This window comes from Oncorhynchus tshawytscha, linkage group LG16, assembly GCF_018296145.1.
Source record: "Oncorhynchus tshawytscha isolate Ot180627B linkage group LG16, Otsh_v2.0, whole genome shotgun sequence".
NCBI classification, from domain to species: Eukaryota; Metazoa; Chordata; class Actinopteri; order Salmoniformes; family Salmonidae; genus Oncorhynchus; species Oncorhynchus tshawytscha.
In genome coordinates this window covers 69376035-69435664 of record NC_056444.1, presented here as the reverse complement: position 1 = coordinate 69435664, position 59630 = coordinate 69376035, and the positions used below count along the sequence as shown (strand labels likewise).

At 41.8% G+C, this 59630-nt stretch overlaps 3 protein-coding genes and 1 long non-coding RNA gene across 10 annotated transcripts in view; 2 read left to right on the top strand and 2 right to left on the bottom strand.

Annotated features, from left to right (window-relative positions):
• The first annotated feature begins 2490 nt into the window (after positions 1-2490).
• On the top strand, positions 2491-17282 carry LOC112216239. Of its 5 annotated transcripts, none has more exons than XR_006079100.1 (8): positions 2491-2601; positions 8097-8249; positions 8510-8625; positions 9080-9254; positions 11040-11116; positions 11889-11991; positions 15060-15179; positions 15786-17282. It is a non-coding gene; the product is annotated as an uncharacterized LOC112216239 (long non-coding RNA). The 5 variants fall into 5 exon arrangements; XR_006079098.1 differs by having other exon boundaries at positions 11839-11991; XR_006079096.1 differs by having other exon boundaries at positions 11040-11223; positions 11839-11991.
• Positions 17283-18383: 1101 nt separating this feature from the next.
• On the bottom strand, positions 18384-47510 carry LOC112216238 (CD63 antigen). Its single transcript, XM_024376081.2, has 8 exons — positions 47380-47510; positions 46123-46208; positions 25302-25490; positions 22317-22391; positions 22078-22176; positions 20770-20916; positions 20559-20642; positions 18384-18964 (listed from the first exon to the last, which is right to left on the bottom strand). The coding sequence occupies exons 2-8, from the start codon at positions 46186-46188 to the stop codon at positions 18899-18901; spliced, it is 726 nt and encodes a 241-aa protein (XP_024231849.1). The 5' UTR covers positions 46189-46208; positions 47380-47510; the 3' UTR covers positions 18384-18898.
• Positions 47511-51192: 3682 nt separating this feature from the next.
• Positions 51193-54949, top strand: LOC112216237 (nuclear envelope integral membrane protein 1). Its single transcript, XM_024376080.2, has 9 exons — positions 51193-51338; positions 52088-52209; positions 52396-52615; positions 52711-52783; positions 52878-52971; positions 53174-53288; positions 53437-53662; positions 53773-53949; positions 54227-54949. The coding sequence occupies exons 1-9, from the start codon at positions 51245-51247 to the stop codon at positions 54402-54404; spliced, it is 1299 nt and encodes a 432-aa protein (XP_024231848.1). The 5' UTR covers positions 51193-51244; the 3' UTR covers positions 54405-54949.
• Positions 54950-58129: 3180 nt separating this feature from the next.
• Positions 58130-59630, bottom strand: part of ormdl2 (ORMDL sphingolipid biosynthesis regulator 2) — a 2561-nt gene continuing 1060 nt past the window's right edge. For all 3 annotated transcript variants that reach the window (XM_024376078.1, XM_024376077.2, XM_024376079.2), the window contains exons 2-4: positions 59412-59585; positions 59081-59232; positions 58130-58922 (exon numbers count right to left, since the gene is read on the bottom strand). In XM_024376078.1, the coding sequence (XP_024231846.1) occupies positions 58787-58922; positions 59081-59232; positions 59412-59585 (462 nt within the window). In that variant the 3' untranslated portion in view covers positions 58130-58786. The remainder of the gene's footprint in view (positions 58923-59080; positions 59233-59411; positions 59586-59630) is intronic.

Below are 59630 nucleotides of genomic sequence, written 5' to 3'. Positions count from 1 at the left end.
TGCCCCAGTCTGAGGTCCTGAGTGCTCTGGAGCAGGTTTTCATCAAGGATCACTCTGTACTTTGCTCCGTTCACCCTTTCCCTCAATCCTGACTAGTCTCCCAGTCCCTGCCAGCGAAAAACATCCCCACAGCATGATCCTGCCACCACCATGCTTCACCATAGGGATGTGGCCAGGTTTCCTCCAGACGTGATTCTTGGCATCCAAATCATGTCCAATCAATTGAATTTATCACAGGTGGACCAATAAAGTTGTAGAAACATCAAGGATGATCAATGGAAACAGGATGCACCTGAGCTTAATTTTGTGTCTCATAGTAAATTGTCTGAATACTTATGTAAATAAGGTATGTTTTATTTTTAATACATTTGCAAAAATGTCAACCTGTTTTTGCTTTGTCATTATGGAGTATTGTGTGTAGATAAAGGATTCTTTTTTAAATACATTTTAGAATAAGGCTTTAACGTAACAATGTAGGGTCTGAATACTTTCCGAATGCACTGCATGTAATCCTTTATGACCATATGTACCTCTGTGATTAATTATGATTTATTGTGCACTAAAGTGAATTAAATTGTTTCCACACATGATTTTGCATTTTGCGGAATGGTCATGTGACGAAGAGCCTTTTATTGTACCCAGCACAAGGTGAACCTGTGTAATGACCATGCCATTTAATCAGCTTCTTGATATGTCACACCTGGATTATCTTAGCAAAGGATCAATGCTGACAAAAAAATATGTAAACGAATGAGAGAAATAAGCTTTTTAGTGTGTGGAACATTTCTGGGATCTTTTATTTTAGCTCATGAAACATGGGACCAATACTTTACATGTTGCATTTATATTTTGGTTCAGTATATGCACTACATGACTAAATGTATGTGGACACCTGCTCGTCGAACATCTCATTCCAAAGTCATTGTCCCACCTTTGCTGCTATAACCGCCTCCACTCTTCTGGGAAGGCTTTCCACTAGATGTTGGAACATTGCTGCAACGACTTGCTTCCATTCAGCCACAAGCATTAGTGAGCTCGGGCACTGATGTTGGATGATTAGGCCTAGCTCGCGGTCAGCGTTCCAATTCATCCCAAAGGTGTTCGATGGAATCTTGATAAACCATTTCTGTATGGACCTCGCTCTGTGCACAAGGGCATTGTCATGCTGAAACAGGAAAGGACATTCCCAAAATTGTGGCCACAAAGTTAGAAGCACAGAATCATCTAGAATGTCATTGTATGCTGTAGCGTTAAGATTTCCTTTCACTGGAACTAAGGGGCCTAGCCCAAACCATGAAAAACAGCCCCAGACCATTATTCCTCCTACACCAAACTTTACAGTTGCCACTAGGCATTGGGGCAGGGAGCGTTCTCCTGGACTCCGCCAAACCCAGAGTCGTCAGTCGGACTGCCAGATAGTGAATCGTGATTCATCACTCCAGAGAACCCGTTTCCACTGTTCCAGAGGCCAATGCAGCGAGCTTTACACCCCTCCAGCCGACGCTTGGCATTGCGCATGGTGATCTTAGGTTTGTGTGCGGCTGCTCAGCCATGGAAAGCTATTTCATGAAGCTCCCGACGAACAGTTATTTTGCTGACGTTGCTTCCAGAGGCAGTTTGGAGTATTGCAACCGAGGACAGATGGTTTTTACGCGCTTTAGCACTCAGTGGTCCCGTTCTGTGAGCTTGTGTGGCCTACCATGTTGCAGATGAGCCGTTGTTGCTCCTAAATGTTTCCATTACACAATAACAGCACTTACAGTTGACTGGGTGGATAGCTCTAGCAGGGCAGAAATTTGACGAACTCACTTGTTGGAAAGGTTGCATCATGACTGTGCCACGTTAAGTCACTGAGCTCTTCAGTAAGGCCATTCTACAGCAAATATTTGTCTATGGAGATTGCATGGCTGTGTGCTCAATTTTATACACGTGTCAGCAATGGGTGTGGCTGAAATATCCGAATACAACCGAATCCAATAACTTGAAGGGGTGTCCACATATAGTATATGTAAAAAAAAATATTAAAAAAATAAAGTATCTGGCTCTGGTGATTCTTGATCAATAAAATGGCATTCTAAATTAAATATCAACAATTCAAGGTAAAACTATTCATTTGACAAATTGTGCCCTGAATATGTTTGACAAAGTACTCCTTTGCAGAGCCAATAGCACACATCTATGATGATAAAGATCGATTAGTTGAAACAAGAAAATTATCTCAGAACAGATTTTCTGAGAAACGTTGTCAACGGTACATGCATCTGTGTATCACAATATGCAAAATGTAAAGCATCCACATAACAGCGGGGTATCTTCAGTACAAAAGGTCTGCCTTTTCCTCTATGTTCATCATCAATTATCTCAACACTGTGAAAAAAAGTAGCAACAAATTGCAGTCTGCTGAACAAGTAACATTGTAGTAGGTACATTACGGTAATCATACAGCCAATTGCTGAAGAGCGCAACGGGTAGTTTGCGCTTCCTAAAAATGGGGCTGTTCTGTGTTTGGGTGTGCCGTGGGTTGGCTGTGACATTTTACGGAATCCGACCTAATGGGGTTACAGTTATATGCTCCTCTTTCAAGCCCACCTCTCGAGCAAGGTATTGACAACTCATTCAAAACTTTATATAAAAGTATCTTAATGTTGTGTAGTCATTGTCGAGACACTGTTTTGTGGCACTTCTCTTAACAGTCCTATCTTGGCAAATCTTTGGTAACGCCCAACCAAAGATACTGACAACAACATAGGGCAAGTAAGCACTAGCCTGGTTCCAGATCTGTCCAAGTGCTGTCACAGCTGACTTGCCATTTCTAGATGTTTGGCACTACAACCATCATGGGAGCAGTTGGTCAAAAATACTGCACAAACAGTTGTTTGACCAGACTAGTATTATAGGCTACTTTTCTGTCTTGAGTTGTCATAGACAATACTACTTTATAATGGACTTGAATGTGTGGTTAAGTTGTGTCCCATGCACTATAAATACTCTGATCATTTTATTTTTATTTTACCTCTTATTTAACCAGGTAGGCTAGTTGAGAACAAGTTCTCATTTACAACTGCGACCTGGCCAAGATAAAGCAAAGCAGTGCGACACAAACAACAACACAGAGTTACACGTGGAATAAACAAACATACAGTCAATAATACAATAAATAAAGTGTGTGAAAATGAGGTAGGATAAGGGGGGTGAGGCAATAAATAGGCCATAGTGGTGAAATTATTACAGTATGGCAAATTAAACACTGGGGTGATAGATGTGCAGAAGATGAGTGTGCAAGTAGCGGTACTGGGGTGCAAAGGAGCAAAATAAATATGGTGATGAGGTAGTTGGATGGGCTATTTACAGATGGGCTATGTGCAGGTGCAGTGATCTGTGAGCTGCTCTGACAGCTGGTGCTTAAAGCTAGTGAGGGAGATCTGAGTCTCCAGCTTCAGTGATTTTTGCAGTTCGTTCCAGTCATTGGTAGCAGAGTACTGGAAGGAAAGGCGGCCAAAAGAGGAATTTGCTTTGGGGGTGACCAGTGAAATATACCTGCTGGAGCGCGTGCTGCGGGTGGGTGCTGCTATGGTGACCAGTGAGCTGAGATAAGGCAGGGCTTTACCTAGCAACGACGTATAGATGACCTGGAGCCAGTGGGTTTGGTGACGGATATGAGGCGAGGGCCAGCAGGCAAGAGCATACAGGTCACAGTGGTGGGTAGTGTATGGGGCTTTAGTGACAAAACGGATGGCACTGTGATAGACTGCATCCAATTTGCTGAGTAGAGTGTTGGAGGCTATTTTGTAAATGACATCGCCGAAGTCAAGGATCGATAGGATAGTCAGTTTTACTAGGGTATGTTTGGCAGCATGAGTGAAGGATGCTTTGTTGCAAAATAGGGAGCCGATTCTAGATTTAATTTTGGATTGGAGATGCTTAATGTGAGTCTGGAAGAAGAGTTTAAAGACTAACCAGACACCTAGGTATTTGTAGTTGTCCACATATTCTAAGTCAGAACCGTCCAGAGTAGTGATGCTGGACGGGCAGGCAGGTGTGGGCAGCGATCGGTTGAAGAGCATACATTTAGTTTAACTTGCATTTAAGAGCAGTTGGATGCCAGAGAAGGAGAGTTGTATGGCATTGAAGCTTGTCTGGAGGTTAGTTAATTAACACAGTGTCCAAAGGGCTAGAAGTATACAGAATGGTGTCGTCTGCGTAGAGGTGGATCAGAGAATCACTAGCAGTAAGAGCGACATCATTGATGTATACAGAGAAAAGAGTCGGCCCGAGAATTGAACCCTGTGGCACCCCCATAGACTGCCAGAGGACCGAACAACAGGCCCTCCAATTTGACACACTGAACTCTGTCAGAGAAGTAGTTGGTGAACGGCAGCTTTCCAATCTTTGGGGATCTCAGATGATATGAGAGGTTGAACAAGCTAGTAATAGGGGTTGCAACAATTTCGGCAGATAATTTTAAGAAGAGAAGGTCCAGATTGTCTAGCCCTGCTGATTTGTAGGGGTCCAGATTTTGCAGCTCTTTCAGAACATCAGCTATCTGGATTTGGGTGAAGGAGAAATGGGGAGGCTTGGGCAAGTTGCAGTGGGGGGTGCAGGGCTGATGACCGAGGTAGTGGTAGCCAGGTGGAAAGCATGGCCAGCCGTAGAAAAATTATTATTGAAATTCTCAATTATTGCGGATTTATCGGTGGTGACTGTGTTTCCTAGCCTCATTGCAGTGGGCAGCTGGGAGGAGGTGCTCTTATTCTCCATGGACTTTAGTGTCCCAGAACTTCCTGGAGTTTGTGCTAAGGGATGCACATTTCTTTTTGAAAAAGCTAGCCTTTGTTTTCCAAACTGCCTGTGTATATTAGTTCCTAACTTCCCTGAAAAGTTGCATATCGCGGGGGCTATTCTCGATACTAATGCAGTACGCCACAGGATGTTTTTGTGCTGGTCAAGGGCAGTCAGGTCTGGAGTGAACCAAGGGCTATATCTGTTCCTGGTTTAACATTTTTTGAACGGGGCATGCTTATTTAAGATGGTGAGGAAAGCACTTTTAAAGAATAACCAGGCATCCTCTACTGACAGAATGAGGTCAATATCATTCCAGGATAGCCGGGCCAGGTCGATTAGAAAGGCCTGCTCACTGAAGTGTTTTAGGGAGCGTTTGACAGTGATGAGGGGTGGATGCTACCTTTCCAACAAGTCAGTTAGTCAAATGTCTGCCCTGTTAGAGCTGCTCCTGTCAACTGTGCAAGTGCTGTTATTGTGAAGTGAAAACGTCTAGGAGCAACAAAGGCTCACCCTCCATGTAGTAGTCCACACAAGCTCACAGAACGGGACCGCCGAGTGCTGAAGCATGTAAAAATCATCTGTTCTCGGTTGCAACACTCACTACAGAGTTCCAAACTGCCTCTGGAAGCAACGTCAGCACAATAACTATTTGTCAGGAGCTTCATGAAATGGGTTTCCATGGCCGAGCGTCCACACAAAAGCCTAAGATCACAGTGCGCAATGCCAAGTGTCGGCTGGCTGGAGTGGTGTAAAGTTCGCTGCCATTGGACTCTGGAGCAGTGGAAACAGGTTATCTGGAGTGATGAATCAAGCTTCATCAAATCACATTTTATTGGTCACATACACATATTTAGCAGATGTTATTGCAGGTGTAGTAAAATGCTTGTGTTCCTAGCGCCAATTGTGCAGTAATATCTAACACTTCACAACAATACATACAAATCTAAAGTAAAAGAATGGAGTTAAGAAATATTACGAGGAGCAATGTCGGAGTGGCATTGACTAAAATACAGTAGAATATAATACAGTATATACATATGAAATTAGTAAAGCAGTATGTAAACATTGTTAAAGTGACTATATGATAGTTGACGGACGAATCTGGGTTTGGAGGATGCCAGGAGAACGCGAACTACCCCTATGCGTAGGGTCTGTTTTTCATGGTTCGGCCTAGGCCCCTTAGTTCCAATGAAGGGAAATCTTAACGCTGCAGCATACAATAACATTCTAGACCTTAAAGTATCGGTCGCGACCCAAAGTCTGTCGCGACGTGTCAGAATACATTTAATTACCTAATTAATTACTGGAATGATTTGGCATCTGCGCTCTCTGCTTAGCAGCGGTCTCAGCTCAGTTTGGCAGCTGCGCGAGTGGGAGATGCCCTTGTGCTTCGAGGTTTACCGGATCCATTTTCTGCAGTTTTCTTGAAGATCACTCCGCGACACACTCGTTGCAGCGCTGTCGTTCAGCTGCAGATGATGCGCTTTCAGCCACTGACTTGTCATTCCCACTCTCCATCACTCATCAAATGGACTTTAAAAAATATATATTTTTATATAAATCAAGTGGAGTTATGTTAGCCACGAATTCTGACTGAGCTCGATTGTAATGAAACGCAACGATGAGTTTCTCTCTTTCATACAAACTTTGAGAAATAACGAGGAGCGACCACAATGTGGGTGGGGAAGAGTTTAGTCATGAGTATCTCAAAACGAACAAATTAATAAAAACGACACGTCCTGACCTAATATCCACAGCATATTGCTAAACCCAGGGAATACTTTAAGAACAGGGCAGAATGCTTCAGTTAACAGTGCTTTGACAGTGGAAAACTAAGTCAGCTAACAAGGCATTGTCATTTTATAACAGGTGATAAGCAGAAATACGGGAGCACTATCTCTCATAGTAGTAGATATGAGTTTCTCTTTCCATCAGTCCCCAGGCCTTGTACACAGCTAATAGCTAGCATTAGCCAAAGCAACCTAGTTAGCTACTGATGCAATCCCCGGTAACTGTACAGATGGAAAATGAGGCCTGCTGTACATTTTACTGTAGAAATTGTTAAACTAGTCTAGGTTGGAACTGTTGCTGTTTTAAAAATAAAAAAAATACTACTTTTTATTCTGAACTGGAATAAACTGATTGAAGCAAGATGTTTTTTGAGACCAACACAGTTCTGGGTTGCTCATCTGCAGCAGGAAGCGGTCTCCTGCCTGACTGAGAAAGCAGTAGATGTTCAGATCCAGTTTGGCACCACATACCTATGCAAGTCAGGGTTCTCAAGTACAGAAACAGTGTCAATGCTGAGCATCACCTCAGTGTTGCACTGTCAAAAACTGATCACAGGATAGACATGCTTGTTGAAAACTTCAACCAGCCACACACCTCACATTAGGACTGTGTGTGTGTTTTGTTCTACATCTGTGTGATGTGATCAATCAGTTTATTTCAGTTCAGAATAAAAACATATGTATTGTATTTTTACAGCAACAGTTCCAGCTCTTTCAACAATAATTTCTACAGTACTGTACTGTTAGTACAACCCTATCAAAAAGTGTGTGTGTGTGTGTTCTGTTATTCATCTGTGTGATGTGATCAATCAGTTTATTCCTGTTCAGAATGGAAATTGCTTGTATTTTAACAGCAACAGTTCCAACCGAGACAGGTATGTAGGTGTTTTTAATGGGGAAATTAAACATGAATAGAGATTTCATTATTTGTTTTTGTCTATATTGCATTTGTTTTCGGTGTAAGGGCAATGAACTGTACTGATATTTACATATAATCATTTTCCTAAGCTTGGGTGCCAGGAAAACACATTTCTAATTTGGGTCCCAGGCTGAAAAGGTTTAAGAACCCCTGTTCTAGACTATTCTGTGCTTCCAACTTTGTGGCAACAGTTTGGGGAAGGCCCTTTCCTGTTTCAGCATGACATTGCCCCTGTGCACAAAGCGGGGTCCATTCAGAAATGGTTTGACGAGATCGGTGTGGAATAACTTGACTGGCCTGCCTGCACAGAGCCTTGACCTCACCCCATCAAACACCTTTGGGATAAATTGGAACGCCGATTGCGAACCAGGCCTAATTGCACGACCTCACTAATGCTCTTGGGGCTGAAGGGAAGCAAGTCCCCACAGCAAGGTTCCAACATCTAGTGGAAAGCCTTCACAGAAGAGGAGGCTGTTATAGCAGCAAAGGAGGGACCAACTCCATATTAATGCCCATCATTTTGGAATCAGATGTTCGACAAGCCGTTGTCCACATACGTTTGGTTATGTAATGTACTTTAATTACCATTTTTTTGTGTCTTTTAGACTGTGGCCGTATAGACACTGCTCATCCTCCAAATCCAGGCTAGGGAATGGCCAGCAAGTTGTGTCCAGGCTTCAAAGGGTCAATGCCAAATATGAGCACTTCCTCCAAAGACGTTCCTCACTTTTATGTTCTCTATAGCACTTTTACGAAAGGTAAAAACTCAGCTAGCCACAGCACCATGTTAAACTCTCATAAGTGGGTACATAAATTGTGTTTCGTCATCAAGCCTTTGTTTGGCATCTCTATTTATACAGATCTACCATACTGTAGCAAAATTATTTGGATTCGGTCAACCAATAAGATTTCACATTTGAGGGCAAAAGAAACACAGAGGTATCCTAGTTAATTTGGCTTCTGGCAGCTTCTGTGCTGCCATTACAATGAAGCTATCTTTTGTATTACCATTCTTCAGGATTTTGGCTCTTTTTCCAAGATACCAAAGAGGTGAAGGTGATAAAAACAAGGATGCTCACCAACAGTGTCAAAGTCCAGGACTTAACCTATCGTGATATGGAGAAACTCGGGCAGGTCGGTGGAGGCTAGGGCATACACTTGAATAACAAGTTCTTATATGGTTAGCAGTCTTTCTTTATAATCTGCCTAGTAGTAGTAGTATTAATAGTATTGTCTGAAAAGTTCTCCTTAGTGTGTAAATGGTAACTTTTTCAATGTTTGTTTTTCTCAGTGTCACAGAGACATGATTAAAGCCATTCCGCTGCTGTTAATTTCTATTCCTCCATTTGCCAACTATCTGGTGTTTGTCCTAATATGAGTTCACTTAAGTCATCAGCATCCTCCTCTTGACTCATATTCAGTTAGCAAATATCTTAATGATCAATTAAATGGCAGTTAAAAAGGTCAAATAATTGTGCATTTATGCCCTCAATGATAATACATTGTGCCCCCCCTACAATGTACTGAAACCCTCTTTGTTCATGTGTCATGTTTCTCCTCTCTGCTTCACTCTCCTTTTTACGACCAGGTACCTTCTCCCCTGCCAGCTCCTGATCCGCCACTTCTGGACCCGCCAGCAGCAGACAGAGTTCCAGGAAGTGAACCATTCCCACAGGGTCCAACACCACTGGGCAGTGGTGAAGGGGCTTGAGAGTGCAGGTTCACATGTCAAAGACAGCTGCCTACTAGACCTCTGCCACAAGGTGGGTGAATGATACAGAACACTTAAACCACTCCCTTGCATATATATATATATACTCTGCTCAAAAAAAATAAAGGGAACACTTAAACAGCACAATGTAACTCCAAGTCAATCACACTTCTGTGAAATCAAACTGTCCACTTAGGAAGCAACACTGATTGACAATAAATTTCACATGCTGTTGTGCAAATGGAATAGACAACAGGTAGATATTATAGGCAATTAGCAAGACACCCCCAATAAAGGAGTGGTTCTGCAGGTGGTGACCACAGACCACTTCTCAGTTCCTATGCTTCCTTGCTGATGTTTTGGTCACTTTTGAATGTTTGGTCACTTCTGGCGGTGCTTTCACTCTAGTGGTAGCATGAGACGGAGTCTACAACCCACACAAGTGGCTCAGGTAGTGCAGCTCATCCAGGATGGCACATCAATGCAAGCTGTGGCAAGAAGGTTTGCTGTGTCTGTCAGCGTAGTGTCCAGAGCATGGAGGTGCTACCAGGAGACAGGCCAGTACATCAGGAGACGTGGAGGAGGCGGTAGGAGGGCAACAACCCAGCAGCAGGACCGCTACCTCTGCCTTTGTGCAAGGAGGAGCACTGCCAGAGCCCTGCAAAATGACCTCCAGCAGGCCACAAATGTGCATGTGTCTGCTCAAACGGTCAGAAACAGACTCCATGAGGGTGGTATGACGGCCCGACGTCCACAGGTGGGGGTTGTGCTTACAGCCCAACACCGTGCAGGACGTTTGGCATTTGCCAGAGAACACCAAGATTGGCAAATTCGCCACTGGCGCCCTGTGCTCTTCACAGATGAAAGCAGGTTCACACTGAGCACGTGACGTAGTCTGGAGACACCGTGGAGAACGTTCTGCCGCCTGCAACATCCTCCAGCATGACCGGTTTGGCGGTGGGTCAGTCATGGTGTGGGGTGGCATTTCTTTGGGGGGGCCGCACAGCCCTCCATGTGCTCGCCAGAGGTAGCCTGACTGCCATTAGGTACCGAGATGAGATCCTTAGACCCCTTGTGAGACCATATGCTGGTGCGGTTGGCCATGAGTTCCTCCTAATGCAAGACAATGCTAGACCTCATGTGGCTGGAGTGTGTCAGCAGTTCCTGCAAGAGGAAGGCATTGATGCTATGGACTGGCCCGCCCGTTCCCCAGACCTGAATCCAATTGAGCGCATCTGGGACATCATGTCTCGCTCCATCCACCAATGCCACTTTGCACCACAGACTGTCCAGGAGTTGGCGGATGCTTTAGTCCAGGTCTGGGAGATCCCTCAGGAGACCATCCGCCACCTCATCAGGAGCATGCCCAAGCGTTGTAGGGAGGTCATACAGGCACGTGGAGGCCACACACACACTATTGAGCCTCATTTTGACTTGTTTTAAGGACATTACATCAAAGTTGGATCAGCCTGTAGTGTGGTTTTCCACTTTAATTTTGAGTGTGACTCCAAATCCAGACCTCCATGGGTTGATAAATTTGATTTCCATTGATTCATTTTTGTGTGATTTTGTTGTCAGCACATTCAACTATGTAAAGAAAAAAGTATTTAATAAGAATATTTCATTCATTCAGATCTAGAATGTGTTATTTTAGTTTTCCCTTTATTTTTTTGAGCAATATATATATATATATATATGTGTGTTACTCCCATGTTCCAATGTGTTCACTGTCCAACATATTGTTGGGCAAATATGGATATGTTTTTCCATGGGTGACTGTAATGCAGCTAATAAGGGCCTCTAGACATTGATGTGTGACCGGTCCTTGTGTTTTTAGGTGCAAATTGGGGTACATATCTGACATCCAGGCAATTTGATACCCTGGGTATCAAGAGAATGAACGCAGATCAGATGGTCAGTGCTTCCTTTTATTCAGAAATTTCCTGAAAAATGAGTCATGGGTTTACGGAATGGATATCAGACCCTACTGGATTTGCCTCGTCAGAAATACACAACATACAGTGAGCTCAAAGTATTAGGACAGTGACACTTTTGTTGTTGGGGCTCTGTACTCTAATACTTTGGATTTGAAATAATACAACGACCGAGGTTAAAGTTTTGACTGTCAGATTTAATTTGAAGGTATTTTCATCCATACCGGGTGAACCGTTTTAGAAATTACAACCCTTTTGGAACATACTAAGTCCCCCATTGTAGTAGACCAAAATTATTGGGGAAAATTCACTTCTGTGTATAAAGTAGTAAAACATTTAGTATTTGGTCCCATATTCATAGCACACAAGGACTACATCATGGTAAGTCATTTAAAAGTCACTGTAAATAAGAATAGAATGTTTCTAAACACTTCTACATTTAACTTTTTACTACAAGTGAATTTGTCACAATACTTTTGGTACCATAAAATGGGGGGGACTATGTACAAAAAGTGCTGGAATTTCTAAACAATTCACTCATGTGGATGAAAATACCCTCCAGTTAAAGCTAACAGTCTGCACTTTAATCTCAGTCATTGTATCATTTCAAATCCAAAAAGTGCTGGAGTACAGAGCCAAAACAACAAATAATATAACACTGTCCCAATACTTTGAGCTCACTGTAAGCCTCTTTGTCTCCAGAGGCAACTCTGTCCCCTGTTCTTCCTGACTCCCCGCTTCCCAACTCCCAGGATTGCCACTTGACTGAACAGCCATGGCATAGAGCTACTACAGCTGGACCGTGCTCTCAGCAGACATGGCCTGCACCAGTTGGATGACTCAGAGCTGAGACAGGTCAGTGCACATCACTGGACCTCATTCTTAAGATCTACATGTAATCGGATTCATACAGTGCATTCAGATAGTATTGAGACCCCTTCCCTTTTTCCACATTTTGTTATGTTACAGCCTTATTCTAAAAAGGATTATTCATTTTTCATAAAATCTACACACAATACACCATAATTACAAAGCAAAACAGGTTTGTATACATTTTTGCATATTTATTAAAACATGTAAATAAGGTGTTTTATTAAGTATTCAGACCCTATGCTATGAGACTCGAATTTGAGATCAGGTACATCCTGTTTCCATTGATCATCTTTGATGTTTCTACAACTTGATTGGAGTCTACCTGTGGTAAATTCAATTGATTGGACATTATTTTGAAAGGCACATCTCTGTCTATATAAAAAGGTCCCACAGTTGACAGAGCAAAAACCAAGCAATGAAGTTGAAGGAATTGGTGGAAGGGAACCAAAAAATGTCTGCAGCGAAGGTCCCCAAGAACACAGTGACCGCCATCATTCTTAAATGGAAGAAGTTTGGAACAACCAAGACTCTTCCTAGAGCTGGCGCCCAGGCCAAACTGACCAATCGGGGGAGAAGGGCCTTGGTCAGGGAGGTGACCAATAACCTGATGGCCACTGACGGAGCTCCAGAGTTCCTCTGTGGAGATGGGAGAACCTTCCAGAAGGGCAACTATCTCTGGAGCACTTCACCAAATCAGGCCTTTATGGTAGTGGCCAGACAGAAGCCACTCCGGAGTAAAAGGCACATGGCAGCTCGCTTGGAGTTAGGCAAAAGGCACCTAAAGGACTTTCAGACTACAAGAAACAAGAGTCTCTGGTCTGATGAAACCGAGATTGAACTCTTTGGCCTGAATGCCAAGCGTCACATCTGGAGGAAACCTGGCACCATCCCTACGGTGAAGCATGGTGGTGGAAGCATCATGCTGTGGGGATGTTTTTCAGCGGCATGGACAGAGACCAGTCAAGCTCGAAGGAAAGATGAATGGAGCAAAGTACAGCGTGATCCTTGATGAAAACCTGCTCCAGAGCACTCAGGACCTCAGACTGGGGCAAAGGTTCACCTTCCAACAGGACAACGACCCTAAGCACACAGCCAAGACAACGCAGGAGTGGCTTTGGGACAAGTCTATGGATGTCCTTGAGTGGCCCAGCCAGAATCTGGACTTGAACCCGATCGAACATCTCTGGAGGGACCTGAAAATAGCTGTGCAGCAACACTCCCCATTCAACCTGACAGAGCTTGAGGATCTGTAGAAAAGAATGGGAGAAACTCCCCAAATACAGGTGGCCCAAACTTGTAGCGTCATACCCAAGAAGACTCAAGGCTGTAATCGCTGCCAAAGGTGCTTCAACAAAGTACTGAGTAAAGGGTCTGAATACTTATGTAAATGTGATCAGTTATTTTTATAAATTTGCATAAATGAAAAAAGTAATTATGGGTTATTGTGTGTAGATTGAAGGGGGGAACATGTAAACCATTTTAGAATACGGCTTTAACGTAATAAAATGTGGAAAAAGTCAAGGGTGGCGGTCACAATGTCACCTGTGAAGTTCAAGTCAGTCTGTCGGTCTCACAGTAATTATCAAACACATTTAGCATGTCCTGGCTTCCACACAGAGCCTACAAGCCACTGATGCAGACCTTTGGAACATCTATATTTAAAAAGTCTAATAAATCCATGTAATATAGCCTACACCTTCACAATAAATCTGTCATTTATTTTACAGGTCTAAAGTAGCATGATATAAAGAATGTAGTCCATTTCAGAATAGCATCCTCTGAGTTGTCCTTATGTTTGGTCCAGATCTGGCTATACCAAATGACTGTGGGCTACACTAGTTCACTTAGCAGACAAGATTTGCTTAGAATTCCATAGCATTTTATACTATGAAGAATACAATTGAACAAAGCAGAATAAAATAAAGGATATTTTCTCCAAACGATTTGAGGGAGTGTGGCTATTCTGTTGAATGGTGTGGTGGAAATTTCAATTAACAAAAACAGGTATTCCTAGATGCTTAATTTAGAGTTAATGTAACTTTAGGTCTACAAACGTTGGGCTATAGGTTTTGATTTGTAATACATTGTAAGGCTACATGATGTGACTAATGATGATTAGAAAAAAGTCGCTTGAATTGCATGAGCTCTGCTTTCTTTTTTGAGCAGACTATACACACACGTCATAAGTCTCTCATTCCCAATTTGACAAGCACTTGATAATGCCTTAAATGATGGAGGCATCCCCTTTGTGTGGCCGTAATGCACCCCCCAAAAATCCATGCCTTTTGCAGCCAGTGGCCGTTGTGCCCTTGGCCCAGAGTGCTGCTTTGCGCTCTTATTCCGGAGTGGTGCGCGCCTCGAAGCGCCGCTCACTCACATGGCTCTCCATCACGTGATCAGAGCACTAGCCAATATGAATCTATCCTCCATAGTACAAAAGTCTATCTATTCATTTCTGTGCGAGATAAATATTCCAAACCGTCTGGGACAGTTGTGGGATGCGATCGATCCCAAATTAATACAACCACTAGCATCAAACTTTTTAAGCAATGTGGCTGACGCAACAGATCAGAACGTTTAAACTTAGGCTATTTCTTCACTTTATAAGCACAGCAATGCACACATGGCACTAGGCTATAGGCGTGAATGTTCCATTGGAAAACACCATAAATGCAATTATACATGTAATGCTTTTATTATAAAAAAGGTACATTTATGGTGAAAATAATCTTCCCCAAACTTGAAACTCACGCACTGCTTATGTATGCCAGTCAGGCTCTATGCCCCTTGTAAAGCAGATTGAATGTGCCTAATTTTAAAGTAATTTTGGCCACTTTAGTTTTGATAACCTTATCAAAACATATAGGCCAGGCCTATGGGCTAGGTTACATGAAATGTGTGACTGATTTTTTTTAAAGTTGCAAAAAGGCATTGTTTCATAAGCTGGGCGTCATTCACAAGTGTAGGCTAATATTGTCACTCATCAGACTGTTCTTGATTTAATCTTGTCTTTACATATACTAAATAATGTGAAATTGTTTTGATTTTAGAATGGACCATTATCATGCACCCATCTCGAAACAGGGGCATGGGAAAAAAAATACCTGTCATCTATGCACTTAGAGCGAACGGAGGAAGCTTTTCCCGTGGTTCATTTTCATGCCAGCCAGGTAGGTAAGCTATACTCCTGTTGTAAAGATAAGCAATGTGCTTAATATTAGAGAAGTTGAGAAATAAATAGTACGTCTAGCCTATAAAAAGCTGATGGGATCCTCTTTTTAGTAGAGGCCATCACTCTGCTTTCTCAGCAATTGCATAGCCTATAGAAATGTTGCGCAACATGAGCTCTAAGTGTTTTAGATTTTTGATTAATTTTGCATTGATGTCAAGTGATTACAGGGACAATAGAGTGCTGAGAACCAGGCAGTTAGCAAGTTTTGTAGGGTACTAATGACCATCAATAGCATCAGAGCTTGGAGAAGCCTAATTATCGTCACTAAACGGTCACTGGTATTACGGTCAACGTAACAGCCCTAGTCAAAGGGTCTGAATACATTCAGAATGCACCCTGTCAGCAAAAACCCAAATGGATCAAATACGAGTAATTTGCCACTAGTTAAATTGATAACTCAACCCTGGTCTTGTCAGGCCTGCTGTCAAGGGGCTGGACTCTGGCAGTCTCAGCATCAACCAGTGCCTGGAATGGCTTTGTGGCTCCAGTTCTCCTCTCGTCTGAAAGGGATCTATTCTCTCTCTCTGTGTCTCTCTCCCAACAGTGTTTTTCTTTCTTTGTGGGGAGACCGATGTAAATATGGCTTATTGTCCTCATGCCTCTATGTCCCAGAGTCAGAGGTCTCTCTGCTTGTGCATAGCATGGTCTTGCTCTCTACCAACTACCCAAAGCCCTACCAACATTAACAGGAAGGAACAAGGAGTGATCTGCCACTTCCATTAATTCAGCCATCTCTCACCATGCTGGGCAGGGCAACTTTCCTATAGGCCGTCAACATCTGCAGTCTACCAACGCAATGGAATAAACACCAAGCTTTACAACTCATCTCACTTTTAGGGCAAAGTGATTACTTGATACATTTCATTTCTGTGGTGATTGTGACAGAAATGTGATAACATTAACGTCTCAAACTGGTCGATAATTTCAGGCTCCAAATCAAATCCTATGTCACGTGCACACTATACCCCAACATTTTGTTTGAGAAAACTGTCAGTAGAGTTGGAAACCCATTTTACTTTTGTCATTAGTCCACTGTTGATACAGTTCCAAAATGTTTTGCATGTCTGCAGTCAAATTAGCAAGATGAAGCGCTTAAGTCAAATCTTTAATTTGACTGCTGACATGAAAAACATTAACTGTATCAGTGGACTAATGAAAGAAAATACCAAAATAGTTTGAGGGGAGTAATCTGATTACAATTGGACAGGTAACCAGTATGAACAGATTACATTTAGAAAGTAACCTACCCAACCCTGTACAGTGGGTTGTAATAAGGATGCTTTTGACATTGGGGAAAAGCAAAGAGCAACTACTGATAGTAGAGTAGTAAGTGCAATGTTTTATAGAATGTTGCTTTACATTAGCACCTAATGTTGCTTGCCAATGCTGTAGTAAGGTGATACTGGCTCTCAGGACACTGGTGAATAATCACTGCAATTCAACAGGCCATTAGACACATTTAAAAATGTTTCAGCTATGATGGCACTTTACTTGTTCCAGCATTGTTTAGTTGATAGGAAATGCATTTCATGTTGGAAAAATTGTTAGAACTTTATTCACCAACCAGTGACAAACTGCACAGCTACAGTAAATGGCAAATGCCCTTAAATGGTGCAATCCATTAAAAAATGTATGGGATTGCCAGTCAGTCATTTTGAAGTTGCCAATAAGTTTCTCAGATAAATATGCAAACTGTTTTGTATTTTTTACAAAATGCATTTCATCTACTTTTGTTCAACTCCTTTGGGGCTTTGGAATCCATTATCTGGTGTATTAAGGTCATGTTTCTGAAATAAAATGTACCACCTAAAGTACTTGTCAATGTAGAGAAATGCTCTTATTTACAGTAAGAACCAGTTGACCTGCACATTGCATGTTTACAAGCATTGTCATCACCAATTATTTAAATAAACCTACAGCCTTGTCCTTGAATGCAAATTTACTGAACATACTTAAATATCAATGCAACAATTTCACTGAGTTACAGTTCATAAGGAAATCAGTCACTAATCTATGGATTTGGTTGGTCACACACCTTAGAGGTTTGGGCGTGGATCAGAAATCAATTAGTGTCTGGTGTGACCATTTGCCTCATGCAGCATCTCCTTTGCATAGAGTTGATCTGGCTGTTGATTGTGGCCTGTGCAATGTTGTCCCACTCTTCTTCAATGGCTGTATGCTGAATATTGGCGGGAACTGGAACACACTGTCATACACGTTGATCCAGAACATCTCAAATGGGTGACATGTCTGGTGAGTATGCAGGCCATGGAAGAACTGGGACATGTTCAGCCTCCAGGAATTGTGTACAGATCCTTGCAACATGAGGCTGTGCATTGTTGAAACATGGTGACAGCAGCGGATGAATGGCACTAAGGATCTGTGTCTCTGCATTCAAATCGCCATGGATAAAATGCAATTGTGTTGTCTGTAGCTTATGCCTGCCCATACCATGGGGCACTCTGTTCACAATGTTATCAGCAAACCAGTCGCCCATACACATTGTCTGCAATTTGCCCGGTACAGTTGAAACCGGGGATCTGAAGATCACATTTCTCCAGGTGGCCATCGAAGGTGAGCATTTGCCCACAAGTCAAAACTGAACTGCAGTTGGGTCAAGACCCTGTTGAGGAAGAGGAGCATGCAGATGAGCTTCCTGAGACATTTTCTGCAGAAAATCTTGGGCTGTGCAAACCTACAGTTTTATCAGCTGTCCTGGTGGCTGGTCTCAGATGATCCCGCAGGTGAAGCCCAATGTGGAGGTTCTGGGCTGGCATGGTTACACATGGTTGTACGTACTGCCAGTCTCAAATGACAGAGGCAGCTTATGGTTGAGAAATTAACATTAAACTCCTGCAACAGCTCTGGTAGACAGTCCTGCAGTCAGCACGCCAATTACACACTCCCTCAACTTGAGACATCTCTGGCATTGTGTGACAAAACTGCACATTTTAAAAAGTGGCCTTATGGTCTCCAGCACAAGGTGCACGCACATGTAATGATCATGCTGTTTAATCAGCTTCTTGAAATGCCACACCTGTCAGTTAAATTGATTATTTTGTGAAAGGAGAAATGCTCACTAACAGGGATGTAAACAAATGTATGCACAACATTTGAGAGAAATTAGCTTTTTGTGCCAATGAAACATTACTGGGATCTTTTATTTCAGCTCATGAAAACACTTTACATGTCACGTTTATTTTTATTCAGTGTAGATTCAGTGAGGAGCCACAAAGAATGTTCCACTTGGACAACACTAGAGCACATCGGAGTCAATCAACAAAGGTGAAACATTAACTGAAATCTTTAATGTATATCAGCAAGAACATTAGACTAGAATGTATTTATCAGAAAAAATATTGAGTAGAAAAATGTTGATAAAATCAAGGTTAAAAATGTGAGTCAACAAAAACAAGTGCAAACTCCAATTTCAGAATGCTGCTCTATTTAAATACATACTTTTCTCAAAATGACTCAACATTGATATTCTTGGCAAATTACATTTTGGCCTCAATGCAAAGTCACCTGTTATGTGTTTACATTGAGAATAAGAAATTTGTAAAGAAATGATAGATGTTACCCTCAATCACAAATATTGGAACATAATTTGACATAAGAGAGCAGCGGACTGAGCCACTCCCCTCATTGGCAGAATGATCACATGACTTCGTAGCCACTGCGAATGCCCCTCATCAACATACAGGCGAATATGATGCCCATGATCTGAAAACACACAAAATCAGTTAGAAAACATAGTATAATATATTAAATAAATAAAGTGCCTTCGGAAAGTATTCAGACACCTTGACTTTTCCCACTTTGTTACATTACAGCCTTATTCGAAAATGAATTTAAATATAACCATTTCCTCAGCAATCGACAATACACCAGAATGACAAAGTTAAAACGGGTATAGAAATTTTTGCAAATTTACTCAAAACATACCATATTTACATAAGTATTCAGACCCTTTGCTATGAAACTCAAAATTGCATCCTGTTTCCATTGATCAACTTTGAGATGTTTTTACAACTTGATTATATTTATTATGGATCCCCATTAGCTGCTGCCAAGGCTGCAGCTATGTGTTGCAGCCTTGGAATTGTCCATAGAGTTCAGAGACTGGTTTGTGCCGAGGCACAGATCTGGGGACGGGTACCAAAATAATTCTGCAGCATGGGTCCCAAGAACAGTGGCATCCATCATTCTTTAATGGAAGAAGTTTGGAACCACCAACTCTTCCTAGACCTGGCCGCCCGGCAAAACTGCGCGATCGGAGGAGAAAGGCCTTGGTCAGGGAGGTGACCAAGAACCCGATGGTCACTCTGACAGAGCTTTTGAGTTCTTCTGTGGAGATGGGAGAACCTACCAGAAGGACAACCATCTCTGCAGCACTCCACCAATCAAGTCTTTATGATAGAGGGGCCAGACGGAAGAGACTCCTCACTGAAAAGGCATGACACATGACAGCCCACTTGAAGTTTGCCAAAAGGCACCTAAAAACTCAGACCATGAGAAACAAGAGTCTCTGGTCTAATGAAACCAAGATTGAACTCTTTGGCCTGAATGCCAAGCGTCACGTCTGGAGGAAACCTGGCACCATCCCTACGGTGAAGCATGGTGGTGGATCATCATGCTGTGGGGATGTTTTTCAGCAGCAGGGACTGGGAGACTAGTCAGGATCGAGGGAAAGAACAGAGCAAAGTACAGAGAGATCCTTGATGAAAACCTGCTCCAGAGCAGACCTGGGGCAAAGGGTCACCTAACAGGACAACGACCCTAAGCACACAGCCAAAACGTAGGAGTGGTTTTGGGACAAGTCTCTGAATGTCCTTGAGTGGCCCAGCCAGAGCACGGACTTGAACCCAATCAAACATCTACTAGAGACAAGAAAATAGTTGTGCAGCAACACTCCCCATCCAACCTGACAGAGCTTGAGAGGATCAGCAGAGAAGAATGGGAGAAACTGCCCAAATACAGGTGTGCCAAGCTTGTAGAGTCACACCCAAGACTGTAATCGCTGCCAAAGGTGCTCCAACAAAGTACTGAGTAAAGGGTCTGAATACTTATGTAAATGGGATCAGTTTTGTATTTGCTATACATTTAAAACATGAAAAAATAAGTTTTTGCTTTGTCATTATGGGGTATTGTGTGTAGATTGAGGAATAAGGCTGTACCCTAACAAAATGTTGAAAAAGTCATGGGGTCTGAATATGTTCCGAAGCACTGTGTGTGTATTGAACTAGCATCTACAATCTATGAGTCTTCTGAGCCCAGGATTTGTGCGCAAATGTATATGCTTTGTGTTTGTTCCTACCTGCAAGAAAGCGATCACCAGTGCCGCTACAATGACCCACATGATGTTCTTCTTCAACAGCTCCTCCACAACAGTCTGACACCCCTAGATAGCAATCAGAGAAATGTAATTCCCGACTCCAATACACTGTTCTGGAAGTCTTTTTGCTTGGATGAATTGGTGTTCATGTCACACAAAAAACAAACAAATCAACCACTGGGTTGAACCTTACCATCTGGTGCACCTTACGTGAATCCTCCATGGCCCCCTGACCACAGCCAGCGGTGTCATTGACACAGCAGGAGTCTGGCACAGAGTTTGTGCCAGGCCCAAAGTTGCCTCTCCAATCAGTGGCATTGATCACTCCACAGCATTTCAGCTGGATGAAGAACAGCAAGAAGGTTGAGAATGAGTTTAAACATGAAAGGTATACAGTGAAAGCCAGATAGAGGAAGAGACAACAGCAAAATTAGGTAGTAAGGTTAGTAAGTTCAACGGGGGAAACAGACCGGATCAGGCCAGGATATTCCTCAATGTCAACAGAAGATAAAGACAAGATAAACATCGTGGCATAGTAGACACTAACAAGATAGTCAAGTTACACAAGGTGCCAAATTAAGCAAATAAAGACACACAGAATGCAAACTCTTCACATTACGACAAATGTAAGATGCAGGATCGAGTGCAGTAAAATGTCTAGATTTGCAGTAGTATGTTGCAACTCCCCTGAAGGTGGCGTCACAAGTGTCAGTAAGCAGGTTTCCATCCAACTTTTTTTGTGTGAGTAAAGTACGTTGGCTCAACAAAAATGTAATGACAGTCCTGATGGAAACATAACATTTGTCAGTAAACTTTCCAAACGTCAACAAAACGGTAAAATGAATTAGCATGAAATGTCAGTGGAAATGCGGAAATATTTATATAACCATCAATTCAAAGTAAACTTTGAGTCATGTGATGACATTTGTGGTCCTCCAACTATGACTCGTTGGGAAAGCATTCAGTTTATTCAGCTACAGATGAAATAAATTATGATGAACTTCACAGGCTGGTGAATGTGGAATGTGATGAGCTTGATGCTCCTTTCCAATAAATATTGAGGGTCTTATTCTGGTGATCGTCAATGCTTGGCTGTCATTTGACAAACAAATAAACTTGTGCGTAATAATCTCATGTAGGCTATAACCGCACTACATGCCAGCTGTTGGCTAGAGCACAGGTGCCAATACCAGAGTGGGCACAAAAATTGTGAAGAAAATATCAGTAGAGTTGAAAATGTGATGGAAACCCTTTTAACCTTTTTATTTTGGGGAATTTAACCGCAAAATGTATTTTTATGTGCACTACGTCCTCACGCACAGCCTTTTATCTGCAACAAGTCAATTTGGTATAAAAAAAGTGTACATTGTCATTATGCAGATTTTTGAATATTCGCATGAAAACCAATCGGATGGAAAACTAGCTAGTGTATGTCAATTGTTTCTTTTGTTCCAAAGTATATAGATCTAGCATCTACCAATACTTAATGGTTGATACCAACATCAATCTGCAGGTTATCCAGGGCCTTCTGGAATTCGTCGGTGCCGTTGCTGTATTTGGTGACCATGTCATTGAGACTCTCATGGACAATGACTGTCAGCTAAATAAATAAAAACATGGTTAACTTGTGTAATTACAAAATTAAGTTGATAGGTGTAGACTGCACATACGTTACAGTATAGATTATTAGACATGTTAAAAAAGAAAAGAAAAAGCTGCCTGAAATACAAGTATACTCACGTTGCCTCTGAAGACATATCCAGCGATGGCCGCACCAATCTCCGTGATAATGATCAGACCCAGAAGGAGAGAGAACTTGGGAGAAAATATACAAATGAAAAATATTAGCTATTTTTGGAAGATTAAAGGATTTAAACAAATAAGCAAAAAATGCATAAGGATTTAGATTGAGCTATTGTAAAATATATTACATGGCCAAAAGTATGTAGACTCATGCTCTTGAACATTCCAAAATCATGGGCATTAATGGAGTTGGTCCTCCCTTTGCTGCGATATCCTCCACTCGTCTGGTAAGGCTTTCCACTAGATGTTGGAACATTGGAAGCAAGGCCCTGCAGCATTCAACCACAAGAGCGTCGGGCACGGATGTTGAGCGATTAGGCCTGGCTTGCAGTCGGTGTTCCAATTCATCCCAAAGGTGTTCGTTCGATGGTGTTGAGGTCAGTGCTCTGTTCAGGCCAGTCAAATTATTCCACACCAAATCTCAACAAACCATTACTGTACGGACCGCTCTTTGTGCACGGGGGTATTGTCATGCTGAAACAGGAACGGGCATTCCCCGAACTGTTGCCAAAAAGTTAGAAGCACAGAATTGTCTAGGATGTCATTTTATGCTGTATCGTTGATTTCCCTTCACTGGAACTAAGGGGCCTAGTCCGAACCATGAAACAGCCCCAGACCATTATTCCTCCTCCATAAAATTTTACATTTGGCACCATGCATTGTAGCGTTTTCCTGCCTTCCGCCAAACCCAGATTTGTCTGTCGGACTGCCAGATGGTGAAGTGTGATTTATCACTCCAGAGAACACGATTCCACTGCTCCAGAGTCCAATGGCTTTGAGCTTTACACCACTCCAGCTGATGCTTGGCATTGTGCATGGTCATCTTAGGCTTGTGTGCAGCTGCTCGGTCATGGAAACACATTAAATGGCTTCCATTTTTTTTAATGAAGCAACAGTTATTGTGCTGACATTGCTTCCAGAGGCAGTTTGGAACTCTGTAGTGAGTGTTGCAATGGAGGACAGCTGTAACCGAGGACATGAACTAACAGTTGGCCAGGGCAGCTCTAGCAGGGCAGAAATTTGACAAACTGACTTGTTGGAAAGGTGGCGTCCTATAAAAAGTTGTCACATTGAAAGTCACTGAGCTCTTGAGTAGGGCCATTCTACTGCCAATATTTGTCTATGGAGATTGCATGACGGTGTGCTCGATTTTTTTACACCTGTCAGCAACGGGTGTGGCTGAAGTAGCAGAATCCACTAGTTTGAAGGAGTGTCCACGTCATGTACAAAATCCATTTTATCATCTTTATGGAACAAAAATTATATTCACTAGACTAAATGTTGCCTAGATGCATTGTCAAACCAGTTGGTTCAGACTACTTTTCCAAAACAAGATCAAACGTATGTGGACATAGGGTTGTTACGGTGACCGTATTACCGCCACACCGGCATTCACAAGTCATGATGGCAGTCAAATTCCATGTGACGGTTTAGTCAAGGTAATTAGGCTTTTCCAAGCAAATGTACTGCTTGGTACTTTAGCACTCTACGGTCCCTCTAATTTTATTATTTAACGAGGCAAGTCAGTTAAGAACAAATACTTATTTACAGTGACAACCCACTTTTCCCTGGTAGGTCAACAGCCTTGTTCAGGGGCAGAATGACAGATTTTTACCTTGTCAGCTCGGGGATTCGATCTAGCAACCTTTCGGTTACTGGCCCAACGCTCTAACCACTAGGCTACCCTGCTGTCCCTAATCACTTGGACATTAATGCAAAGGTATTTGAAAACCATGAAAGCCCATGAGCTCATGTTGCGCAACATCTCTATAGGCTATGCAATTGTGTGAGAAAGAGTTGACTGCGTCAAGGTTTGTATCACTTGTAGCCTGTGAGAAGGACCCAATCACGTGACGGGCATTGGCTAATAAGTATTGAGAAAGCTGAGAGAACCATGCGAGTGAGGTGCTTCGGAACACGCAGACGGGAGAAGGGAATTATGATTGTATTCAGCCCAAGGGCACAACAGCCACAGGCCGCAAAAGGCGGCGGGTCGTTACATCCTCACAAAGGGGATGCCGCCGTGAAATTTGAGGCTTTATCAAGTGCTTGTCAAAATTGTCAATGAGAGTGATGAAATGTGTACAGCCTGCACACAAAAAACAAAGCAGAGCAACTTTTCATGCACCTTTTTTCAAATCAGTCACATCATGCAGCCTGACAATGATTTGAAAATCTAAAACATATAGCCCGGCGTTTTTATCACAACTAAAAGTGAAATAAATCTCTAAATTAAGCATACGAGGACCTGTCGCTTTGTTAACCCCTCAAATCGTTTGGAGAAAGTATGCTTCCCATTTTATTCAGCTATGTTCAATTATATTCTTCATACTATAAAATGCCACAGAATTATAAGCAAATCTCGTCTGCTAAATTAACTAGTGTAGCCCACAGCCAAATGGCATAGCCAGATCAGGGCCTAACATAAGGACAAATCAGAGTACGCTATTCTGTTCTTCTGAAATAGACTACATTTTCTTCATATAAAGTTTCTTTAGACCAGTCTGAAATAAATGGATATATTGTGAAGGTGTAGGCTATATTACATGGATTTATTAGACTTAAAAAATGTAGCTGTTCCTATGGTCTGCAGGCTGTGTGGAGAAGCCAGGAGATGCTAAATGTGTTTGTTAGTTAACAGTCAATTACTGTGAGACCGGCAGTTATTTGCTTGATAAACCACCAGCCGACATAATTGAATGACCGCCACAGCCCTGTGGACACAAGATCAAACGTGTATACAACACTTTGTTTGGAATATCATGGTGACCACTATGCAGCAGTTCTACCGCATAGAGGTTATATCATGGTGACCACTATGCAGCAGTTCTACTGCATAGAGGTTATATCATGGTGACCACTATGCAGCAGTTCTACTGCATAGAGGTTATATCATGCGTGTCATGTTACACGTGAACATACCATGGTGACCATGCAGTAGCTCTCCTTCCAGGCTCCACAGCAGCCGAAAAAGGCGATGAAGAAGACAACGACCCCCACCACAATGAGGACAATGGGGGCTGACGAGGCTGAGACATTATTGATCACTACGGTGTTGTGGACAGCCACCTGAACCAAGACTCCCAGAACTATTAGAGTCAGACCACACAGCTAGAGAGAAAGAAACAGAGAGATGAGTACATGATTAGAAGTCACAAATTTACATCTTCACACACGGTTTTCTACAACCATTGTACAACATAAGATATTCAAACGTTTTGAAATATGTGAATAGAATCCTAGTCTAAACCAAAGCATGTGAAGACAATTTCATAATCTGTACAACTGAATTATACATTTGTTATTGTAAGAGGCCATAATTTTAAAAATGGCAAGAAAGTACTAAATTGTATGTAAAACTAATGTACATCAGATCCTGGCTTAACCCAGTCTCAATCAAAAGATGTTTCAGGTCCTGTAATGAGTTCAGAATAGCATTCAGACCCAGAGCAACTTCTAGTAACCCCTTGTCACTCAGGAATGCTGGAACCAGTCAGGTTACTGGGTCCTAAATTAGCATTCAAATGAACTAATATGGATTAAGGACACAAACGAGAAAATACATTGAGGTAACCATGTAGTCACATTTGCTGCATCTTTACTTTAAAAGAGATGGTAGTCATTTGAAAATTAGTACTTAGTCCTCCCCCCATTTGAAGAGAAGTATTTGGACAAATTTAAAGTCAAAACCTTAGTATTTGGTCCCATATTCCTAGCATGCAATGACTACATCAAGCTCGGGACTCTACAAACTTGTTGGATGCATTTCCAGTTTGTGCTTTGCTCAATAGGAACTGAATGTTGAATAATGTTGTGTAATTTGAGTCACAATCGTGGATGCTACCATTATGGATAATCATTAATTAAAGTTGTGATTCAAGATACAGGAGGAAGAACCCAACAAAATCTACTTCTTCCCACAATGGCAGGTCAGTTCTGTGAAGTCATTGCCATATAAAACATTTTTTTATATATCTAGGTACATCCAGCCCCCACTTTGGTCCTTTCATCATTGGTAACCCCAATGTAAATACTTGACATGGGTTATGATTAGGATTATTCGCTGCCTGGTTTCTATATAGGAGGCTGAAGAAATTCGGCTTGTCACCAAAAGCACACAAACTTCTACAGATGCACAATCGAGAGCATCCTGTCGGGCTGTATCACCGCCTGGTATGGCAACCGCTCCGCCCACAACCGTAAGGCTCTCCAGAGGGTAGTGAGGTCTGCACAACACATCACCGGGGGCAAACTATCTGCCCTCCAGGACACCTACACCACTCGATGTCACAGGAAGGCCATAAAGATCATCAAGGACAACAACCACCCGAGCCACTGCCTGTTCACCCCGCTATCATCCAGAAGGCGAGGTCAGTACAGGTGCATCAAAGCTGGGACCGAGAGACTGAAAAACCGCTTCTATCTCAAGGCCATCAGACTGTTAAACAGCCACCACTAACATTGAGTGGCTGCTGCCAACACACTGACTCAACTCCAGCCACTTTAATAATGGGAATTGATGTAAAATATCTCACTAGCCACTTTAAACAATGCTACTTAATATAATGTTTACATACCCTACATTATTAATCCCATATGTATACGTATATACTGTACTCTATCTACTGCATCTTTATGGAATACATGTATCACTAGCCACTTTAACTATGCCACTTTGTTTACATACTCATCTCATATGTATATACTGTACTCGATACCATCTACTGCATCTTGCCTATGCTGCTCTGTACCATCACTCATTCATATATTTATGTACATATTCTTTATCCCTTTACACTTGTGTGTATAAGGTAGTAGTTTCGGAATTGTTAGCTAGATTACTCATTGGTTATTACTGCATTGTCGGAACTAGAAGCACAAGCATTTCTCTACACTCTCCTTAACATCTGCTAACCATGTGTATGTGACAAATTAAATTTGATATAGTAGAGAGGTAGGTACACAGACAAACATAACACAGGAGAGAGGCCATGAAACTAAATGTAGGCCTACATGTCAATACAATTAAAAAATATATTTTAAAAACATTTTTTTTAAATAGAACACATCACTCACTAAGATTATCATGTAAAAATTAAATTAAATGAACTCTGTGCTATTAAAACAGCCAAAAAGGAGGAGGGAAATATCCCTCTCAATTTAAGGGTCTCTCTTGGCATGGGAAGCATATGTTTACATTGCCAAAGCAAGTGAAATAGATAACATATTTTGTTTTACAGTAAACATTACACAAAAGTTCCAAAAGAATAAAATAATTCAAATGTAAATGTCTATCTATATACAGTGTTGTAATGATGTGCAAATAGTTAGAAAACAAACAAATAGGTTGTATTTACAATGGTGTTTGTTCTTCACTGGTTGCCCTTTTCTTGTGGCAACAGGTCACATCCTGCTGTGATTGCACACTGTGGTATTTCACCCAATAGATATGAGAGGTTATTTGAGCTGGAGTTGTTTTCAAATTCTTTGTAGGTCTGTGTAATCTGAGGGAAGTGTGTTTCTCTAATATGGTCATACATTTGGCAGGATTTTAGGAAGTGCAACTCAATTTCCACCTCATTTTGTGGGCAGTGTGCACATAGGCTATCTTCCCTTGAGAGCCAGGTCTGTCTTCAGCAGCCTCTCTCAATAACAAGGCTATGCTCACGGAGTCTGTACACAAAGGATTTCCTCAATTTTGGGTCAGTCACAGTGGTTAGGCATTCTGCCACTGTGTACTCCGTTTAGGGCCAAATAGCATTCTAGTTTGCGCAGTTTTTTTGTAAATTCTTTCCAATGTGTCAAGTAATTATCTTTCGGTTCTCTCATGATTTGGTTGGGTCTAATTGTGTTGCTGTCCTGGGGCTCTGTTTGTGAGCAGAGCCCCAGGACCAGCTTGCTTAGGGGGCTCTTCTCCAGGTTAATTTCTCTGTAGGTTATGGAAGGTTTGGGAATCGCTTTCTTTTAGGTGATTGTAGAATTTAATTTTTTTTTCCTGGATTTTTATCATTAGCGGGTATCGGCCTAATTCTGCTCTGAATGCATTATTTGGTGTTCTACATTGTACGCAGAGGATATTTTTGCTGAAAATTGCAGTCTCAATTTGGTGTTTGTCCCATTTTGTGAATTTGATGAGCAGACCCCAGACCTCAACCATAAAGGGCAATGGGTTCCATAACTGATTCAAGTATTTTTAGCCAGATTCTAAACGGTATGTCGAATTTTGTGTTTCTTTTGATGGCATAGAAGCCCCTTCTTGCATTGTCTCTCAAATTTTTCACAGCTTGGTGGAAGGTAGCTGTGTAGTAAGGCGCTTACCTGTGTTACCTATATATCCTGTATGTCACAGGAGAAGGTCAATCTGGTAAATGTTTACGTACGAGGTATGTATCATTTGTGTGCTCTTAGGACAATGGTGTCTAGATGTAATTGGTATTCGTGGTCCTGGCAACTGGACCTTTTTTGGAATACTGCTGTTTTTCTCTTACTGAGAGTTACTGTCAGGGCCTAGGTCTGACAAGATCTAGGTGCTGCTGTACACCGTCCTTGGTTGGAGACAGGATCATCAGCAAATAGTAGACATTGGACTTCAGATTCTAGTACGGTAAGGCCGGGTGCTGCAGATTGTCCTAGTTCCCTCGCCAATTCGTATATATATATATATATTATATTGAAGAGGGTGGGTGTTAAGTTGCATCCCTGTCTCACCCCCTGTCCCTATGGGAAAAAAATGACAATTTTAACCGCATACTTGTTGTTTGTGGGCTCCCGAGTGGCACAGTGGTCTAAGGCACTCCATTTCAGTTCTAGAGACGTCACTACAGACCCTGGTTTGATTCCAGGCTGTATCACAACCGACTGTGATTGGGAGTCCCATATGAGGGTGCACAATTGACCCCACGTCGTCCGGGCTAGGCAGTCATTGGAAATAAGAATGTACTTAACTGACTGGGCTAGCTAAATAAAATAAATTGTGTACATGGATTTTATAATGTCGTATGTTTTTACCCCCCCCCAACACCACGTTCCATCAATTTGTATAGCAGGCCCTAATGCCAAATTGAGTCGAAAGCTTTTTTGAAATAAACAAAGCATAAGAAAACTTTGCCTTTGGTTTGTTTGTCAATTATGGTGTGCAAGGTGAATATGTGGTCTGTTGTACAGTAATTTGGTAAAAAGCCAATTTGACATTTGCTCAGTACATTGTTTTCACTGAGGAAATGTATGAGTCAGCTGTTAATGATAATGCAGGGGATTTTTCCAAGGTTGCTGTTGACGTATATCCCATGGCAGTTATTGGGGTCAAATTTGTCTCCACTTTCGTGGATTGGGTGATCAGTCCTTGGTTCCAGATAGAGGAATATGCCAGAGCTGAGGATGTTAAGAGTTTAAATATAGCCAAGTGGAATTTGTAGTCTGTCTATTTTATCATTTAAATTTAGGATCCCATCAACACCACAGGCATTTTTGGATTGGAGGGTTTGCATTTTTGTCCTGTAGTTCATTCAATGTAAATTGCAGAATCCAGTGGGTTCCGGGAGCCTAATACAGTTGAAATCAGAAGTTTACATACACTTCAGTTGGTGTCATTAAAACTAGTTTTTCAACCACTCCACACATTTAACTTCTTATGGATGGGGGCAGTATTGAGTAGCTTGGATGAATAAGTTGCCCAAACTATAAAACGGTCTGCTCCCCAGTCTCAGTTGCGAATATATGTATATTATTATTGGATAGAAAACACTAAAGTTTCCAAAACAGTCAAAATATTGTCTGTGAGTATAACAGAACTGATATTGCAGGCGAAACACTGAGGAAAATCAAAACAGGAAGTGGCCTCTATTTTGAAAACTCCATGTTCCATAGCTGCCTTTGCTCCATTTAAAATGGATATCAACCAGATTCCTTTTCCTATCGCTTCCTCAAGGTGTCAGTCTTTAGACAGTTTCAGGCTTTTATTTTGAAAAATGAGCGAGAAAGATAACATCGCGTCAATGTATGGCCGGGTCCTAGCACCCCTTTGTTTGCGTAACAGAGTTTGGGCAGCCATGGCCATTCCCTCTCTGACTGAAAAAGACAGTTGCGGCTGATATATTATCGATTATATCATTTTAAAAACAACCTGGGGATTGATTATTAAAAATGTGGACATGGGGACAAAATGGCGCAATAGAGAGAACACGGTGTTTCAGCGAGCTCTCGTGGCATTCGTAAATTTATATTCTTACATTAATCTCCTAGCTTGAAAAAGTGGTAGAATTGGCTAAATAAGTTGCCGTATAATGAGTCTTGACGACTATTTCGCAAAAATCTCCGACAACATGCCCAATAGAACTACTAAGAAGTCGACCAAAACCACCACCCCTGTGGATGTGCATGAGGAGCTAGCTAACGTTAGCGAAGCTAACACCATTGCGGATCCAGGCAAAATGGACCTGATGATTCAAGAGATGACTGATGACATTACTAAAGTGATCGATGCTAAGATAAGAACGGTCTTGGAAGCAATAGCAGGCCATTCAGCTGAAATACAGAGCGTTGTGAAACGTGTTGTTGAGCGGAAGGAAGAATTGCTGCAGTGGAAACTTCAACTACATCTATGGACGCTAAGATAAAAGCACTTGAGAAACAGGTGCGCGAAATGGCGGAGCACATTGAAGACTTGGATAATCGAGGACGCAGATGCAATATTCGCGTTGTGGGACTCCCGGAAAATTCTGAAGGGACACGTTCAGTAAAATTCTTTGAGGAATGGATCCCTGGCTACCTACAAATGGACACTAAGGCTGGTCGTGTGAAGCTGGACAGAGCCCATCGCTCTCAAGCACCGATACCCGGTCCCAATCAGCGCCCACGGCCGGTGGTTATAAAGTTCCACAACTTCACCGACAAGCAGCGCGTCATGGATGCGGCTAGAAACATCAAACAAAGTGGACATTACGGATACATACCATTAAAAAGGAAGAAAGTACTGTCTTTTTTGAAAAAAGAAAATATTGATATTGCCCTGTTGCAAGAAACTCATTTGGATGATAAGGAGCACCTGAAATTACAACAAGGAGGGTTTGGTCAAGTGTTTCATCATTTACATCCAGAAGTAGAGGTGTAGCAATTCCGGTGAAAAAGAACTTACCACTTAAGGTCTTGAATTGTGTTAAAGATAAATTTGGTCGCTTTGTTATAATTAATGGTACTTTACAAGGGCAGAACATTTCCATAATGAATATTTACTTCCCCCCTGATTTCCTCACTAAGGCATTTCTAGACTTTTCAGAATTAAACTCAGACACTGCAGTGGTTGGAGGAGATTTTAACTGCTTGTTGAACCCCCTTATTGATAGGTTTCCCAGTGGTATAGCTTCACTCTCTCCTCAAGCTAAGTCACTTAAAGTTATTTGTGATGATCTGGGGTATGCGGATGTCTGGAGAGCTTATCATCCCTCCAACAGAGAGTTCACTTTTTTCTCTGCACCTCATGGATGTCAGACTAGAATAGATTATTTTTTTATGCCCAAGACGTCTTTGCAGTCTGTTTTATCCGCTAGGATAGGAAGCATAGTCATATCTGATCATGCTGAGGTGATCCTGAACATAAAACTCAACGGGGCATTCAATCGGTCAAGACATTGGAGGTTGAACACAACCATTCTTAAAGACCATACATTCACATCATATTTTATAAACAGAGTTTAAAGCATTTTCTCTAACTCTCAATCAACAGACAACCCCTCGCTCCTTTGGGAGACCTGTAAAGCGTATGCCAGGGGTCTGATTATGTCATACACAGCTACTAAGAGACGGAAAAGCGGGAAAAACAAAAAATGTTAGAGGGTGAATTAGGAACTAAAGAGAAGGACTACATTAAAACACCCACTCCTGCCCTATTAAAGGAAATATCAGTCATTAGATCAACGTTAGACTCTCTCCTAACACAGGACGCTGAAAAGAAAATGAGATTTGTCAGGCAAAAGCTATATGAACATGGCGATAAGCCAGGAAAGTACTTGGCATACCTAGCTAAAAAGAGGGCTGACTCTCAGTCAATTGCTACTATTACTGATTCTGATGGTAATCATTTATATGAAAATAAATTGATAAGTGACTCATTTAAGACATTTTATACAAACCTTTATGCCTCAGAACTGCCAAAGGATGCACCCAAATTAATGGAGAACTTCTTTTGTAAGATTGAGCTCCCTACTATCTCCAAAGAGCAGAGGTCCCTCCTTAATGCCCCTATTACCAAGGAAGAGATAATGTTCGCAATTAAGAATCTGCAAAATGGTAAGGCCCCAGGACCAGACGGGTTTTGTAGTGAGTTCTATAAAGAGTTCCATGGCCTGATCCTTGAGCCATTGCGTGATATGTTTAACCACTCATTTTCAAATGACCAACTCCCTCAAACGCTGAGAGAAGCCAACATTTCACTTATTCTCAAAAAGGGAAAATGTCCAGAGTCTTGTTCCTCGTACAGACCAATTTCCCTTCTGAATGTGGATAGAAAATTGCCTTCTAAAATTCTAGCCACAAGATTAGAGGACTCACTGCCAATAATTAATTGTGAAAGGAGACCAAACTGGCTTCATTAGGGGCCATAAGTCATGCAACAACGTCAGGCGGCTTCTTAATGTAATTCAAGCCTACCAACAAAGTGCTGTGGATGGTCTTGTGCTCTCCCTAGATGCCGAGAAAGCATTTGATCGTGTGGAGTGGTCTTACCTATTATTTGCTCTAAATAAATTTGGTCTGGGGGACAACTTTATAAAATGGGTGAAAGTTTTATATGATGATCCTCAGGCTGCTGTCCTTACTAATGGGCTACGGTCAAATAGCTTCTCTATACACAGAGGTACCAGACAGGGCTGTCCTTTATCCCCCCCCCCTTTCCTCTTTGCACTCGAGGCCATCAGGGTAACGCCTGCTATACAGGGGCTGCTCATTGGTGATGTTCACCATAAAATAAGCTTGTATGCTGAGGATGTCCTGATATTCATCTCTAGTCCCGAGACTTCAATTACATCTTATTAATATTATTGAATTATTCAGCGAATTCTCAGGCTACAAGATTAACCTTACTAAGTCAGAGGCTATGCCACTTGGTAGCCTACACTCTGTACCTAATACTTCTCCCCCCTTCCCTTTTAGATGGTCTCCCTCAGGTTTCATGTATCTGGGTATATTTGTAACTCCTAAATTCCAGCTAATGTACAAAGCCAATTTTGTTCCCATTTTGATACAATAAGACAGGATCTGGAGCGCTGGAACTCTCCCGATTTCTTGGTTGGGTAGAATATCCCTCTTGAAAATGAACGTTTTACCTAGACTACTTTACCCAATCCAAATGATCCCAGTATTACTCTCCAATAAAGGTAATAAAGGATGTAAATGGATGGCTAAGTTCCTTTATATGGAGTAAACGCAAGCCAAGACTTAAGATGGCAATATTGCAGCTGCCAAGTTCTATGGGCGGCTTGGACCTGCCCAATATCAGGTTCTATCAATGGTGTGCCCACCTTTGTTATATTTCTGACTGGATCACAAATGATGACTCCTCTATTTGGTTAGACATTGAGACTTCTCTTTCAAAATACCCCTTACAGGATCTGTTATTTTTCAGAAGTTTCAAGTCTGTAGAAGATCACTGCAATAATCCCGTTACACTTAACACACTCAAAGTATGGAGGTCAGTATGGAGGTCAACGCTTCCTGGGAAGGTCCAAACTAACCTCTGCTCTTACCCCAATTCTTAACAACCCAGATTTCAGTCCAGGATTGCTGGCTTTAACTTATGGCTTAATAAGGGCATACGCAGGCTAAATGACTTATTTGCTGATAAGATTTTGTCGTCATTTGAGCAGATGGTCGAGAAATATCGACTCCCAAAGCAGGACTTTTTCCACTTCCTACAAGTAAGACATTATATTCTGAAGAGCACCACCTTAATTGGTAACTCTGATGTGTGTCATTGAAAGAATGCTTTTTTTCCCACAAAGGAAAATGTCTTGAAGTCTGTTTTATGATACTTTAAGGTCCTTTTCTGCTGTCAACACACAGAGGGTGAAACAAGTGTGGGAGAAAGAATTGTCTGTTACTATTGACGAAGAGATGTGGGAGGACATTTGGAGATATGCAAAAACAATATCTATATGTAACCGTACTAGAGCAATCCAATTAAGAATAATACACAGATTGCATACATCTTCAAATCGCAGACATGCTTTTAGCCCCACTTCCTCTTCCCCTCGGTGTCTTAAATGCAAAACTGATACAGGCACCCTAACACATTGTTTATGGTCATGTACCAAAATACAAAGATACTGGTCTGGTGTTTTGCAAGAAATTGAAAAGATCCTAGGGGTTGATCTAGAATTGGACCCAGTTTCTTTACTGTTAGGTCTCCCTAGTACGCATGTTACTTCTGTCTGTAAAAGGAGGCTTTACAACATCCTTACCTTCGCAGCGAGGAAAAACATCCTTTTACAGTGGATTAGTGATAAGGTTCCTTCTATTAAAGATTGGCATAAAATACTATTTGAATGGGTGCCTCTGGAATATGACATGTACATTGCATTCTAAAACAGACCAGTTCTACAAAGTATGGGAACCTTATCTAAATTACCTAGAACCTGAGGTATCAGCTATTATGCTGCAAGGATTCTCTTAGAATGGCGGGGATCTATGTATTTCAGAACTACACATTGCGTTCCATGTGTGGAACCTAACCGCTTGGTTTAAACTGAGCTTTTTTGTTTAATTTCTGTTTGTAAGTTTGTTTAAAATGTATGTATTGAGAGACGCAAATGATGGTGATGGGGTGAGAGAAGCACCGAGCGGGAAGAGGAAAATGGTGTACGTATGTATGGGTGTGTATGTGTGTGCGTGTATGTATATATATATGCGTAAGTGGGTGCTGTTTCTTGTTTTTGTTCTGTGTGCTTTGTCTCTTGTTGTATCTCTTAATATGGGTGAAAATTGTGAAATTCCAATAAAAATACTGTTACAAAAAAAAAGTGGACATTACGGATACATACCATTTGGAATTTGTCTGTTGTGGCCGCTCTTTCCTGTGGATTTCTGAACATACCTCCGTTTGTTTGGCGCGTTATTTTGGATATGAAAAATTATATTTTTGGAACATTTGTGTAACTGGGAGTCTCGTGAGTGAAAACATCCGAAGATCAAAGGGTAACGATTAATTAGATTGCTTTTTTGATTTGTGACCAAGCTACTTGATGCTAGGTGTACATAATGTTTTGTTGAGCGATCGATAAATTTACACAAACGCTTTGATTGCTTTCGCTGTAAAGCATTTTTTCAAAATCTGACACGACAGGTGGATTAACAAAAGGCTAAGCTGTGTTTTGCTATATTACACTTGTGATTTCATGAATATAAATATTTGTAGTAATATTATTTGAATGTGGCGCTACGCAATTCAGCGGTTGTTGATGACAATTATCCCGTTAACGGGATGGTAGCCATAAGAAGTTAACAAACTATAGTTTTGGCAAGTCGGTTAAGGACATCTACTTCGTGCATGACAAGTAATTTTTCCAAAAATTGTTGACAGTTTATTTCACTGTATCACAATTCCAGTGGGTCAGAAGTTTACATACAGAGTTGACTGTGCCTATAAACCGCTTGGAAAATTCCAGAAAATTGTCATGGCTTCAGAAGCTTCTGATAAATGATGTCAATTAGCCTGAGTCAATTGGAGGTGTACCTGTGGATGTATTTCAAGGCCTACCTTCAAACTCAGTGCCTCTTTGCTTGACATCATTGGAAATTCAAAAGAAAATCAACCAAGACCTCAGAAATCTTTTTTGACGTAGACTGCCACAAAAAAAGTAGACCTCCACAAGTCTGGTTCATCCTTGGGAGCAACTTCCAAACGCCTGAAGGTACCACGTTCATTTGTACAAACAATAGTACGTAAATGTAAACACCATGAGACCACGAAGACGTTATACCGCTCAGCAAGGAGACACATTGTCACCTAGAGATGAACGTACTTTGGTGCGAAAGGAGCAAATCAATCCCAGAACAGCAAAAAGACCCTGTGAAGATGCTGGAGGAAACAGGTACAAAAGTATCTATATCCACAGTAAAACGAGTCCTATATCGACAACCTGAAAGGCCGCTCAGCAAGGATGAAGCCTCTGTTCCAAAACCACCATAAAAAAGCCAGACTACGGTTTGCAACTACACTTGGGGATAAAGACCGTACTTTTTGGAGAAATGTCCTCTGGTCTGATGAAACAAACATAGAACTGTTTGGCCATAATGACGATCGTTATGTTTGGAGGAAAAAGGGGGAGGCTTGCAAGCCTGTGGGGGTGCTTTGCTGCAGGAGGGACTGGTGCACTGCACAGAATTGATGGCATCATGAGGCAGGAAAATCACATGATATATTGAAGCAACATCTCAAGACATCAGTCAGGAAGTTAAAGCTTGGTCGCAAATGGGTCTTCCAAATGGACAATGATCCCCAAGCATACTTCCTAAGTTGTGGCAAAATGGCTTAAGGACAACAAAGTCAAGGTATTGGAGTGGGCATCACAAAGCCCTGACCTCAACCATATTTCAACCAGAAAATCTGTGGACAGAACTGAAAAAGCATGTGCGAGCAAGGAGGCCTACAAACCTGACTCAGTTACACCAGCTCGGTCAGGAGGAATGGGCCAAAATTCCCAACTTATTATGGGAAGCTTGTGGAAGGCTACCTGAAACATTTGACCCAAATTAAACAATTTAAACGCAATGTTACCAAATACTATTTGAGTGCATGTAAACTTCTGACCTACTGGGAATGTGATTAAAGAAATCAAATAAAAACTCTTATTATTCTGACATTTCACATCTTAAAATAAAAAAAAGTGGTGATCCTAACTGACCCAAGACAGGTAATGTTTACTAGGATTAAATGTCAGGAATTGTGAAAAACTGAGTTTAATGCAACCGCTGTGTCAGATTTCAAAAAGCTTTACGGAAAAAGAAACGCATGCAATAATCTGAGACCGCACTCAAAAGTAAAAACACCACAAAGATGGCGTCAACATAAACAAGAAATTACATGTTAAATATTCCCTTACCTTTGATGATCTATATCAGAAAGCACTCCAGGAATCCCAGGTCCACAATAAATGTTTATTTTGTTCGAAAATTTCCTTTATATGTCCAAATACCTTCTGTTCAGCGTTATATTGGACAAAAACTTCTAAAAGTGATATTACCGGTCAAAGAAACATTTCAAACTAAGTACAGAATCAATCATTAGGCTGTTTAACATATAGCTTCAATAAAGTTCCACCCGGAGTATTCCTTCTTGTCTCCGTGAGCAATGGAACGCAAGTGACTACCATGAGGAAAAAATGCGATCACAAAATGGCTGCTTGATGGACATCTGATATATTCTGCTCTCATTCACTCCCACAACAACATAGAAGCCTCATTATAATTAATATTTATGGTTGACATCTAGTGGAACCCCTAGGCAGTGCAACATCATTCATATCAAGGGGATTTCATTGGGGACTCTGGTGAATACATACAAGCTCAGATTTCTGAATTCCTGTTTTGATTTCAACTCAGGATTATGCCTGCCAATATGAGTTGTTATGCTCACAGACATCATTCAAACAGTTTTAGAAACTTCAGAGTGTTTTCTATCCAATACTAATATGCAAATATTAGCAACTATGACTGAGGAGCAGGCCATTTGATATGGGCACTTCTCATCCAAGCTACTCAAGACTGCCCCTGCAGCCATAAAAAGTTAAATGTATTTGGCAAAGGTGTATATAAACTTCTGACTTCAACTGTAGTTGATTCTAAGATTTGTATTTGATCATGTATACGTTTTTGCTGTTCTTTGGTTATAGAGCCACAAAGATTGGAGAAGTGGTTTATCCATACACCTCCATTTTGGATAGATAAATGTTTTCCAATTTTCCCAGAAGTGGTTAGAGTCTATGAATTTTTCAATTACATTGAGCTGATTTCTGACGTGCGGTTCCTTCTTTTCCGTACTGTATTTCTGTATTGTTTTAGTGATTGACCATAGTTAAGAAGTAGGCTCAGGTTCTGTCTCCCTGTTTTTGGTTGGATAGGTTTCTCAATTGCTTTCTTAGGTTTTTCCATTCTTCATCCTTGTTAATTTTCTTCCGTTTTCTATTTGAGATTTTTAGATTTGAGATGGAAGCTGAGAGGTCAAATATACTGTTTAGGTTTTCTACTGCCAAGTTTCTACCTTGCCTATTACAGTGAAATATTTTGCTCAGGAAATTGTCTTGAATGGATTGAATGTTGTTTGGTAGATTTCCACATTACTTTTCTTCCATCTATAGCATTTCTTAATATTATTCAGTTCATTTGGCGTTGATGCTGCATGATTGAGCAGAGCTCTGTTCAAGTAGTAGTGTGATTTTGCTATGTTCTGATAGAGCATTCAATTCAGTCAGTCCACTGACACCCCTAAGAGACTCTGGGTTGAGGTCAGTGATAAAGTAGATGAGCTATAGGTGTACCTACCATAGGAGGCCCCGTCGAAGCCTACCATTGACTATGTTCTCTCAAGAAGAGAGAAGACCCAGAATTAGTCTGGAAATCTACACAGTAAGGGATTAGACCAGCGATCTTAACTTTTCACACGAACGCTTTGTATCAGTGAACAAGTCACATGATATTGTCATAACACTGAAATGGTCACAAGACTCAGACTCCACTTTTAGCCTCTGATTCTCTCTCCTCCCCACCACACCCCATTTCTCTTTTACACACATGATATTGGGATTACTCCGAATATCACACATGGACATTTCCTATGGCAGGATATGGACTTGTTCAATATCCTGAGATATGAAGAGTGAAAATAGGATGTTGCATGGTGGTAAATACATTGCATGTGTTCTCAGCACATTCAATAGATTAAGCTATATTGATTCCAGATATGCTTCTCTTGGCAGAGGTCCATATCCGAATCTTGTTATGCTGGTTTTAAGATGGTGCCGAATAGGTTGGCTGACGTTTTACATGTTCCTAACCAACTACTATTTTGTTGGTTGTTTTTTTTGCGTTACAATTATTATTATATTATATTATTTTGAACATAATGTTGCTGCTACCGTCTCTTATGACCGTAAATAACCTCTGGACATCAGAACAGCGATTACTCACCACAAACTGGAATATGCTTTTTCCTTTAACAAATCCAACGAGAAGGATATACTGCCTTCCCGGGAACAGGTCCAAATCCCCATCATTTGCCTTCTAAGAATCCGTAGGAGAGCGAGTAAACTCCCACTGCCATCCGTTCTAAATGGCTAACAAGCAATCATTGGAAAATAAAATGTATTACAATTATCCTACCAAGGGGGCATTAAAAACAGCAATATCTTATGTTTCACCGAGTCGTTGCTGAACGACAACACAGAGCTGGCGGGATTTTCCATGCACCGGCAGAACAGAGAAGCTACGTCTGGTAAACCGAGGGGTGGGGGTTTGTCAATAACAGCTGGTGCGCGATGTCTAATATTAAAGAAGTCTCAGGGTATTGCTCGCCTGAGGTAGAGTACATTATGGTAAGCTGTAGACGACACTATCTATATTATTCGTAGCCTTCTATTTACCACCACAGCCCGATGCTGGCACTAAGACCGCACTCAACCAACTCGATAAGGTCATAAGGAGTACCTCAACGCCATTGGACGAATTCCGCAACTTACTCCATCCAGTCTGTGCTAGCAAAACAGTCCGGTTTCATCTGCGTCATCTGACCACTTACCAGTGTCACTGGTACTTCCTACTTTAGTTTTCGCTTGTAAGCATGAATCAGGAGGATAGAATTATAGTCCGATTTGCAGGGGAGAGCTTTGTATGCATGTGTGGAGAAAAGATGGTTGTTTTTTCCCCCTCTGGTTGCACATGTGACATGCTGGTAACTGATTTAAGTATACCTGCATAGGAGTGCCACTTTTCTTGTTTGCTTATGGCCTTCGAGTTGGTTGAGTACCACCTCAGTCATCGACTTCATCAATAAATGCATCAATGACATCGTCCCCACAGTGACTGTACGTACATATTCCAACCAGAAGCCATGGATTACAGGTAACATCCGCATCGAGCTAAAGGCAAAAGCTGCCACTTTCAAGGAGCCGGACACTAATCCGGACGCTTATAAGAAATCCCACTATGCCCTCAGACGAACCATCCAAGATGGCGTAGCAGTCAGACGTCTTGTCGTGTCCCTTGTTATATATCGTTTTTTTGAACATATTTTTCTTCGCATATCTTTTCAAACATTTTGCTAAACCTCGACTTCTAAATACTCTCCTGCAACTCGCCTCACCCAATGTAGCGCGGATCTGCTTTTTTCCTAAAGTTTTTATATTTACTTCGGATCCGGAACCCCCCTCAACTGAAGCTAGCCAGCTAACTACCAGCTATCAGCAAACCATTGCTAGCGGTCTTCCGCTAACCGGTCATCAGCTAACCTTTAGCTCGGAAAGCTCTCGCCAGTTCGAACAATGCGACTCTAACCAGAGCATAACGGACCTATTATTTTTTATCCCCGGATTCCCACCGGATTCCCACCGCAAACGGAACATTTTCAGCTGGATCTTCACAACTAGCTAACTAGCTACCCGCAACCCCGGATGATTACTCCTGGCTAGCGTTTCCACCCACTTAGCTTGAAGCTATCCCGGCCAGAGATCCTGTGCTACCACCGAAGCATACTCCTGGGCTACAATATCCGGACCCACGACCGGTCTATCGATGTCACCGCATGAAGAGGCATAAACAGACTCACCCCATCGCGACGTCCCCCAAAGGCTAACTTTCTAGCCCTTGCCATCTCCTTGCTTGCTAATTCGGCCCGCTAACTGCTACCTTGTTTAGCCCCGGCCCGCTAACTGCTACCTTGTTTAGCCCCGGCCCGCTAACTGCTACCTTGTTTAGCCCCGGCCCGCTAACTGTTAGCTTGTTAGCACAGGCCTGCTAACCGTCTGAATCGCCGCGTCCCAACCACTCACTGGACCCATATTTACTTTCAATCTCTTTTCGATTTTTTTATACCTTCCGGTAACCTGCCCCACCCAATGTGATACGTAATCGCTATTATTTTTAATTTTTAGAACACACTCAAGAACCTCCAGAAGCTAACCAGCTAACTAGCTACAAGCTATTTAGTAATTGTTAGCCACTGCTAGCGGCTTTTACCTTTTACCTTCTGCACAGCCAGCCAGTTTTTTTTTACCTGGATAATACTCGCCAGTCTAGCTTCCCTGCCCCATCCACCGCTGCCCCTGGACACTGATCACTTGGCTACATAGCGGATGCATGCTGGACTGTCCATTAATCACGGTACTCCAATCTGTTTGTTTATGTTTTATCTGTCGGCCCCAGCCGCACTCAGGTCCTGTGTGTAGTTATTCCGACCCTCCTTGCCTAGTCAACGCCATTTTACCTGCGGTTGTTGTGCTAGCTGATTAGCGGTTGTTGTCTCACCTACTGTTTTAGCTACTGTTTTAGCTAGCTCTCCCAATTCAACACCTGTGATTACTGTATGCCTCGCTGTATGTCTCTCTCAAATGTCAACATGCCTTGTATACTGTTTTTCAGGTTAGTTATCATTGTTTTAGTTTACAATGGAGCCCCTAGTTCCACCCTTCATACCCCTGATACCTCCTTTGTCCCACCTCCCACACATGCAGTGACCTCACCCATTACAACCAGCATGTCCAGTGATACAACCTCTCTCATCATCACCCAGTGCCTGGGCTTACCTCCGCACCCCATCATACCCGTTTGCGCATTATGCCCTGAATATATTCTACCATGCCCAGAAATCTGCTCCTTTTATTCTCTGTCCCCAACGCTCTAGGCGACCAGTTTTGATAGCCTTTAGCCGCACCCTCATTCTACTCCTCCTCTGTTCCGCGGGTGATGTGGAGGTAAACCCAGGCCCTGCATGTCCCCAGGCACCCTCATTTGTTGACTTCTGTAATCGAAAAAGCCTTGGTTTCATGCATGTCAACATCAGAAGCCTCCTCCCTAAGTTTGTTTTACTCACTGCTTTAGCACACTCTGCTAACCCTGATGTCCTTGCCGTGTCTGAATCCTGGCTCAGGAAGGCCACCAAAAATTCTGAGATTTCCATACCCAACTATAACATTTTCCGTCACGATAGAACTGCCAAAGGGGGAGGAGTTGCAGTCTACTGCAGAGATAGCCTGCAAAGTAATGTCATACTTTCCAGGTCCATACCCAAACAGTTCGAACTACTAATTTTGAAAATGACTCTTTCCAGAAATAAGTCTTTCACTGTTGCCGCCTGCTACCGACCCCCTCAGCTCCCAGCTGTGCCCTGGACACAATTTGTGAATTAAATCACCCCCACCCCCCCATCTAGCTTCAGAGTTTGTTCTGTTAGGTGACCTAAACTGGGATATGCTTAACACCCCTGCAGTCCTACAATCTAAGCAAGATGCCCTCAATCTCACAAATCATCAAGGAACCCACCAGGTACAACCCTAAATCTGTAAACAAGGGCACCCTCATAGACATCATCCTGACCAACTGGCCCTCCAAATACACCTCCGCTGTCTTCAACCAGGATCTCAGCGATCACTGCCTCATTGCCTGTATCCGCTACGGAGCCGCAGTCAAACGACCACCCCTCATCACTGTCAAACGCTCCCTAAAACACTTCTGTGAGCAGGCCTTTCTAATCGACCTGGCCCGGGTATCCTGGAAGGACATTGACCTCATCCCGTCAGTTGAGGATGCCTGGTCATTCTTTAAAAGTAACTTCCTCACCATTTTAGATAAGCATGCTCCGTTCAAAAAATGCAGAACTAAGAACAGATACAGTCCTTGGTTCACCCTAGACCTGACTGCCCTCGACCAGCACAAAAACATCCTGTGGCGGACTGCAATAGCATTGAATAGTCCCCGCGATATGCAACTGTTCAGGGAAGTCAGGAACCAATACACGCAGTCAGTCAGGAAAGCTAAGGCCAGCTTCTTCAGGCAGAAATTTGCATCCTGTAGCTCAAACTCCAAAAAGTTCTGGGACACTGAAGTCCATGGAGAACAAGAGCACCTCCTCCCAGCTGCCCACTGCACTGAGGCTAGGTAACACTGTCACCACTGATAAATCCATGATTATCGAAAACTTCAATAAGCATTTCTCAACGGCTGGCCATGCCTTCCGCCTGGCTACTCCAACCTCGGCCAACAGCTCCGCCCCTCCCGCAGCTACTCGCCCAAGCCTCTCCAGGTTCTCCTTTACCCAAATCCAGATAGCAGATGTTCTGAAAGAGCTGCAAAACCTGGACCCGTACAAATCAGCTGGGCTTGACAATCTGGATCCTCTATTTCTGAAACTATCCGCCGCCATTGTCGCAACCCCTATTACCAGCCTGTTCAACCGCTCTTTCATATCGTCTGAGATCCCCAAGGATTGGAAAGCTGCCGCAGTCATCCCCCTCTTCAAAAGGGGGAGACACCCTGGACCCAAACTGTTACAGACCTATATCCATCCTGCCCTGCCTATCGAAGGTCTTCGAAAGCCAAGTCAACAAACAGGTCACTGAACATCTCGAATCCCACCGTACCTTCTCCGCTGTGCAATCTGGTTTCCGAGCCGGTCACGGGTGCACCTCAGCCACGCTCAAGGTACTAAACGATATCATAACCGCCATCGATAAAAGACAGTACTGTGCAGCAGTCTTCATCGACCTTGCCAAGGCTTTCGACTCTGTCAATCACCATATTCTTATCGACAGACTCAGTAGCCTCGGTTTTTCAGATGACTGCCTTGCCTGGTTCACCAATTACTTTGCAGACAGAGTTCAGTGTGTCAAATCAGAGGGCATGCTGTCCGGTCCTCTGGCAGTCTATGGGGGTGCCACAGGGTTCAATCCTCGGGCCGACTCTTTTCTCTGTATATATATATATATATATATATATCAATGATGTTGCTCTTGCTGCGGGAGATTCCCTGATCCACCTCTACGCAGACGACACCATTCTATATACTTCCGGCCCGTCCTTGGACACTGTACTATCTAACCTCCAAACCAGCTTCAATGCCATACAACACTCCTTGTGGCCTCCAACTGCTCTTAAACGCTAGTAAAACCAAATGCATGCTTTTCAACCGTTCGCTGCCTGCACCCGCACGCCTGACCAGCATCACCACCCTGGTTGGTTCCGACCTTGAATATGTGGACATCTATAAGTACCTAGGTGTCTGGCTAGACTAAACTCTCCTTCCAGACTCATATCAAACATCTCCAATCAAGTCAAGAGTCGGCTTTCTATTCCGTAACAAAGCCTCCTTCACTCACGCCGCCAAACTTACCCTAGTAAAACTGACTATCAACATTTTTTTTTTTTTTTTTTAAAGTCAAGCACAAAGCCAGATTACCAGGACGTGTACTCAAAGCATGCGCGGACCAACTGGCAAATGTCTTCACTGACATTTTCAACCTCTCCCTGACAGAGTCTGTAAAATCTACATGTTTCAAGCAGACCACCATAATCCCTGTGGCCAAGGAAGCAAATGTAACCTGCCTAAATTATTACGGCCCCATAGCACTTACGTTGGTAGCCATGAAGTGTTTTGAAAGGCTGATAAATGCATCCTCCCGTATACCCTAGACCCACTCCAATTCCCATACCGCCCCAACAGATCCACAGATGACGCAGTCTCACTGGACATAAGGAACACCTATGTGAGAATACTGTTCATTGACTACACCACATAGCTCATCACTAAGCTAAGGACCCTGGGACTAAACACCTCCCTCTGCAACTGGATCCTGGAATCCTGATGGGCCAGCCCCAGCTGGTAAGGGTTGGCAACAACACATCTGCCATGCTGATCCTCAACACGGGGGCCCCTCAGTGGTGTACTTAGTCCCCTCCTGTACTCCATTCACCACAACTGCGTGGCCAAACACGACTCCAACACCATCATTAGCCTCTCTAGGGTATGTGGGACGCTAGCTGGCCAACATCCAGTGAGATTGCAGAGCGCCAAATTCAAATACAGAAATACTCATTATAAAAATTCAGAAAACAAAACATATTTTACATAGGATTAAAGATTAACTTCTTGTGAATCTAACCACTTAATATTACCTGATTGAGCTAATCATGTAAATGTAACTAGAGTCGTGCACCACAAAATAATATTTATAGAGCTGTTATCTTCTGAATAAACTCTGAAAGACCTAGTAATATCTTACATCAATAGCAGTCAATATTAATCACCATCTTAATTCAAATCGATGGTTGATGGCCCCATCAACTTTCAGAATTAGTCAAATCTCCCTCAGTTTTATGCTGTTACAAAGATTTGGTATCTGTACAGTTCTTCCTGTAAATGTGTTTTTGTAAAAATGTTCAGTGGAAATTATTAAAAGTAGTCCAAGTGCATAGAGTTCTTTGGTTTGTTAAACTCTGAAATCCAGGGGTTTTGTTTGGTATACATTTTTCATTGACAAATCTGATCTCAGCGTAATTACGTAACCATGGAATTGTTCTGCAGCAGTTTGAGGAACTGAACTCCCTGAATTACTCATGAGATGGGTTAACCAAGTGTCAGAGGCATTTCACAATCAATCCAGATGCTGAGCTGTATTAGAGCCACAAGTTAACACTTAACAGACGTCACAGGACAGAAGCAGCACATCCTAGCCAGTCGGGATTCCAAACTGCCATCTGCATTACTCACCCAGAAGATGAAGTTGAAAAAGAAGAGTAGGTACTTCACACATTTCATTCCCCCCTCGACACCCATGGTTAGTCCGTATCAAGTCCCTGGATCAACACAAAGAAAAATCCATTTGAACCAGAGACATTAAATAACTTTATTACAAATAGTGTGATATAGTTTCAGGTTATCGCTGCATCGTCTAGGCCTAGTGTGTTTAGCTCGGCTCACATTTTATTGTGTCAATGGTGACAGAAAACTGGCATGGTATGCTGAGAATATGTACGAATGAAAGGAAAATATTGACGGGTAGGCCAGTAATCAGTTGATGTAAAAACATTTTTTAAAGAGTGTCAATGAAAGGAATCAGTTGATGTGTGGGGGAACATTTTAATTGTCACCTAAGGCAAAAGTGAGTCAACACACATAAGAACATATAGAAACTGTCCAGTAAAATATTACTCATAAATTCACAAGGGTGTGATGTCTGATCAACAGTTGAGAATCACAGGCTTGCTGACAGTGAAAGGCCTTTTTCCACATCAGATTAACATTACACCATAAAACCACATTTGTTTCAAGAGTTTAGTGTGCAACACTATATGCGTTCAAATCTGGGGTAAATGTAATCTCATTGGATTTCATTAGGCAACATGAAAAAAATCCCCTGTTTTGTGCTCGATTAGCATCCAGAATGGTCTGTAATGTAGGCTATGGTTCATAAAAATAATGTTGGTTCTAATAGTGCGTGACAGGTTCATAAAAACATTGTTTTTTTTTTGCTTTCCTGTTTCAGATTAGTTCAATTCACATCTAATTATCTGCATTAGCTATGTAGGCCTGCTATTAATTAATATGACAAATGGACACAAAATAACAATGGGGAAAAAACAATAGATATTGGAACGATTACTATGTGAGAAGCCTTATAGCATTTTGACTGAAAGTTTACTTTACAAGACTGCGACATCCATTGCTCGCCACAGCAGTGAACCACCAACCACACAACGGGGCAGAGGATACGAAGTTATCAAATTTGGCTACAACAATAGTTTTGTTGTACAGTTTTTGTAGCTAAATTCCATTACTACTAAGTAACCGTAAAGACAGAAGGTTATTATATTAGGCTTCAATCTTAGTTCAACGTGTCGATTGCGCATTCTCAAAACGAACCTCTATTTATCTCTCGTACCTTCTTTTTCAAATTTAATTTCATAATGACTATAGCCTACAACGTTAACCAAAACAATATATGGATTAAATAGGAGTACTATTTACCTTTTTCCCAACAAGAAAATAATAGAGGCGTCAAAGTAATTCGAGGCGATGGTTGAAATTTGGAAACAAACTGGTGAAGTAAGCGACGCAATTCTCCGTTTTATAAGCCCCTCCCTCTCTACGTCTGATCCAGCAATCGTTAACATGATCATGGAAAATGACCGAGAAGTCAACACAAGCCAAGATTCACTTTCATCTACAGTACACCAACACACATTAGCAGTTATCAGTTGAGCGGAGCCTGTACTCTTTCAAGGTGAAGCACTATTTATTTCAGATGCAGATATCTGAAATATTTATTTTAGTTCAATGTGCGGGAGCACTTATTGGTCGGCCCAATTTAGGTAGCATGTACATTAATGTATAGTTAAATTGACTATGCATATATGATATATGATCATTACTGCGACGTGGGTAAGGAAGAGTGTTTTGAAAACTGATGTTAACCTTTTCTTGTTATAACCTTTTTTAGCAAGACATATCTTCCAAAGGTTGGGGAGTGGCAATCTTTACCAAGGATCACCTTCAGTGCTCGGTTGTCTCCACCAAGTCTGTCCCCAAACAATTTGATTTGCTGGTTTTAAATATTAAAATTTCGAATAGATATTTGACTGTTGCTGGGTGCTATCGTCCTCCATCAGCACCCGCCTGTACCCTACCTGCCCTAAGCTCTCTCCTGGCCCCTTACACTAAGTCTGAATTTGTCCTGCTAGGTGACCTAAACTAGGACATGCTTAAACCACCTGACCAAGTCCTAAAGCAATGGGACTTCCTATAGCTCAGGCAGTAGGAAGCTCTCTCACCCATTTATATGCAGATGATAGTCTTATACTCAGCTGGCCCCTCCCCAGATTTTGTTTTAAATGCTTTTACAACAGAGCTTTCCAACAAGCTACCCTTGACCTTGTTCTGAACACCTCCAAAACAAAGGTTATGTGGTTTGGTAAGAAGAATTCCCCTCTCCCCACAGGTGTGATTATTACCTCTGAGGGTTTAGAGGTTGAGGTAGTTACCTCATACAAGTAGTTGGGAGTATGGCTAGATGGTACACTGTCCTTCTCTCAGCACATATCAAAGCTACAGGCTAAAGTTACATTTAGACTTGGTTTCCTCTATCGTAATCGCTCCTCTTTCACCCCAGCTGCCAAACTAACCCTGATTCAGATGACCATCCTACCCATGCTAGATTACAGAGACATAATTTATAGTTCGGCAGGTAAGGGAGCTCTCGAGCGACGAGATGTTCTTTACCATTCGGTCATCAGATTTGCCACCAATATAAACAGTTGAACTAAGCTCATGAGAAATTTATAAGCTATATTCTTCAAGAATCAAAGTGTACATATAATAAATGTTTCAATCCTAAAAGGGAATACCTAGTTAGTTGCACAACTGCATTCAGTCTTCCACATTTGACCAAACCCCCCTGAATCAGAGAGGTGCGGGGTGCTGCCTTAATCAACATCATCCGTGCCCAGGGAAGCAGTTAACCGCTAGGCTAATGGCATCTTTTTGTAGGCACTAACTCCGCCATGGTTCGTTGGACAAGGTCTATAGAGAAATGAATTACGTTTTTGTAAGGTTTTTGGATCAACGCGAAAAATAAGGTCTGCGGTAACAGGTTTAGGAGATCTTATACGTTTTGTTCTATGAGATAAACGCCATCAGCAATAGTAAATTTCTGTGAATTTTAAGCATTTATGTCATTTTGAAAAAGCACATAAAGGCTTCATCATTCATGAAGGTCATGTTAACTGACTGATATTATCTAATAGAACAAAACATAGGAGATCTCCTAAGCCTGGTTTGGACTTACTTTTGGCGTTCATCCCAAAACCCTATTCTTTCCCCATTCATTTTCCCCATAGGGATGGTTGAACGAACCAGAGGTAACTCATTTCCAGGTTTTAGGACGAGTGAGCTCTACCGAGCTCTATGGTCTTTCATTGACGACCATTTAGGCCTACATTAAAGGACTAATCCGTGGTAGTTACCATCTGAGTTGAGGGACCAACTGGTCAGCACAGGAGCAGAAAATGAAGTGCCTGTGAATAAAGGCCTTTATGTTATGTGATGTGATAATTTACAACATCAAACGGGGATGTGGTAAACTCAGCAAAAAAAATGTATGAATGAACTTCGCCCCTTTTTTAGGACTCTGTCTTACAAAGATAATTCGTAAAATCCAAATAACTTCACAGATCTTCATTGTAAAGGGTTTAAACACTGATTCCCATGCTTGTTCAATGAACCATAAACAATTAATGAACGTGCACCTGTGGAACGGTCGTTAAGACACTAACAGCTTACAGACGGTAGGCAATTAAGGTTACAGTTATGAAAACTTTGGACACTAAAGAGGCATTTCTACTGACTTTGAAAAACACCAAAAGAAAGATGCCCAGGGTCCCTGCTCATCTGCGTGAACGTGCCTTAGGCATGCTGCAAGGAGGCATGGGGACTGCAAATGTGGCCAGGGCAATAAATTGCAATGTCCGTACTTTGAGACGCCTAAGACAGAGCTACAGGGAGATGGGGCGGACAGCTGATCGTCCTCGCAGTGGCAGACCATGTGTAAAAACACCTGCACAGGATCAGAACATCCCAACATCACACCTGTGGGACAGGTACAGGATGGCAACAACAACTGCCCGAGTTACACCAGGAACGCACAATCCCTCCATCAGTGCTCAGACTGTCCGCAATAGGCTGAGAGAGGCTGGACTGAGTGCTTGTAAGACTGTTGTAAGGCAGGTCCTCACCAGACATCACCGGCAACAAGTTCGCCTATGGGCATAAACCCACCGCCGCTAGACCAGACAGGACTGGCAAAAAGTGCTCTTCACTGACGAGTCACGGTTTTGTCTCACCTAGGGGTGATGATCGGATTCACGTTTATTGTCGAAGGAATGAGCGTTACACTGAGGCCTGTACTCTGGAGTGGGATCGATTTGAAGGTGGAGGGTCCGTCATGTCCAGGGGCGGTGTGTCACAGCATCATCGGACTGAGCTTGTTGTCATTGCAGGCAATCTCCACGCTATGCGTTACAGGAAATACATCCTCCTCCCTCATGTGGTACCCTTCCTGCAGGCTCATCCTGATATGAACCTCCAGCATGACAATGCCACCAGCCATACTGCTCATTCTGTGCATGGTGTCCTGTAAGACAGGAATGTCAGTGTTCTGCCTTGGCCAGGCAAGAGCTCAGATCTCAATCCCATTCAGCACATCTGGGACCTGTTGGATCGGAGGGTGAGGGCTAGGCTTAGTCCAATGACTTGCAGGTGCCTTGGTGGAAGAGTGGGGTAACATCTCACAGCAAGAACTGACAACTCTGGTGCAGTCCATGAGCAGTACTTAATGCAACTGGTGGCCACACCAGATACTGACTGTTACTTTTATTTTGATCCCCCTTTGTTCAGGGAGACATTTTTCAATTTTTGTTAGTCACGCTTATTAGATGCTGCATCTACTGCCATTGGAAACCGGCACACACTGTCCTTTGTTTGCCTCGCCTGCCGGGGATTGCTTTCCCGCGGTTATTTTAATGTTACGGGGAGGGCCTCCTGTGGCAGAAAGAGACAACCGGAAATGTTGTCATTTCTGGATTATGATGCATACGAGATTTCTTTAAAGTATTTATTTCACACAAAGACGTGTGGTTTATTTACCGAAATTATTTCAAATAAACTCATCATAATTAGAAAATATACCCCATAATGTCTTATTTCCCATTCCTTTTTTTTTTACAAATTCATAAACATCCATGCCATTTTCGCATCTTCAACGTATCGGAACAGTTTACTTATGTGATTGGTTAGTTGTTGTAACAAGAACCATGTGATTTCTATATAGTCGTCTGTCATGGCGGGATTCCTGAAATGGAAAAATGGACCTCTCTCCGAAATAGTTTTTATAATTGTGCTTTTTTGTATATTAAGTACGCAACAAACCTCAGGTAGAGTTGTTTCTAGCTAGGTCATTTTGTTCGGGGAATTTGATAGCCAATATGAAATGTGAGAGGCGAACTTTTCGTTTACGATGAGGCCAGCTAGCGTAGTTACTGTTGTTCTTGAGACCCAAGGCATTAACAAGGCTTATATGAACTGAGCTAGCAAACGTTAACTGTCCCAGGTGAACTATCTAGCCAGTCTGCTAACGTTAGCTAGTCTGTCAGTAGCCAGGTGATTAGACATGAACTAATACATTTGAATTCTAAGAGATTAATTGAAAGTTGAGCTGTTACCAGAAACTAGTTAGCTAGCCAGCTGGTGTCGCCCTTCACTTTCCACAACGTCAGCTTGCTTTTCTAGCTAGTCAGCTAACCTCGTTAGCCAAATAGTTCGTGGTTTATTTCTGGTGGCTCACTAACGTTACATAACCTAGTAGTAACGTTAGTTACCACTTGCTAGTAGTAGTAGTTACTACTAGCTGGATAACTAGCTAAGTCCAGTCCTATGAAAGCCAATGTCCAGCTTTAGTTGGCTTGCTAGCAGATGTGTGAAGCATACAGAATTTTACTGGTGAATACAGTCCGTGCTGACTTGTGATTTAATATTACTGCATTGTTAAGGAGAGTTTGCTAGCTGGTTAAGCATTTCACTGTACTACTTATACCTGCTGTATCCTGTGCATTTGACAAATACAATTTGATTTGCTGGATAGTAAATGCACGAAGCTGACCCTAACATCTTATCATTTTCACAGGAAGTAAGATCAACATAGTCAATATCAAAGATGGCCAAGAGTCTGCCAAAACAGGGTCAAATCACTACTGCTATCTCAACCCCATTGTCCCAGGTTGGAAGGAAACATGGACAAGAATCCAGGCAAGAGAACAATTTCCTCTTCCCAGGTCTATTTGTGCTCTTGTCATGTCCATTGCTAGAGTGACAAAAGGGTTGGCATGATGGCACAAACAGATCGGACCTCAGGGTTTGATGATAAGTCTCTTATTTGAAAGATGTAATGTGTGTATTTGGGTGTAGCTAATACTTGTGTTGTATTGCCGATAGGTTCGAGTATGGAGCTCAAAACAGCTGAAGGTAACTGTTGTGGAGGATGAGGAGAAGCTGCAGGAGCTAGAACATTTCAGTGTCTGGGGTCTTGTGCAGTACCTAATGCATGAGCAGACCAATGAAACCACCCTCAGCATCAGCCTGTTCAGCCCAAAGACCTGCTTCAAGATCAAACCCATCGACCCTACAGCAATATACACTGTAAAGCCCACACGAAGTAAGTAAAGGTAAAGGTGGGGTTGCTTTGTTAGTTACATGTCTATTACCCATTAATTTTGTGTTATCTTTGCTGTCTGTGCTTCACTCCCACAGAGTTCGACATTTTCCTATTTGTGACATTCTTGGCTGGAGTGCTGCTGTTCATCTTTGCAGACTCGCTCAGCAGGTAACTAAATGGATTGTGTTAACATTTTACCCCCTCTATATAAATGACATGGTCCAGATAATATTGGCTATGTTTTTTTGTTGTTATCTAACAGGAGTCAGGTATTCTATTACTCTGCTGGCATGAGCACAGGTATGATTGCCTCCCTCATCATTCTCATCTTCATCGTGGCACGGTTTTTGCCAAAGGTAAGAAGTCAACACTTCTATATCAAAGTCTCATAGCTAATCACACCCACTACTAACAGTTTGATTTGAACAAGGCAATAACAAGTCAGAGTACCCAGATAGTTAATGTTTTGGTGACCTTTCTGATTTCTATAATGTGTGTGAGAGTCATACAAATATATGTTTAGATTTCACAACCCATATCATCTTTTTCTTTTCTCAGAAAAGCCCATTTTACGTGGTGATAGTTGGTGGCTGGTCCTTCTCTGTTTACGTCATCCAGCTTGTGTTCAGGAACCTGCAGCTGATTCTGAAAGAACACTGGCACGTGGCTTTTGGTAAATATTGATTGTATTAAACACAATCACAACCAACTCTAAGAACTACATTGCCTCTCAAACTTTTAACATCTGTTATTAGTTCACAACAATTGCTCCATGTTTGTAATAGGAACAGTTACATGAATTGTTTGTCTGTGTGCCCTAGGCTATGCTGCAGTGGTTGGTTTTATCAGTTTTGCTGTGTGCTATCGTCATGGCCCTCTTGTGGAGGAGAGGAGTATCAATATCCTGTCCTGGACGCTGCAGTTTTTTGGCCTGCTGCTGATCTATGCTGGTATCCAGGTTCAGCAAGTGGCGTTGGCCACCATCATTGCTACATTCTGCTCTAAGAACCTGGAGTACCCTGTTTCATTGCTCCTTCTTGCATGGCAGTAGGTGTTAGTTTGTAGTACTACTCTTAAGGTAACATGTGTACATTCCTGTATTGGTGTCAAGTGACATGTTGTCTGCTGCTGTTATAGTGTACAATCCTCTTGTGCAGTAAGGTCAAGCCAACTCTACGCTGGAAGCCAGAACCTCGTCGACTGCTGACTGAAGAAGAGTTCCAGAAACAGGGGGAGGAGGAGACGCAACATGCCCTGGAGGAGCTGAGAAAGTACTGCAGCAGTCCAGATTTCAGCACCTGGAAGACAGTCTCTCGACTTCAGTCCCCAAAAAGGTGACAGACCGTTGTTGCATTGAAATACTGACTAATGATGTTCATTCTGCTTTTAATGATCTGGTATTAACCCCTGGTTGTCTGTGCTCTAAACAAGTCAAATGTACATTGGCTACTGCTGGATCGAAAAGCTAGCTTCTGGTCTGTGGGTGATGGTTGTCTTTTTAGGTCAACTAGTCATATAAATGTCTCTTTTCCATTCATTGTTTTAACTAAAAATGTGTGTCAGTGTGGTACAGTACCTTGGAATAAAGACAATGCTTTGTCTGATCCACAGGTTTGCAGATTTTGTGGAGGGCTCACCTCACCTGATATCAAATGAGGTTTCTGTGCATGCACAGGAATATGGATCCTTCTTTGAGGATGATTTCTTTGACACGGATGAGGACAATGATGAGAATATGGTGAACAGTTTGAAAAGAGGAGACCTTGGGTGGAATGACAGAGACTTGTGATGATGCATAGATGGGTGTTTTTCCCTGTAGCAGCAAGGTTGATGGCGCAAAGTGCTGACTGGCCTTTAACCCTCACAGCTCTCCTCCAACCTGAAGACAGGTGTTCATGAATCACCAGGAGATTAGTATGCCTGTGAGAATGTCTTGCATCCAAGTTGAGGCATAGATCCTACTGTAGATTGCTGATGGCAACCACCAGTTTTGTAAATTGACACTTAAAGCCAGACCCTGAGTGCAATGTACTGAACTGAAAATGTAAATCTAATTAATGTGGAGAACTCCCTCGAGTTAGGGGCATATTTATAAAGTTTGGATTTATCTCAGAGTTTTAATTTCAGATGAGAAACTTGACCACAGGGGTATACTACAAAGCAGGATTAATGAGGTAGCTAGCTAGCTAACATTGATAAACTAGATTTTCGGTTTCATTAAGAAAGCTAAGCTTGGGTACAGTATGTGTTTTGATTGAGTCAATTAGACAATGCACATTTCATGCTAGTCTTTCTAAAAAAAAAAAAAAAAAAAGTTCTATCAGAATATTCTTGCAAATCAGCATGCTAAGTCATTGGTCATGCTTTGTTGTGTTACACTCCTCAGCAAGAGCAAGTTTATGAAGACTAAGAATGTTTGGCATTTCATTTTCTGGGAGCAATGACAGAACATTATTTTGTTATCTTTCCTCATTAGTAAATTGCCAGGGCACAATTTTGGAGGTGTTTTAGTGTAAAAATACTTTCTTTGGTCTTATTGTTGATGTGAAATAACTGACTTTTTGCGTTGTGAAACGCGTTGACGTGAACAGGAAATGATTTCGTAGCTGACATCTGTTGGGAATAAGTTAGTATACTGAGCAAAAATATAAATGCAGCAACTATAATAATTTTACTGAGTTACAGTTCATATCAGGAAATTAGTCAATTGAAATAAATTCATTAGCCCCTCAGCTATGGATTTCACATGACTGGTCAGGGGTGCAGCCATGGGTGGGCTGCTTGAGAGCCAGGCCCAGCCAATCCGTCTTGAGTTTTTCCCTACAAATGGGATATATTACGGACAGAAATACACCTCAGTTTCATCAGCTGTCCGGGTGGCTGGTCTCAGACAATCCTGAAGTTGAAGGAGCCAGATGTGGAGGTCCTGGGCTGGCGTGGTTACACGTGGTCTGCGGTAGTGAGGCGATTGGACATACTGCCAGAGTCTCTAAAACAATGTTGGAGGTGGCTTATGGTAGAGAGATCAGCATTCAATTCTCTGGCAACAACTCAGGTGGACATTCCTGCAGTCAGCATGCCAATTGTACACTCCCTCAAAACATCTGGTGTTGTGTGACAAAACTGTCCATTTTAGAGTGGCCTTTTATTGTCCCCAGCACAAGTTCCACCTGTGTAGTGATCATGCTGTTTAATGAGCTTCTTGATAAGTCACACCTGTCAGGTGGATGGATTCTCTTGGCAAAGGAGAAATGCTCACTAAAAGGGATGTAACCAAATTTGTGCACAGAATTTGAGAGTAATAAGCTTTTTGTGCGTATGGAAAATTTCTGGGATCTTTTATTTCTATTTTGGTATTTGAAGCAGCATGTTTACAGCCATTGATTGAGTGTGTGTGTGTATATATGTTTGTTTAAGGATACCATTTATATATGTAATGTTTAAGGATATCATTGCAAGTAGTTTAATCGTTCTTTGACGTGTGTGTGACACATCACAAAATGGTTGTTTGTTATTTTTAACTTGAATCTTTTTTCTTGTTTTATTTGTACTGAGATTTCTAGGTTTCATACCACAAGCATTGCCTTTTATTTTATTTTTATTTTAGACAAAATGTGTTGAAATGGATAATATTTTTATACTATGAGATATTGTACTTTAGTATCCTGGCTGCAATTCTGTATTATGTTCTGTAATTTGTCTTGCATATACCTTTACAGATCTGGGCCAAAGCTTCTCAGAGTAGGAGTGCTGATCTAGGATCAGGACCACCCTGTCCATCTTGTTCTTTATCAACTAAAAGGTTGAGACTGTAAATAATCATGTGGATGTTAATAAATTCATGATATTGTAAAACGCCACTTAATCTTGAGACATTTCCACTAGCCTGTTGCCTGTAGAAGGGGAATACAGAGTAGAAAAACTTCAAAAGAACGATGTAGTTTGTATGCGTTATGTTGAAACTACTGTACACAAACAGCGGGTGCAATATACCTTTTCTTTATCTATATACCGTGTACTTCAGTTTTCTGGTTTGATTACTTGCAGCATAGACTTATCTTTACCCACCTATTTTTATTTGAGTGGTTCTCAAGCTACTCTAGGACAGTTACATGAAATCCCCCAAGTTTTACTGATGAGTAAGTGCACAGATTTCTGAAAATGATGTCCAAACTGAGTATTTTATATTTTATAATTTGGGGAAAATATCTCTAGTTTTATAAGGAGTTGTGGTTTCATAGAAACTGTAGAGGAACATCCAGGAACATGCAGCTTTATTTGAAACTTCTAGGATACTTCAGACAAAAACCTATACTCAGAAATTCTGTCAATAATGATGGAAAACTGTATCTAACAATGCTATTTATATCCATAGTCAATACCGGCTTGGTGATTTTTGCATGTAGTAGTTCAAAATGCATGCATCAAATCAATGGTTGTAAAATTTAAAAAACTGGAAGTAGAACCATTTTTGAGTACCTATTGCTCTATTAGCTGGTTTTAGGGTAAATTATTGGCTAATCTTCAGGTAATATGGTTGTAAATGGAGATATCTACATGTATCTGGTCAGTGGTGGAAAAAGTACTCAATTGTCGAACAAAAGTAAAAAGTAAATGCAACCAGACAGCCCAAATGTTATTTATTTTTTACAGACGGGCACACTCCAACACTCAGACATAATTTACACAGTATTTATGTTAAGTCCGCCAGATCAGAGGAAGTAGGAATGACAACGCATTATATTGATAGGTGTGTAAATTGGACGATATTGCTGTCCTGTCTGAACATTCGAAATGTAATGAGTACTTTTGGGTCTCAGGGAAAATGTATGGGTGGCAAAAGTACATGTTTTCTTGAGGAATGTAGTGGAGTAAAAGTAGTCAAAATATAAACAGTAAAGATACCCCCAAAAACTACTTAAGTAAAAAATACTTTAAAGTACTACTTAAGTACTTTACACCCCTGTATATGGTATCCAGGAGGTATGGCTACTTGGTATCAGGCTGATACTAGGGTCATCATTGGGTATCCTCTGGTATTTTGGGACAAACATCCCCGCTTTGTCTAACTCCAATTTCTACCTTGACAGCCTTCAATATTACCAGGGAGGGGGCGGGGCATCCCTCCAGTCTATCAGCACATCATAGGAATTGGTATATCCCTCCACACAGGCCTCATATAAAGTGTGTGGAGTTTCCCAGAATCCTCACAGCCACGCCTACACAGGTAATCTGAGAATTTACATGATGGTCCGACCCCTCAGTCCCCTGCAACGTCACTTTACTCCTGTGCTGCTGTTGTCACTCACTGCTGAACACTCCCCTTAGGTTTCACACTTGGAGCATTATGGAATTAGAGGAGAACAATCAATGCAACAATTTTCTTTGTCTTGGGTGTATCTATTAATTTGCTGCACTTGTGTTTGTACACAAAATGACAATGATGTATGCCCTGGGATGTACCCCAAATTTCCATACAAAGACAAAGTATTTAGATTTACACTGACAAATCAATCCTGATATTGAAAGTTTATTATTAGACACTATAATTTATTGAGAATGCTCACATGGAAATTGACCTCCAATAAGAGTCATCACATGGATTGATTGTTACCAAACTAAATGGAAAAAATTTATCAGCCAAGTGAAACATTTATGGCACTGCAAAGACTGGCAACATTCAATTTGTATGGCATCCAACATTATATTTATATGGATGCCACTATCCTAAACTATGTAATCACACATTCCAATGTGTGGACATATACAAGTCATCCTATAAAGACTTAGGTTTGAAGGTGATGACGTTCACAATATAGCTCTTTCTAGAAAACAACGTCAAATACATGTCATCTGACAAAAAGAGAAAGTAATGGTTTGAGGATACAAGCACATTGCACACATACATCATGAATGTCATATAACGAAAATAAATTAAATGAAATAAAGCAGAGGCACTCAGTAACTCTTAATCATATAGCTTGGCGTTCAGTGCATTTTGGTTCTTTGTTTTTAGTCACAGAGCGAAAATGAACTGTGCAATAAAAACAACAATGCCCTTCAAACAGCTCATAAAGTTACCAAACATTTCTTATTCACTTCCGCCTCTGGACCTCACAAGTAAAGTACACATAAATAGAATATAACTCTGATATTATCCACCTGTGTTAGTCAATACCTATTGATCCCAAATATTCGTACTCCATGGAACAGGGGCAGCTTTGGAAGGAGGACGCTGAGGAGAGAGCCTGTATTGACCAGGAAATGTGTGGCATCGTACTTGGTGTAGAAACTGGCAAGAATATACCTGAAGAATTAACAGCTAGTTTAGGGTTATTATTCAATGCTGATAACAAACAAGGATGCAATAATTCAATAGTTACTCTTCCACATTAATGTATCATTGCAAGCCATAAGGAAAACTTAACATAACAAAATCTAGTATGTACAGATTTTCAGTCTTACAGCACAATGGGTGAGATGGTGAGGAATTTGCGTGAGGATGTAAACTGAATGCCGTAGTCCATCTGTTCCCAGTGTGTGAGTAGGCGAGCTTTGCCCTGGTCCGGTGTCTCAAAAGGAGTGCCCTTTACCGTGTGCAGAAATAAGTACATCACCTGTGGTGGACAGATCACACATAAACACACCTCTATTAGATCAACAGACACACTCATTAGTCATTACAATGTCATAATACAAGCCCTCATTTTTCATGATGTAGTTGAAATAGAAATGTATTTAATTGAGAACATTTGATTGGAAAAATGATAAACAAACTATAAATACTTGGGCTGACCAAATTATGGATGACATTTGTGAGGGTCCAGACAAGAGGCACCGTGAGGACAGGGATGCTCAACAGGACGACGTGCAGCACGGTGACCAACAACAGGTAGGCCAGCCAGATCCCTCTGCTGTTCATCACCCTTGTGTTGGGGTTTACCTCACTGTGAGCCACGCCCACATTCATCTTGAGGAAACGGGAGGATTACACATGATGAGCAATGGACATTGA

Coding starts and splice junctions, on each gene's coding strand:
- LOC112216237 (XM_024376080.2), top strand. CDS start 51,245: ATGGCGGGATTCCTGAAATGGAAAAATGGACCTCTCTCCGAAATAGTT. Junction 53,289..53,436: donor ACACTGGCACGTGGCTTTTG/GTAAATATTGAT, acceptor TGTGTGCCCTAG/GCTATGCTGCAGTGGTTGGT. Junction 53,663..53,772: donor TTGCTCCTTCTTGCATGGCA/GTAGGTGTTAGT, acceptor CCTCTTGTGCAG/TAAGGTCAAGCCAACTCTAC.
- LOC112216238 (XM_024376081.2), bottom strand. CDS start 46,188: ATGGGTGTCGAGGGGGGAATGAAATGTGTGAAGTACCTACTCTTCTTT. Junction 25,491..46,122: donor TTTTCAACTTCATCTTCTGG/GTGAGTAATGCA, acceptor CTTTCTCTCTAG/CTGTGTGGTCTGACTCTAAT. Junction 20,917..22,077: donor TGGATAACCTGCAGATTGAT/GTTGGTATCAAC, acceptor TTCTTCATCCAG/CTGAAATGCTGTGGAGTGAT.